Consider the following 72,089-nt stretch of genomic DNA (forward strand, 5'->3'; position numbering starts at 1 on the left):
AGCATCATCCTAACCTCCCTGTATATCTGGATAGAAGTTTAATGAAACTTGTCTTGAACTGCTTCTAGCAGAGTTTTGAGGCAGGTTCTGACAATGTGATTTGGAAGGTGGAGGAGAAGGTGGAGGAGAATCTCCACAGATTCTCATAGTGGAGAGTGGCCTCCAGGGAACAGCGTGAGCTAAGCTTCCATCTCTGTATCTAGAGATACATGTTTACAGGGCTTTAGAGAAGATGTGTCCCTGTCCAGAACTTTATCCAATAATCCTGATTCCTTACCTTGTGGGTAAAAATATCTGATTAAAAGTTATCAAGAATATGTGATAAATGCATGGTAATATAGTGCATCTTTGAGGCTAAAACTTGTTAATAGTATAGTATTAGTAATTGTTGCTTAATTCACATGTAAGAGTCACCTTATACGTATGAGTCAACAAAGCAGTGAGAGAATGAGATAAGAATCTCAGAGCATTCAGTAGGGATTTGACCACTTCATTTATGATGTTTCTTCTGTCTAGAATTCATATTTTTCACTTTTTAATAATTTTCAAAGTTGTGAATATTTGACTATTAAGATATTTGACTATAAAATAGTGTGGCTTTTTTTCTGAAAAGTTTTTATTAAGAAGATAGTGTTCCTTACAACTGGTATTATTTCAGGGCTAAGAAGTACTGTATTTCAATTAAAGGTCATTTGTTCATTATTTCTGTTTAAGAAATATTTAGTGAGTGCTGAAAAAAAAGGATAGTCAGTGTTCTAAATATTGGGGTACAGTGCTGAAAAACACAGAATCACTCAGTAATGACTTGACTTCTTATTACTTTCTCTGTATTCAAACCCAAGCATTTTCTGGCAGTCAGTAGATTATCGACAGGCTCCCAATGGATACATGAAAACACAAAGTACTGCATTAAATGTTTTAGAGACTGTTATCCTCTCTGCTACAGAAATGCCCTGGGATGCTCTGTTAAAGAACTTCCTCATCAGGTAGTGACCTGGGAACAAAGTAGACCTGAGAGGTCAGCACTGCTGTTGTTCAGATTTCCAAGTGCCACCTGAAGACTGGCATGTGCCTCATAAAGTCAGGGTCCAAGACATCTTGCTGACTGGGAGGCCTCTGGCCACCATGTAACCCATTTCAGTCCCCGTCCAGCAGGGGGCGCAGCTTCCTAACTGCAGTTTCTGCAGTTTCCTGTGAGAAACGTGGGCTTACACTGCTCATTGCTCTGTCTCTCCAGTGCTTCTTCCTGCTAAGAATGCAGCACATTCTTTAGGTGACACTCTAGAGATGAATGCTTCTCCAGGCTTCGTGACTGTGGTACTCCTGCTGCTTGGTAAGTAAAATGCCTCTTAAAATTTGTATTGTGTCATTTATTGTGACAGTAAAATCTGTAACTAAAATTTTTTCCAGATTTATGCCCAAGGTGACACAGGTCTGTTTTCTTTTTCCCCAGGACAAACCCATGGAGACTCAGTGACCCAGACGGAAGGCCCAGTGACCCTCTCTGAAGAGGAGTCCCTGATTATTAATTGTACTTATTCAACAACAGGGTCCCCTACTCTTTTCTGGTATGTCCAGTATCCTGGAGAAGGTCTGCAGCTCCTCCTGAAAGGTGTGAGGGACAAGGAAAAGACAAGTCACAAAGGTTTTGAAGCCATCCTACAAAAGAATTCCAAAACCTTCCACTTGGAGAAGTCCTCAGTGCAAGCGTCAGATTCGGCCGTGTACTACTGTGCCATGATTGACACAGTGACAGGGACTGCAGGGGGAGCTGAGCACAAACTCTGAGCAGAACAAGGGCCCGGATGCCGAGTGTCTCTGACTGATCCACTCTGGTTCCAGCACAGTGTATGGTTGTCTGTCCCTCAGTGTCTGCTCGATACAAAAGTCATACAAATGGCTAGAGCCTAGGAACCAGAGGGACATTCCCCAGCCCAGCTGCTCATTAGTGCAACTGGAAATGTCAGTCGTTCCTCAGCCAGGACCCAAGTAATTTCAAGGTGAAACCACAGAACATTGACGTGGTCGCTTGCTCATCCTGCAGAGAGAGTCCAGCCCCACAGGTTGTTCAGGTCACCCTGGTGGGTATTGCTGTGTCTCATCACAGGTTTAGAGAGCCAGGCTGTGCCCGAGAAGGTGGTGTCTGCCCCATGTCTTCCTGACAGAGAATGCGCAGGAGAGGTGATGGGAGAGCTATAGCCCAAGCCAGGGTTGGATAGAGAAAGAAGGGAGGGAAGAGAGGAGGGAACATATGTGAGTGAACAGTGAAAAGAGAGACAAGGGACCCTGTCCTGTTTTTTTTTTGTTTCTACTAAATCAGATGGTAGACACAGGCTGATATTCAAAATGAAGGGAAATGGAAGAAACATAACTGAGGAAATGACTCATGTCCATGCCATTTAAGTAGATCTCTTGGCTTTGGAACAGTAAGAATTCAAGTGAGATGGTTTTCAGTGCCCAGGAAATATGGTGAGAGAAAATGCTCTTGGACTGTTATTTTTATAACAATATAGATAGATAAGTGACACTGGCAGGGAAATCCTATAAATTTCTCTTACTTCTATCTCAGAAGGAGAAAATCTTAGGTTTGGGAGAAGGTATGGGAAGAAGAGAAGTAGTAAAAAGAACAATAGAAAAACAATCTCTGTATTGTCCTGCAAATATATTGCCAGACTTTTCAAATATTGTTACAATCTTCTTTATTTTCTTATCAGCTGATTTTTTGAGTGAGGTGTGATCAGAACACTAATGCATTTCCTTGTATATTAGTTACATTTTAGTGATTTAAATTAATTTTTTATTTAATTGATTTAAAATGTAAATTTTACAGTAAATTCTTGGTTGTGAGCATAATTTGTTCTGGAAACATGCTTGTAATCCAAATCACTTGTATATCAAAGCGAATTTCCCCTAGGAAATCATGGAAACTCAGATGATTTGTTCCACTACCCCATAATATTTATTTAAAAATAACTGCAGTGCTGTAATATAATACAAAATAATAAAGAAAATACTAAATATAAAGAAAAATAGACAAATTAACTTGCACTCACCTTCAAAAACCTTTATGGCTGGTGTGGGAAATGAGAGAGGAGAGTTAATGTGATTTTCACTATCCCTAACAGAATCACTGCTGTCTATTGGCTCAATGTAATCTTTTTCTTTTCTTGCAACTTTAACAAGGAACCTATCCAATGACACTTGCTTTTGTCTCCTTTAGAAGATTTTACAGAAATGTGACATTGCATCATTGTTAAACAGATTCATTGCTTGCACTGCTACAGCCATATTTGGGTGGTGTTTTCCACAAAATTTTGCACTGTTTCCCACATTTTACACATCTCCCTAATCTTATTTGAAGTGAGGGATTTGTCTGCCCTTTTCTCCTCCTCCTCTCCAGATGAGGTACAGATGTAGACTTCTTATAAAGTTTTGCAATTTCGTCCACTCACATACCTCGTTCGTATTTCTCGATGATTTCCTTCTTCACTTCCACTGTCATCATCTCCTTCTTCTTACCGCCTTTCTTTTCAACCTTTTTCTGCATGGGGGCCATTATATACGTTCACACAGATGTTGACTACAGTACAGTATTAATAAACTTTTAAGATACTGTATTTAATGCAACTGGCATTAAGGCAGCAGAGGAAAGGGTCTATATCTGCAGGCAGCCTGACCTAGAATGAAGCAAAGCATCCCTAAGCTTCCTCTTATATGGAAGAGCAAAGGACTGTTGTCCATAGGTGCTTTGAAGTGACAAAATATACACTAGTGCCAGTTGTGAGCACCTTCCAACATTCTGAAAAATCACTGTTTTCTGTCAAACACCACATCCTGAGACCAAGCATGGGAGACAATCACCCACAATTCCAGTGAGAGAGGGAGAGAGAGAGAGAACCATTGGATAAGTTGTGATCATGTGAAGTTTAGTGTCATGCACTACTCATATTGCAAGACACTGCTTGTTTGTCAAGTTAAAATTCATTAGAAATGTTTGCTTGCCTTGCGAAACACAGAACAAGGTACTCACTATCCAAGGTTTTACTATATTTTCAAACCTCTATAAATATCAATGCATGTTAAAAGGTACCTTAAATAATTCAAAAGGGCATATACTAAGCATTTTTCTCAGACATTTGGATAAACATGGTAGGTTAAGGGTGCCTGATTGGTGCAGCTGGTAGAGCATGCGACTCTTAATCTTGGGGTTGTAAGTTCAAGTCCATGTTAGATGTAGGTATTACCTAAAAACAAAATCTTTAGAAAAAACAATGGTAGATTAAAAATACACATTTATCTCTTGATTTCCCTAAAACTATTCAACAGACAGTAAAAGCATTCCAAAGAGCAGATACTAACAAACACAAATAAACACAGAAAAGAAGCTGTCAGCAGACAGTGATGCTGTCAAATTTTAGAGAATGAGCAGTATATGGAGAAACACAAACTTGCAGGAAAGACTCCATAAGGAAGAAAACCATGTCCAGTGTAGAAATACCTCAGTGTTTGCTGTGCCCTCCAGAAATGCTGAGGTAAAAGAAACCTTACATATTTTTGAATATTTTGTATAAGTGAGGAGGAGGATGTTGCCTACGTTGGTACATGCGTGTGTGCCTGCATGCATTTGTGTGTGTGTGTGTGTGTGTGTGTGTGTGTGTATACTGAAGGTAGATATTGGGGTGGAGGGAAGGTAAATAAGTGGACCGAGGGAGAAAATTCATAAGGAACAGAACAGCCATGTACTCACGGCCCTTTATAACAAGCAACGATATAAACCAGCAGAAAATTGGAAGTTGATTTTTGAGGAATTGAAAAGAGCACATGAAAAATTTCCCTCCAAATCTTATGAATTATAAGCTTTTCGATTTTTGTTTATCAGTTTTGCTTTCTTCTACTTAAAAAAATTCTTCCCTTCCTCCCACTAACCACTGATTTTTTTTCTGTCCCCATAGTTTTGTCTTTTTCAGAATATCATATAGTAGGTATCAGACAGAATGCAGCCTTTTCAGATTGCTTCTTGCTCTTAGAAATATGCATTTAACTGTCCTCTCCATCTTTTCATGGCTTGAAAGCTCATTTCTTTTTAGCACTGAGTAAGATTCCATCATCTGAATGCACCATAGTGTATTTCCCCTTTCTTCTACTGAAGGACCTTGGTTAGTTTCATGTTTTGGCAATTACGAATGAAGCTGCCATAGACATGTGTGTGCAAGATTTGTGCCGAAAGAAGTTTTGCAGTCATTTGGATAAACACCAATATTGGATTGCGAGATCATACGGTACGAGTATGTGCAGCTGTGAAAGAACTGCCACACTTGTGTTCCAACATGGCTGTATCCCCATCAGCCATGAGTGAAGTTTCCTGTTGCTTGTCATCCTTGCCAGTGTTAAAATAAAAAATAAACAGACCAGCCTTGAAAATTCCCTGGGCAGACAAAAGCAGTTTAGTTATACAAATAAAGCTTAATTTAGTTGATTTTGCAGGACTAACTTGACCTGCATCGTTTTTAGCTGTGCCTCTGAAAATCACAAGCAAACATGAATTGTTTCCCAAGTTTGATATAAGAAACTCACGGACCAATTTGCTATCGTTTATAGCAATTCTGGTATTATCACCATTTGCCATGAAGAACAGTCTCTGTGTCCTCAGTATATAGCTGCTTTATAACAAAACACCACTGAGCCTCATTCCATGTTTTGGTTTCAGTGTTCCCAGTTCATGAACTGTCCCTTTGGTGTGTGCACAATACACCTTTACCAATTACCACTTTGGTGAATTCAGTGGATTTACCTGGGTAATGTCTATGTTTTTGACACCTTTATTTGGTGTTTTTAGTGCTTTGGATTTTGACTGTTCTAACAGATGAGGCCTGGAGTGTATTATTTTTTAAATTTTAATTTGTGTTACGTAAAGAACGCCTGACATGAGATATAGCTTCTTACAATTTTAAGTGTACAAAACATGATTGTTGGTTATGGGTATAGTGCTGTTCTTTCATTTTGCTCATTGATTAGTAATTTCCTGTTACCCCTTCCCCAGAGCCCATGGCAATGTCTTCTTTGTTCACTCTTTGATTCTATGAATTTGAGTATTTCAGATACCACATTTAAGTGGAATCATACATTATTTTTCTTACTGTGATTGGCTTATCTCAGCTTACTGTCCTCAAGGTTCATTCATGATGGGGCACCTGGATGGCTCAGTTGGTTAAATGTCCAACTCTTGATTTCAGCTCAGATCATGACCTCATGCTCGTTAAGTTGTGAGATGGAGCCCTGATTTGGACTTTGAGCTGGGTGTGGAGCCTGCTTAAAATTCTCCCTCTCCCTCTGCTCTCTCTGCTCTTCTCCTGCTAGTGGGACCCCATAAACTCTCTCTGTCTCTCAAAAACAGTTCATCCGTGTTGTTTCATATTGCAGAATTCTCCCTTTTATAAGGATGAAGTACTCCATTTTATGTATCCATTCATCTTTCGTTGGACATTCAAGTTGTTTCCAGGTCTTGGTTATTGTGAACAGTGCTGCAGTAAACATAGGAGTGACTAATTTCCCTTTGAGATCCCTGATTTCAATTCTTTTTGATAAATACTCAGAAGTGGGACTACCGGATCATATGGTAATTCTTTTAACTTTTTGAAGAACCTCTATCCTGTGTTCCATGCTCACACCATTTTGCATTCTCACCAACAGTATGAAAGTGCTCCAATCTCTTCTCATCCTCGACAACACCTGTATTTTGTGTTTTGGATAATAGCCATGAATTTTTTAAATGTATAAAGCATGGATGATATCAAGGAGTTTATTGTAAACGTAGAGGCAGATACATTGAAACAGACATCATTAAAAAGGAATTCGAAAATTACACGTTTAAGGTTTGTGCTTTTTTCTGCAACCTTTAAGTTGTGATTAGTACCAATATTTTAAATACTGAAATGCTTAATAGGATGGTCCTATTCACATAATTGCATGACTGTGTCAGGTGATATTTCACTGGGGTTTGGTTTGCATTTTCCTGATGATTAGTGACATTGAGTATTTTTTCACACACTTGTTGGCCATTTGAATGTCTTCTTTAAATAAATGTCTATTATAGCCTTTAGTCTGTTTTGTTATGGCTTATTATTTTTTTTAACAATGTTTATTGTAAGATTTCTTTATACTGTTTAGATATTAACTTCTTTTTATAAATGTGTTTTGCAAATATTTTCTCCCACTCCTTAGGATGACTTTTGATGCTTTTGATTGTTGCCCTTGCTGTGCAGTTTTTAGTTTAATGTAGTCCCCCTTGTTGATTTAAAAAATTTTTTTAAAAAATATGTTTATTTTTGAGAGAGAGAGAGACAGAGCATAAGTGGGTGCAGGGAGAGAGAGAGGGAGAAACAGTCTCAGAAGCCAGCTCCTAGCTGTGAGCCATCAGCACAGAGCCTGACACTGGGGCTCGAACTCACAAGCCATGATATCATGACCTGAGCAGATCAGATGCCCAACTGACTGACCTACCCAGGTGCCCCGCCTTGTTGATTTTTGCTTTCCTTTCCTGTGCATTAGTGTCATGTCATTGCCAAAATCACTTTTCTTGTATATTTTCTTTTCAGAAAAATAACTCTTAGTTTGTGGCTTTTTCTACTGTTTTGCTCTTTTCTGCTGTAATTGTTGTTATTTCCTTCGGCAGACTATGGGCTTACTTTATTCTTTTTCAGTTCCTTGAGCTGTAAATTAGTTTACTTATTGGGAATCTTTTATAGGTAATTAGACTCCCATACAGAATTCCTTTGGGTATGAAGGAACAACTTTATTTAGGAAATAATGCACTACAGCTTGCATATGAAAGATCAATTGTTAAAATGTTTAAGACATTTTATATGTGTAGGTATGACTCCAAAATTGCTTTTTCTGGTGCATTTCATTTAATAGATACTAAAATTGATCCCTCTAGTAAATAAACATGAAGTGCATAAACAAGACAGCTAAAGCCTCCCTTGATTCAAATTTGTATTTGATTTCTTGTGCAGAGAAGGATTTATACACAATTTTGATGAGGGTCTCTCAGCTTCTCTTAATGTGTTTTAGAGGAATTAGAAATGCACATTTTTTAATAGTTCATAAAGGATTCCCAATTGTGGAAGAATGGAGATTGGTGGGACCACTGATGAAAATGTCAAAGTTGTTATTCACATTTGGCTTCTTGATCCTGGGCTCTATCAAGATATGGAATTTGTTTAATTTTACTTTCATCCTTTTCTGTAAATCTCAACTTCTTTTTAGTATTTTCTCTCTCCTGGGTTTTTTTCTTGTTCTGTTCTCACTTCTATTTTAATATTAATGTTTTAAAAAAATTTTTAATGTTTTTTTATTTTTGAGAGAGGGAGAGAGGGAGACAGAGTGCAAGGGGGCCTAAGGGGCAGAGAGAGAGGGAAACAGATTCAGAAGCAGGCTCCACGATCTAAGCTGTCAGCACAGAGCTGATGTAGGGCTCAAACTCTCGAACTGTGAAATCATGACCTGAACTGAAGTTGGAGGCTTAACCGACTGAGCCACCCAGGTGTCCCTTAATGCTTTTAAGGTCTGTCTTCTCTTTCTTAGATGTTACCTTTGTAGGAGTTGACTTAGTTTGTTAGCTAGGTGTTCTCTTAGACATCTTGGACTGCCTCTTTAGCAGAATGACATTCCTTGGGATATCTCTGATGGGTGCAGTGGGTTGAGTGAGTGAGGAGGGAGATTTAGTTTTTACACAGGGGACCAGCAGGAAAATGTAATCCTATGTGCTCACCTTTCTCGGTTGTTTCTTTTAGGTTTGTCTCCTAAGCAATGTGGAGCAAGAGTTTTAATTTTGACTCAGCCCAATAATTTATTTTTATCTATATTCTGATTATTGATCTATTTGGACTCATTTCTAATTTTGATTTTGCTCCATATGCTTTTCTGTTTTTCTTTTCTTTGCTAGACTGTTCTGTTGCACTTGTAGAGGTGTTTTCCCTGTTCTAATGACAAATATCCTTAAACTGTGTGAGTGTGTGTGTGTATGTGTGTACATTTTTTTATGTCTAATTTTATTCTGTAACATGTTTTCCTTGTATCTACCACTCCTTCTCCTTGGGTGTGCTTTTTCTCTTGCTGATTTACCATATTTAGAAAATCACAGCGGGTGGCTGGAGCAAACTATACAGTATCTACATATGAGGACAGTAGTTTCAGGCTGATAAATGATAGTTGCGATACACCCTAAGAAAATGTAGGGTAACACTTTCTATATATAAATATAGAAAATATCTATATAAATAACAAAAGAAAACCAGGCAACACAATAATCAAAACGTGCATTCTTCTTTCTTCCTCAGACTCTTTGTCCTTGACTTTCTTCTGCCTGGAATAATTTTCACCCACCAGCCTCGTAGCTTGTTCCTTCATTCTTCCTAGTCTCTGCTCCTCCTGGGAAAACTTGTGCTTATGTGAGGAATGCTTAAAAAGGTTTATTTAACGTAGTATTTCATAGATTTAAAAAATTCATTTAAACTATTAATCAATAGCAAAATGGATGCATAAATGGAAGTTATGCACAATATGGAATATAATGGAACAGAAGGATGTATATGTGTTTGTACAATAAGATCTACAATATTCACTACCGAGTTTATAAAGCAAGCTACAGAAAGGCACACCTAAATTGTGTCTTTGTATTATAATGAGGTATAACTAAATTAACTATATATGTTCTGGTGATTGAAATCTGGTAAAACTCCTGGAAACATCAACTCCAAATTGTACAAGATGATGAAAGATTTAGGGTAACAAGGATGAAGTTGGTAGTGGTAGTCAAAAGGGATTTTAGTCTACATGTAATGTTTTATCACTTTTAATAATTCATATATTCACCAATTCCTCTTATTGTTAAAAGTAATAAAAAGTCTTAAAAACTATCATAAGGCTTTATTCGTAGTCTCTCTATTCTTGTCACCAAAAAGGGGGAAGAAGAGAATGAACCCCTTCTCTAGAAGATATTGTCCAACCAGCCAAAGTTTAAGCATTTCGTCTTCCTCTGGGATCACATACATTTTAGTCTTCACTCCTCTTAGGGTTTTACTCCTTGACTCTATTATAGTTACATATATTTTGTCTTCCCTGTAGACTGTAAACTGATATGTAATCTACTTTTATATATTCTTTTAAAATTAAATAACTAATTAATTCATATTTTTTTAATGCCAGTTAGTTAACATACAGTGTTGTATTAACTTCTGATGCACAGTATAGTGATTCAACCCTTAAATACAGTACTTGGTGCTCACCAGGACAAGTGCACTGTTAATCTCCTCACCTCGTTAACCCATCTCCCAGCCCTCTCCTTTTAGGTAGCCATCAGTTTGTTCTCCTTAATTAAGAGTCTGTTTCTTGATTTGTCTCTCTTTCTGTCTTATGTTTTTCCCCTTTGCCTATTTCGCTTGTTTCTTAAGTTCCATGTGAATGAAATCATATGGTATTTGTCTTTCTCTGACTGACTTATTTCCCTTAGCATTATCTTCTCTGGTTCCTTCTATGTTGTTGTAAATAGTAAGATTTCATTCTTTTTTTTTATGGTGGAATGATATTCCATTACACTTTTACATCTTTTTTTTTTAAATTTCAATTCAAGTTAGTTAACAAATAGTAGAGTATTGGTTTCAGGAGTAGAATTTAGTGATTCATCACTTACATATAACACCCAGTGCTCATCCCAACAAATGCCCTTCCTAATGCCCATCACCCACTTAGCCCATCCCCTCCACCCAACCCCCTCCAGCAACCCTCAGCTTGTTCTCTGTATTTAAGAGTCTTTTATGGCTTGCCTTCCTCTCCATTTTTATGTTATTTTTCTTCCCTTCCCCTCTGTTCATCTGTTTTTTTCTTAAATTCCACAAATGAGTGAAATCATTGTCTTTCTCTGACTGGCTTACTTCGCTTAACATAATACACTCTAGTTTCACCCATGTTGTTGCAAATGGCAAGATTTCATTCTTTTGGATCACTGAGTAATATCCCATTGTGTATATATACACCACATCTTCTTTATCCATTCATCAGTCAATGGACATTGGGGCTCTTTCCATAATTTGGCTTTTTTTGATAGTGCTGCCATAAACTTTGGGGTGCATGTGCCCCTTTGAATCAGCATTTTTGTAACCTTTGGATAAATACGTAGTAAAGCAACTGCTCAGTCATATAGTATTTCTATTTTTAATTTTTTGGGGAACCTCCATACTGTTCTCCAGAGTGGCTGCACCAGTTTGCATTCCCATCAATAATGCAAAAGGGTTCCCCTTTCTCTGAGTCCTCGCCAACATCTGTTGTTTCCTGAGTTCTGTATACTTTTATATATTCTTAAGAAATAGTAAATTACCCCATTGAAACTAAAATCTAAATACTTATGGATTTATTTTGAACTAAGGTAAAGAAATCAAATAATTAGCATGAATTGAGATTTACCAAATTATTTTCTGATATCAATTTCCATCAGATTTCATAAAAGTAGGATTTGGTTCCCTATTCATATCCATTCAGTCTAAGCAGATCTCTTCTTTTCTGACCATCTGTATTTCCTTCATCAGGAAGCATGGAATGAAGGGCTGGGATCTGTGACTGCTGAGTTCCTTTGTATGAAGTGGTCTTTGTTGACCATTTCAGTCCACCAGGGGGAACTCTAGGTTTTACAAGAAACACTTTCTGATGGCCCAAGGGTTGAACAATAAAAGAGAGAACAGAACCCTGTGAACCAAAGTATACACAGCAAAGGTGGAGGTGGGGGGAGGGGAACAGTGTTTGTATAAAGTTCATTTCAGGTTTTTAGTTCTACCATTCTATATAAACTTCAGATCTAGAGTCCATATCTCCGTAAGTCCATTATGAAGATAATTCTTTGAGCACAGGTAGCAGGATAGGAATATTTTGGGGCACTGAAACCATGGAAACTCAACAGAAAACATCCCATTACCTGTTTTCAATTTTTTAATAGTTATGAATAAAATTCCCTACATCCACTGACACAGAAAATGATTTCAATATGCCAAAATGTCCTACCTTTTCATACATGTCACCTGAGAGTGAAGTGAACAAGAATGAAGAGAAGAAGAGACCAAGAAAAGGAACAAAAGCAGAAGGAAGGGGAGAGGATGGTATTTGCTTTGGCCAGCCACGTGGGTCCTGGCCACAATCAGCTGTGTGGGTGAAATGCATGTCCACAAATTGCACCGGAGAGGTAGGGATGTGGAAATTACATCAGACTGGACATTATGCAGACATCCTACTTTTTACTAACTGAATTCTGGTGGGAATTATTTTCTCTTTGTCTGTCTTGGTTTCTAGAACTCTCCTGACATCAAGAAATTGTATTTACTTTTGTAATACACAATGCATACTATCAGATAGTTTTCCTCCTTTATCAGTATTTTTATACAACTGAATTGTCACATTGTCAACATATGCAGTTTGGGGAATGGAGTCATTTTTCGGGGTTGTGTAACTCACTGAGACACTGACTTTTCCAGAAATATCATTCACCTTCCTCAGTCACTGACCCACAAATTTCTTACATAAAATGTTAAAAAAAAAAAAAAGCCCTTATAACTGCACATATTGGAAATGTCCCCCTACCTCCCTGCACTGTTGGCAAACACAGTTTTGGGCAGATTACTGTGCAGTCTCTCTGGGCCACTGTGGGTGGAGTCTTGAGTCCCTGGAGTGACAGGGCTCAGGGGTGATTGGTGCTCAGTGACTCTGGAGGAACGTGGTGACTGTTAACAACACAACTTCTCTGGACTCAAGACTCTACACTCATCAGAGTAGAGGTGAAGGCACCTCAGCAACCACACAAGGAGTCATGAAGAGACCCGGGGGAGCTCTGCTGGGGCTCCTGTGGGTGCAGGTTTGCTGTGAGTGGGGGCGTCCCAGACAGAGGCTGGGGAGGTTCCCAGCCCCCAGTGGTGGGGGAGCTGACCCAGAGCTCCTGGGGGTCCACACCCTCAGCGGGTGTTTCTGGGGATATTTTGTGGGTTTGAAAATTGCATCAATGACTCAGCAGTGGCTTCATTTGTTTTGTCTTTCCAAGCAGGGGTGAGAGGGGTGGAGGTGGAGCAGAGACCTCCAGCTCTGAGCGTCCAGGAGGGAGCCAGCTCTACCCTGAGCTGCAACTTTTCGAGCACAGCCAGAAATGTGCAGTGGTTCCGACAGAATCCTGGGGGCGGCGGCCTCACGCGGCTGTTTTACATCGCGTCAGGGATGCAGCAGGACGGGAGGTTAGCCTGCACACTGAACACGAAGGACAGGCACAGCAGCCTGCACATCAGGGCCTCCAGGCAGGAAGACGCAGCCACCTACCTGTGTGCGGTGGAGGCACAGTGCTGCCTGCCGCCCTGCAGCCTGTCCCCAAACTGCAGCTGGGCTGGCAGCCCAGGCTCCTCCACCAGGAAGCCTTCCTTGCTCAGCAGCATTTGCACAGCGCGCTTGGCACCACCTGGGGCTCTGCAGGCTCAAAGTTGGTGGCGGTAAGCCTTGCCAATAAATTATTACACAATGAAAGTGTGTGTGCGTGTGTTGCATAAAGCACATTGGAGGGATGTTACTTCTTAAAATGTTTAGAGACTCTGGTTTTGGAAATTGCTGCAACCTTGGAAAGCAAGATCTGTAGGCTTCGAAATAGAAATTTAAGATAAAGATAAGAGCTTCATTGGAAAAGAATACCATTTTCATGTGAAGTTTGAATGTATTCAATAACTGGTTATTAACACAGAAGATAATCTGCAAATAATTTTTCTTGTAACTTAATACATAAGAAGATGCATAGACCAGCATTCTGAATTATAGACAAATCCTGAAGCCAGTGTTAGTTTCATAAGCATGGTTCAAAAGTTACAGAAATGTTAGAAAAAACAATAAAATGCCACTGTATAAATTTACATTTAAAATTAAGTTCATATTTGCATGAAACTGAATGGCATGAAGAGTTAAATCATATGTAGAAAAACTGTTTCCCTAGAAGCAGCAGCTCTAGATTTATTTATATTTCAATTAATTTATCAGATATCTATGCTAATTTTGTCATAGCATATGAAATAATTTTTATGATCGGTAATATCAGTTGCACCAGCAGAAATATTCTTCTCAAAATGCAAAAATTATCAAAAATTTTGTTTGCAGTATTACATTTACCAACAAAATGACATTGCTTTCAATTATGTTGATTGAAATGAGCATAAATTTTGATAACCTAATTAATTAATTTGGAGAAAAGCAACCTAGAAAAATATTATTATTGCCAAGATATTATACTACCAACGTATTTTTTTTTAGGGTTTGGTATGTTTTTTAGTTTGCATATGTTTATTGTATTAATATTTTTGATATATTAATATATATTTGATTCTTTTTATACTGTTTATTAATTTTGATAGAGAGAGAGAGAGAGTGGGAGGGCTAGAAGGAGAGAGAGACAAAGAATCCCAAGCAGACTCTAGGCTCAGTTTTGAGCCTGATGTGGGGCTTGAAATCACAACTGTGAGACATTGACCATGATCATGATGAGCCAAAATCAAGAGTCAGAGGCTTAACTGACTGAGGCACACAGACACCCAATATATTTGCCTTCTCAATAAATAGGAATATTTTTGCTTTTTGTGTCCCTTACAACACATGCATGCATTTTATATTACAAAAGACAAAGCAACTTTATAGAAATATGAGGCTAACATCTACTGTGTTTTTTAGCATCAATTAAGAGTGTATTTCATTGGGGAATAAAACGTATTGGGTTACCATCCCACCACACAGATCCACTTCCAAGACTTGAAGATAATGCTACAATTTTTTTATTTAACAGAAAATATTATTTTCATGACAAATGTGATTGGCAATGTTATTTAAATTAAAAAATATACTGCCAAAGTATTATCATTGATTGTATTATAGAAACTATTTTATAAAAGAAAGTTTCTAACAATTTTTTTGCAATTTGTAAACTTGTTTTTACTTATGTATTATTATAAGTTCTCTTGTGTTTTATAAGTAAGATTTTTAAAATATTAATTGGTATATTGTGAAAGATAGAGAAGGAAAAAGAGAGAGAGCATGAATGGGGGAGAGCCAGAGGGAGAAAAGAGTGGGGAGAGAGAGAGAGAGAGAGAGAGAGAGAATCCCAAGCAGACTCCATGCCCAGTGTGGAGCCCAAAGAGGGGCTTGATTTTGGGTTCCATCCCTCAACCATAAGGTCAAGACCTAAACCCAAATCAAGATGCTTAACTGACTCAGCCGGCCACCCAGGCACCCTTGAACCACCAAGGCACCCTGATAAGTAAGAGGATTTTTTTTAAAGGGAGCTTTCTTTATATTTTCTTACATAATGTAACACCTTTTACTGTTTTTTTGAACATGGAGCTCCAAATTTTCTGTTTCATTGCGTACCACCAATTATATAGCGAGCTCTGCCTGGGGAGTTTGATACCCAAGTTAAACTGGAATGAGAGAGCTAGAAGCCAGAAAGCAATCAGGCTGTATGAGAAAGTATTTGTTGCTTTCCATACATGTGAGTAAGCTCATCCACCATGGAGCCCACCCCAGCTCACTGTCTGGGGTGAATCTTATACTCAGTGAGTGAAGTTCCATTTTATTCCATTTTCCTATAGATTGGGATCCTCCTTGATCCATCTTTGGTCTCATAGAGGAAAAGAAAACCCAGAGAGGATCTGACCCTGAAGACTGTCTCTGCTTCTCAAGAGGCTCTAGGGTTGGTTGGGAGCAAACTCAGACCCAGTCGATCGCATGTGGTTGTGGAACTGGTCTTGGGTTCCATGATTCAGGCACTTTCTCCCCACACTCACACCAGCCCACACTGCTCACAGCCAGTCCTCAAAAGACTTGCTTTGTTACATAGTATGAAAGAAATGTAGAGCCGGAAGAGCCCTTAGAAAGGCGTTAGTCCACCACATTTTACAAAACAGAGGCTGTATCCAAGAGGACAGTGTGGAACAATTAGGTTGTCAATGAGCCAGGAGAGAAAGAAACTGGGTTTCCTCACTTCTTGGCACGCTTGCCCCTGCCTCCTTGCTGCAGGGCCATCCTGCTGGGAAAGAGACGTGTTAATGCAAGCCCAGGCACTGAGGTCTCTGCAGTTGGGGTCTGGGAAAGCCATGGTCCAATCAGTTTGATTGCCTGAATGGAGAGTTGCAATTTATGTTAAATGTCTAACACGTTTGGAAGGAAGGACTCAGGCTGAGCCACTGTGATTCTACCAGCAAACTCACCCACCACTCCCTGGTTTCTGGAGGAGGAAGCTAAAGGTGATGGTGTCATGTGAACATCTACAAGCATTTCGAACACGTTCCTGAGAAAAGCAGATATACGTGTATCCCAGGGGGACATCTCTTGAAAGCAAAATGTGAATATAGAGAATCACTAATCCATTGTTATGAAATGTAATCACTGCATTGGGAGACAAGGGAGAACATTGTGCTTATGCAGCTGGCTGTCCATGAAGCTATTACAAAAAGCCTTTCCAGGTCAACACTTTTTGATGATGAGTCAGGCAATAATCAATGAAATAATCATGGGGCTATGAATTTTGCCCACAGGATGATTATACTTGTGCTACAGCTCATATATAGGATGTTGTGCTAAATAGAGTATAATCATACTATGATGTTCAGTTCTAGGTAATATAACTCAAAAGAGAAAATATTAACTTAACATATACATCTCCAGGAAGAGAGACATCCACCCAAAAGAAGGATTTGGGAATTCTACCCTATGGAGGGTAGATAAGAAATAGAGGAAGAATCTTAGAATGGAGAAATTTTACATATGTAAAAATGCACTTTTAATATTTACAGATCAATTTATATGTTGATTTTGATTCTTCATCAGAGTTGTCCCTAAATTTTTAAAGGTGTGAAATGTGGATGAGGATTTTACTTATTCTGCCTAATTCCAGAGGACCAGTGAGTACAAATCTTAGGAAAAGGGCTTCCACTTAAGGGAGGTGAGGTTGTCTTGATTTCCCAGGGATCAGTTCTCATGATCAGTAGTCTATTTGTAGTTACTCTCCTGGGCAGCCATGGCAATATGTAGGCTTTTCTAGATTGTCTTTCCTACATTTAATTGGAGAATATCAAGCTATTAAAGTAGATGAGAAAGGGGCTTTTGGCAGAAAGGGATAATACTGGAAATCTATAAGACTAAGGAAATTTATCAATATCTTGGGGGAAAGAACACAGTAGTGGTGTTTGGGAGAAAAATGACAGAGAATGGAATCTGAACCAGCAGTGGCCAAGGTAACAGAAATGCTGGGAGAGTTGGTTTACACTTTTGAGGAATCTCCACTAATCAACATATAAACCCCACTGAAGATTTGAGTCAATTACTGAACATAGGACCTGGCAACGCTTTGGTATCAGACAATGAAAGCATCTGTAGAATAAATTTACATATGGCTACATGTTCTGAGTCTGAAGCCCAATGTATTGTGCGAATTTCCAGTCTTTCTCCCAATACTTTGCATTATATAATCCATGAGCAATAGAAATAGATTTCTGAAAGCATGTCAGATTTCCCATGACAAATTAACCAAGTGTATGGGTCAAAACATGTTTTCCCCCTGCTACTTTGCCATTCAGATTTTTTATGACAGTCATCTTAGCTAAGGGAGGATTCCACATTTTGACATCAGGTACTGTCACTTCTCTGGAAATTGCCAGGTCACAGGCAAGACCAGCTCAGGCCAGCAGAGTCTGGGATAAAAGGCATTTGAAATATTTATTCTCTGGCTTACATGTTCCTTTTAGGAAGAATTTTTCTCCATGATAGACAAATGAGGATGGTAGGTTTGGCAGAAAGGGAAGGTTTTCTGTTTTCTTTATTTAAGAGAGTGAATCATGATTCCTTCCTCATTTCAGACATATACACCAGGCCCATCATTGAATAAACAGCAATAGGATCTACCTCTGTAGAACTTAACAGTGACTCAGTAATGTGCAGAGATACCAATCTTAAGTTTTACATTCTTCCTGTGCGTTTAGTCTCTGATCTAAAATGTAATTTGTTTGACCTATTGCTGCCATTATGTATTTGAGCCCCTCGGGGGCACAGGGTGGAGAAGAACCTTCTGCAGGGAGTTGAGCACAGACGTGACCACTAGAGGGTAGTGCGCCTGAGCTGATGGGGACCAGGCGGAGGCATCTGCATGACTAGGCTCTGGCCCAAGCACAGTCGTCTTCTTATTGGCTGCTGGACACGTGGGAACCCGCTCTGACTGGTGGGGGAAAGAAGGGCTGGCCGGTACTGGAGGTAGCTGTGCGGGCTGGAGGAGGCAGTTCTGAAACTGATGGTCACAGGGAGGAGCCATGAGGGCGTCCCTGGGGACTTTCGTCCTGCTCTTGTGGCTGTCGCTGCACTGTGAGTTGAGCGTTTATGGGGAACGGAGGAATTGGTGGATATTCTTCAGAAGACTGGGTTTTACTCAGTTTCCTCCAGTTAGTGGAGGAAAAGGGAATTCTGCAGCATAATAACCTGGGAACTGTTCTCCTTTCTCTGACCTTCTCTTTGTGCACAGGGCTCAGCCGAGGACAGAAGGTGGAGCAGCATCCTTCCACCCTGAGTGTCCAGGAGGGAAGCAGCTCTGTTATCTCCTGTAGTTACTCAGACAGCACCTCAGAGTACTTCCCTTGGTATAAGCAAGAACTTGGAAAAGGTCCCCAGCTCATTATAGACATTCGTTCAAATGTGGCCAGAAAAGAAGAGCAAAGACTCACTGTTTTATTGAATAAGACGGCCAAGCATCTGTCCCTGCACATCGCAGCCACCCAGCCTGCAGACTCAGCCGTCTACTTCTGTGCAGCAAGTACACATTGCGTCCCAGACACCTGCCGCCTGTGCTCAAACCTGCCACGGGGCAGCCCCTGTCCTTTGACACAGACCTTCAAGTAGAGCATTTGTGTTATTGTTTGTCTGCAGGTGGAAGCTAATGTGTTAGACATAAAACCTAACATAAGGCTCTTGGGATCAAGAGCCTTCTTGAAGAGAGTTAGTAAGGTTTTATTTTGAAATTCAGATTTTAATGCTGATTTACATTTACTATTTAGATTCTTGTCATACAAACAACTCTGTTAAATTATCACATTTCTATTTTGGATTAACTTTCAACTCTTGTCTTTCCAATACTGCAGATGTTATTTTTGGTCTGTTATAAAACACTATGTGCTAAATATAGAAGATATGTAAAAATCAAAGGGTGAAATTGTTAATTGTGTACCCAGCTAATTTATTATCAATGTTTGGTTTATTCTCTGTTTACATTCTAATGTAACTTGGATTCTGATTCTTTCCACTCATTGTTATATCCTGAATTGAGCATTCTCCTCTAACACCTGATTTTTAATAGCTCCATGAGAGATTTTCAACAGTCACAGTTATATTTTTAATTTTCTTCCTGGTCTGTCTTTCTGGCAGTATATAACAACCCTTTCTATGTGTTCTGATTACTTTCTTCTTGAGAAAATGTGACTCACACTGACTACAGAAGTTTTTATATATTCACATGCTCTAGAGATATCCACTAGTTCAGCCACTTGAATTAATGTTGTTTTTGCTAAGCGACTGGATTTTATAATGGAGTTTGGAGTGGTAATTGCATGGCCAGTCTGGCATTGTTTCTTCAGAGTTTAAGATTATTAAAAATCTATTAATTCAGAAACTGGTCTGAGAATGTCCAAAAGATTAATCCTGGACACGGACACCTCTTGAATCACGGAAGCACAATCATGAGATTCCTTTGGTTGAGAAATGTGTACAAGCTGAGTAATAGGAGGAGAAATTAATACTGTTTCACATTTATCAGCCAGCTGGTTGAAAAATGTTAGGTGTTTCCAGAGAGTTATAGTCTATCACTTAGAGAGCAGGGCAGTTGTACTGTATGTGGTTCCATCGTATTTCAAGGACTGCAGTACAAATTCTGAAGATGTAGCTGAGGCTACAATGACTTTGAGACAAAGATGTTAAGCCTTGGCTACTGTATCAGGAAACCAACAATAATAGGCAATAGATATTTGCTGTTTGCCAAGATGTTGAGGAATATCCCTAGGGCACAACCTTCCTTTTTTTTTTTTTTAAAAAATTTTAAGGAGGGAGAGAAAGTGCGTGTGGGAGGATCCGAGGGAGGGACAGAGACAGAGACAGAGACAAAGAGACAGAATCTCAAGGAGACTCCATCGGGAGTCCAAAGTGGGGCTCAGATCTACCACACTGGGATCTTGACATAAGCTGAAATCACGTTCTCATGCTCAACAGACAGAAACAGCCAGGTGCCCCAAAACTTCCTTTAAATGTACACACCAAGAGAATGCATAATTACAATAAAATATCGTATAATCAACAGTCCTCTGGAGGTGTATGGAGCCACCTATGTTTATTCTCCTCAGAACTGAGTATAGTAAGTACAAAGCTTACTGTGGTTCAACTGAGGTAATTAAAAAATATATAAATTCAAAAGTTGGATAACCTAATGACCAAACTCTGATGTCTATTCTGGGCTTTCTGAATGGAGCTGAGCTGTCAAAACTAAACAGTGAAGAGAAGAGACCTCAGTGATGGAAACTATTATTTGAGGGTTTCATTCTAAACTCTCCAGCAAAGAGACTAGATTTTTGTGCTTTTGGCCCCAACATAGAGACATGAACAGATACTGATAGAGAAGGGAAATTATGACATAACAGTAGGTAGACTGAAAGAGCTACAGTGGTTAGTCTAAACACTTTGCCTTCTTATCATAACATGATTTATTTCTATGTTAGGTGACACTACAAGGGTGTGAGCTTACATGATTCTTTTTTTTTCTTTTTTAATTTATTTATTTTTGAGAGACAGAGCATGAGCAGGGGAGGGGCAGAGAGAGGGAGACACAGAATTTGAAGTAGGCTCCAGGCTCTGACCTGTCATCACAGAGCCCGATGTGGGGCTCGAACTCATGAACCATGAGATCATGCCCTGAGCCGAAGTCGGACACTTAACTGACTGAGCCACCCAGGTGCCCCGTGAGCTTACATGATTCTTAATCTTATGTTGTTTTCATAACCCATTACATGTAGTATTTTTAAGTGCCATCTCCCCACTTTCATCACAGATGCAATGAATGAACGTATCATAGTTAAGCCATGAATCCTCATTTCAGTGTTAAATTTTGCAAATTCATTTCCAGATGGAATTGTTTCCAAGTTAAGAGTTGCTTAACGTGAAAGGATGTTTGGGTAGTGAGACTCTCCACTGGGACAGAGCAAACTGTGACATGACCTATACAACATGCTACACCAGGAATGCCCTGTTTCCTGTTCTGGAGCCACAGCAGCACATACCCAGCCACCCTTTCCTCACCCCGGCAGGCTCCCCTCACAGTGCTGAGTCCTGAAATTGAGGTAGACAGTTTCCATGTAGTGGAAGATCTTAAATATATTGCTGTCCAGCCTTCTGAGGCTGGTCATGGCTTCAAGGTCATGTGTGTTGGTAGGGATGGTCCCTGTGGAAATGTCCCTCTTCAGTGACCTAAAAACAGGGGAGATAGATAGTGTCTTGTGCATACCTTGGTGGGAGGGATAGTACCCCAATAAGCATTTTTAAGTTAAAAATATATTTTAATTGTGATAAAATGCACCTAACATTCCATTTACCATGTTAGTAGTTTTTAAGGGTACAGTTGAAGAGCAAAAATTAAGTCCTCCATTAAGAGAAACCTCGGGCTGCACGTAGCCCCAGTCCCAGGAAAAGCCTCAGACTATTCAAGGCTAAATCCATCCTCAGACCACCTCAGTTCAGCTAATCAAAAAGAAAAAAATAGAAACATTCCGATGGTCTGAGTCAAGGCTGGAAACTGCAGATACAAACTAGCCAATTTCTCACTGCTTGTCTGAACCCCATGTGGGCCCTTTGAACTCACCTCACAATTGGTCATTTTCAAAGGATTCTCAAAAGTCATGATTGGGTCCCACCAAAAGTAATGAACACCTCACAGACACTGAATGGTCGAAGCTGTAATTGTAATTGGTGCTTATGTGATGATGCTACATGTACTGTAACACCCCCATCCCTTACTCCTTAAAAACCCTGTTCGCTATTGTTCTTGGCTTCACCTTGCTGCCATGACACCAGCAGGCTGGGTGAGCCCCTGCTCAAGCTTGTAATAAAGACCCTTTTGTACTTGCATCGGTGCCGGCTCCTTGGAGTGAGGGGCCTAGACAAACTAAACCAAAAACTCAACCAGCTTTTCTGCTTCTGTACAAGTGCTTGCACTACGGGAAACTAAAACCTAACTAGCTCCTTCCGCTTCTGTACCATTGCTTAAGGCTGAGTTTCAGCTTTCCCGAAACTATCAGGCAGTTACACATTGCCCAAGGCAGGAGAAACCACCCTTGCAACACCCAATCAGGAAAGTCCAGCGACCACCCTCCACATTACTGAGGGAGAGGCCTGGAGATAGAAACTATAGATAGGACCCTGTTACCTAATGTTAAAGTTAACCTGTTAGTCGCCGAACAAGACCCTAGGCTCGCTCTGTGATTGGTTGAATTCAAAGGTATCCTAAATGTTGTAATTGGATCCCGCCAAAAACCTGATGGCGGGAACCAATCAAATGTGGTATATGTTCACATTTAAATATCAACCAATGACAAACCTGTAACCATAGAGATCCCCTGTCCCTCCCCACGACTTGTTTACTCCTGTCTATAAAAAGGCTGCAAAGACTTTGTTCGGGGCCTCTCAGCGACACCGGCGACGAGTGCGCGGAGGTCCGGGTTCGAACCTGCAAATAAACGACCCTTGCCGATTGGCTTTGACTCTGGTCTCTGGTGGTCTGTTTTTGGGGTCTCTCGAACTCTGGGCGTTTCACAGTTCAGTGATATTAAATGTGTTCACATTTTTATACAGCTGTCACCATCATACATCTCCAGGACACTTCATCTTGCAACTGAAACTTTTTTTTTTTTTACAAATAGTTTATTGTCAAATTAGTTTCCACATAACACTCAGTGCTCATCCCCACAAGTGTCCTCCTCCATGCCCATCCCCCCTCCCCCCCACATCCATCAGTCCTCAGTTTTTGTCAGCATTCAAGAGTCTCTCATGGTTTGCCTCTCTCCCTTTCCCCCACCATTTCCGCCCTTCTTCTCCCCCTTGTTCCTCCGTCAAGTTCCTCCTAATCCTCCTATACGTGCAAACATATGATATTTGTCCTTCTCTGCCTGACTTATTTCGCTCAGCATAACACCCTCAAGGTCCATCCACGTTGCTACACATGGCCAGATTTCATTCTTTCTCATTGCCATGTAGTATTCCATCGTATAGATAAACCACATCTTCTTGATCCATTCGTCTGTTGATGGACACTTAGGCTCTTTCCATGTTTTAGCTATTGTGGAGAGTGCTGCTATGAACATTGGGGTACATGTGCTCCTATGCATCAGCATTTCTGTATCCCTTGGGTAAATTCCTAGCAGTGCTATTGCTGGGTCCTAGGGGAGTTCTATTGTTAGTTTCCTGAGGAACCTCCACACTGTTTTCCAGAGGGGCTGTACCAGTTTACATTCCCACCAACAGTGTAAGAGGGTGCCCGTTTCTCCACATCCTCGCCAGCATCTAGAGTTCTCTGATTTGCTCATTTTAGCCACTCTGACTGGCGTGAGGTGGTAGCAACTGAAACTCTTTACTCATTAAATAATAAGTCCCCATTTCTCCTTTCCCCTCAGCCCCTGGAAACATCCTACTTTTGTCGTTATGATTTGGACTACTCCACATGCCTCATATATGTGGAATCATACAGTATTTGACTTTTTGTGACTGGCTGATTTCATTTAGCATAATGGCCTCAGGGTTCATCTATGTCATACCACTTTGTCAGAATTTCTTTCTTTTGAAGGATGAATAATATTCCATTGTATCTAATACATTTTGTTTACCCATTCATCAGCTGATGGACACTTGAATTGCTTCCTCCTGCTGGCTATTGTGAATAATGCTGCTATAAATGTGGCCATCCAAATATCTCAGTAATTCCAGTGTATTCCCAAATGCTTTCAATTTTGGTTGGTCTGTGCCACAAATGGAATTGGTGGATCATACAGCAGTTTGATCTGTATTTTTTTGAGGAACTGCCATAATGTTTTACCCAGAAGCTGCATCTTACATTCTCACTAACACTATATAAGGATTCCAATTTTCCACATCTTTGTCATCACTTGTTATTTTCCCTTTTTTAACTGCAGCCATCCTAATGGGTGTGAGGTGGTATCTCATTGTGGTTTTGATTGGCATTCTCCTAGTGAATAGTGAGGTTTAGCATCATTTGATGTGCTAATTAGCCATTTGGTGTGTCTTAGGAGGAATAGCTATCTAAGTCCTTTCCCTTTGTTTAAATTAGATTGTTTGGTTTTTTTCTTGTTGAGATGTAAGTGCTCCTTTCATATTTTGGATGTTAACCCCTATCAGATATGTGATTTGCAAATGTTTTCTTTAATTTCATAGGTTGCCTTTTCATTCAGTTGATAGTACTCTTTGACACACAAAAGTGTTAAATTTTGCTATAGTCCAATCACATCTTCTGCTTTGGTGTAAAATCATGAGATTATTGCAAAATCCTATGCCATAAAGATCTTCCTACGGGCTTTCTTCTAAGAGATTTTTGGTTGTAGTTTCACATTTAGGTCTTTTATTCATTTGGCGTTGATTTTTGTGTATGGTGTAAGGTAAGGGTACCACTTCATCTTTGTGATATGGATCCTCACTTTTCCCATCACCACTTGTTGAAAACACGGTCCTTTCACAATGAAATCGTCTTGGAACCCTTTCTGAAAGTCATCTAACTATGTATGCAAGTATTTATTTCTGTGCTCTCTCTTCTATTTAATGGCCTATATGCCTGTCATATAGAGGCAGAGAGAGAGGGAGACACAGAATCTGAAGCAGGCTTCTCGCTCTGAGCTGTCAACACAGAGCCCGACGAGGGGCTTGAACCCAAGAAACGTGAGATCATGACCTGAGCTGAAGTCAGATGTTTAAATGACTGAGTCACCCAGGTGCCCCTAAAATGGAAATGTTTTCTTAATTTCCTTTTGGATGATTTATTGTTACTGGATGGAACTGCAATGGAGTTTTGTGTGTTGCTTTTGTATCCTGCAATTGTGCTGAATTCATTTATTCGTTCTAAGGGGAATGTCCTTCAGAGTGGAATTTCAGATGCTGAGGCAGTTGAGCTGGGAACAAGGAATTTGTTCCATGCACTTATGTAGGGCCCAAATCTTCAAGCATGCATAGGAGTATCAACTTCATAATAGAATCACTTTATACCTTTAATACATCAGTGCCTTACAAAATGTAGTTTAAAAGTTGAGACGTGAAAGTCTTTGGAGAATAAGTATTCAAATGTACGATGATGGTGTGCTGAATAAGATACAGAATTTGTAATTGCATAATGAGTTTCTAAAGCACTGTTTAGCTAGTAATTGAGAATACTCAGCTAGAAGAAAACAAGGTCTGTTCTATTTGTTTATATTTTTATTTGAGGATAGTTGACACATGTTATATTAGTTCCAGGTGTCAACATAGAGATTTGACAAGTCTAAACATTTTGCTGTGTTCACCGCAAGTGTAGCCACCATCTGTCACCACACACAACACTACTACAGTATCATTGACTCTGTTCCTTATGCTGTGCCTTTTATTACTGTGCCTTATTCATTCCATAAATGGAAGCCTGTATCTTCCACTCACATTCCCACATTTTGCCCATTCCCCACCCTCTCCCCTCTAGCAACCATCACTTTGTTGTTTGCATTTGTGGGTCTCCAGCATCTTTATTTGAACAGCCCCCAAATGGGACTAACCAAAATGTACATCAGTAGGTGAATAAATAAACAAATTCTTTTATATCTCTGTAATAGACTACTACTTAGCAACAAAATGAACTTTTGATACGGCCATGGAAGAATTTCAAAATAACCATGCTGAAAAGAAGACAGGCAAAAGAGTACATGTGATTCCATTTATACCAAATTATAAATTATGTGAACTATTCATGACAGAAGTGTTGCCTGAAATGGGGGTGGGAGAGGGTTGAGAGAAGGACTACAAAAAGACATGAGGAAGCTTTTGGGGGTGATGCATATGTTCATTACCTTGACTGTGGTGATGGCCTCACAGGTATATATATATTTATATATTAAATCTTATAACATTATTCACTTTAAATTGGTGCAGTCTATTTTTATGTCAATACAAACCAATAAAACCATTAAAAATCCAAATTTGAGAGATCCCCATTCTCGATGTTGTACATGTCTTCTGGTGTCACTCAAAATGCAAATACTTTTCCTCTAGGTTCTCATTGGCTTAAACTGTTGTTGTTTTTTTTTAAATAGTGTAGATACTGACTTTCTGCATCCATGTGCTATACTGTTTATTTTCAAACCAGCGTCATCCCAGCCTGTCCGGCATTCTCCCTGCATGTCTGATGAGAAGTTGATAGCTGCTTGTCCTGAATTCCTTCCAGCATAGTTTTGAAGCAGATTCTGACAATGTGATTTGGAAGGCAAAGGAGAAGGGAAGAGACATGTGAACCCAAACAATAGCCATGCTTGAATTTCTTACTTCCCTCTGCATCTGGGGAACCGCTACCATGTTGTCTCTGGATTCATGAAGCTCCTTGAAGTGAATCCATGGAGAGTGGCTTCCAGGGAACAGCAAGAGCTAAGCTTCCATCTCTGTGTCTAGAGATACATGTTTTCAGGGCTTTAGAGAAGATGTGTGCATGTCCAGAACTTTATCCGATAATCCTGATTCCTTACCTTGTGGGGAAAAATGATTTGACTCAAAGTTGGCAAGAAAATGTAACAAATGAATGGTAATAGAAAGCATCTTTGAAGCTAAAACTTGTTAATAGTGTAGGTTTAGTATTTGTTCCCTAATTCCATATAACAGTCACCTTATATTGGCATCAACAAAACAGTAAGAGAATAAGAATCTCAGATCATTCTATAGGGATTCATCAACATCATTTATGATGTTTAAAATCCATATGTTCACTTTTTAATGATTTTGAAAATCATGAATATTTGACTATTAAAATATTTGTTTATAAAATAGAGTGATTTTTCTTCTGAAAGCTTTTATTAAGAAGATAGTAATCCTTACAGTTGACATTATCTTCGGACAAAGAAATGCTGTATGTCAGATAAAGGCCACATGTTCTTTATTTCTGTTTAAGAAATACTTAGTAAGTATTGGGGCACCTGGGTGGCTCAATTAGTTAAGATCTGACTGGTTCAAGTCAAGATCTCACAGTTGGGGGGTTCAAACCCCATGTTGGGCTCTGTGCTGACAGCTCAGAGCCTAGCCTGCTTCGGATTCTGTGTACCCCTCTCTCTCTCTGCTCCTCCCCTGCTCATGCTCTGTTTCTCTCTCTCTCTCTCTCTCAAAAATAAATAAACATTAAAAAGGAAATATTTAGTGAATATTAATAAAGGACAGCCACTGTTCTAACATTGGGGTATAGTGCTGAAAAACACAGAACCAGTCAGTAATGATTTGACTTCTTATTACGTTCTCTGTATTCAAACCCAACCCTTTTCAGTGGATTATAGACTGGCTCCCAATGGATACGTGAAAACATAAAGTACTGCATTAAATGCTTTAGAGACTGTTATCCTCTCTGCTACAGAAATGCCCTGGGATGCTCTGTTAAAGAACTTCCTCATCAGGTCGTGACCTAGGAACAAAGTAGACCTGAGCGGTCAGCACTGCTGTTGTTCAGATTTGCAGGTGCCACCTGAAGACTGACATGCGCCTCATAAAGTCAGGGCCCAAGACATCTTGCTGACTCTGGGAGGCCTCTGACCACCATGCAACCCATTTCAGTCCCCGTCCAGCAGGGGGCGCAGCTTCCTACACAAACACCTTCCCTGTGAGAAAAGTGGGCTTACACTGCTCATTGCTCTGTCTCTCTAGTGCTTCTTCCTGCTAAGAATGCAGCACATTCTTTAGAGAATTCTCTAGAGATGAATGCTTCTCCAGGCTTCGTGACTGTGGTACTCTTGCTGCTTGGTAAGTAAAATGCCTCTTAAAATTTGTATTGTGTCATTTATTGTGACAGTAAAACCTGTAACTATAATTTTATCCAGGAGGTTTATGTCCAAGGTGACACAGGTCTGTTTTCTTTTTTCCCAGGACAAACCCATGGAGATTCAGTGACCCAGACAGAAGGCCCAGTGACCCTCTCTGAAGAGGAGTCCTTGATTATTAATTGTACTTATTCAACAACAGGGTCCCTGTTTTCTGGTACTCTTTTCTGGTATGTCCAGTATCCTGGAGAAGGTCCACAGCTTCTCCTGAAAGGTGTGAGGGACAAGGAAAAGACAAGTCACGAAGGTTTTGAAGCCACCCTACAAAAGAATTCCAAAACTTTCCACTTGGAGAAGTCCTCAGTGCAAGCGTCAGATTCGGCCGTGTACTACTGTGTCATGAATGACACAGTGACAGGGACTGCAGGGGGAGCTGAGCACAAACTCTGAGCAGAACAAGAGCCCGGATGCCGAGTGTCTCTGATCCACTCTGGTGCCAGCACAGTGTATGGTTGTCTGTCCCTCAGGGTCTGATACAAAAGTCATACAAATAGCTGGAGCCTAGGAACCAGAGGGACATTCCCCGGCCCAGCTGCTGTTTAGTGCAACTGGAAATGCCAATCGTTCCTCAGCCAGGACCCAAGTAATTTCAAGGTGAAACCACAGAACATTGATGTGGTGACTTGCTCAACCTGCAGTGAGAGTCCAGCCCCACAGGTTGTTCAGGCCACCCTGGGGGGCATTGCTGTGTCTCATCACAGGTTTAGAGAGCCAGGCTGTGCCCGAGAAGGTGACATCTGCCCCATGTCTTCCTGATGGAGAATGCACAGGAGAGGTGATGGGAGAGCTATAGCCCAAGCCAGGTTTGGATACAGAAAGAAGGGGAAGGAAAAGAGGAGGGGAACTCGTGTAAGTGAGTAATGAAAAGAGAGACAAAGGACTTCTGTCCTGGTTTTTTTTTTTTTTCTAGTAAATTGGACAGTAGACATAGGCTGATATTCGAAATGAAGGGAAGGAGCAGAAACATAACTGGGGAAGTGACTCATGTCCATGCCAGTTAGGTAGATCAGTTGGCACCGAAACAGTAAGAACCCGAGTGAGATGATTTTCAGTGGCCAGGAAATACGGTTAGTTAAAACGCTCTTGGACTGGATTTTTATAACAATATATATAGATAGGTGACATTGGCAGGGAAATCCTATAGATTTCTCTGACTCCTCTCACAGAGGGAGACAAAGAATGGGCTTGGGAGAAGGTATGGGAAGAAGAGAAGTAGTGAAAAGAACAATAGAAAAAGCAGTCTCTGTATGGTCCTGCAAATATACTGCCAATCTTTGCAAATATTGTCACAATCTTCTTTAATTGTTCTGTTCCTAACAGCCAATTTCAGGAATGAGCTATGATCAGTATATTAATACGTTTTGTTGTATGTTAGTTACATAATCATGATTTAAGTTAATTTTTTATTTAATTGGTTTAAAATGTAAATTTTACAGTAACTCCTTGGTTGCAAGCATAATTCGTTCTGGAAACATGCCTGTAATCCAAAGCACTTGTATATCAAATTGAATTTCCCCATAAGAAATCATGGAAACTCAGATGATTCATTCCACACCCAAAACTATTCATTTAAAAATGACTCCAGTGTTGTAATAGAATACAAAATAATAAAGAAAATAGTAATATAAAGAAAAATAGACAAATTAACTTGCGCTCACTCTCAGAAACCTTCGTGGCTGGTGTGATAGAGATGAGAGAGGAAGGTTAGTGTGTAGGACGACTTACACTATCACTAACGGAATCACTGCAATCTATGGGCTAATCGGATCTTTTTCTTTTCTTGCACCTGTAACAAGGAACCTATCCACTGACACTTGCTTTTGACTCCTTTTGAGGATTTCATTGAAATGTGACATTGCATTGTTGTTAAACAGATTCATAGTTTGCCCTGCTGCAGCCTTGTTCGGGTGGTGTTTTCTACAAAATTTTGCACTGTTTCCCACATTTTACACATCTCCTTAATCTCATTTGAAATGAGGGATTCCTCTGCCTTTTTCTCCTCCTCTCTGCAGACAAGATACAGACATAGACTTCTTATAAAATCTTGCAATTTCGGTCACCTGTGTACCTCATTTGTATTTCTTGGTGATTTCCTTCTTAACTTTCTCTATAATCATCTTTTTCTTACTGCCTTTCTTTTCAACCATTTTCTGCATGGGGGCCATTGTATAGTGTCGTAGACTCTGGGTCTGGTGTTGTCTCTTGTCCAGCAAGAGAGCAGACACAGGATTGAAATGCAAGAAGGGCTAATGTCAGGAAGGAGACAAGAGCCCAGAGTAAGGGTTCTTACTCCATTTTTATTAGGATCAGAAGGCTTACAAGCAGGACAGGACGACAGAATGTGCACAAAGAGACAATGAAACCATGAACATTAACTCATGAGTGTGAGGGAAAGGGGGTTTTGAAGATAGGCGGTGTGGGGTGTTTGAGTCAATACAAAACAAAATCCTGGTGCCTGGCGGATGCTTCTTTACAGCAGACAAGAGGCCACTTCTTTTACTTAAACTGGCCTAAGGAACAACAAACACAGAGCATGCTACCTCAGGATCAACAATGCACCTTTATTTTGCTAATTAGCTCCACTTAGCGCAATTTTGCCCTGTTGCTGACCATAGTCCCCTTTACTTATTTACCTATTTTGGTCTTTCCCTCCTGTGAAAGCAGCTTTCGGTTATTCTACTAAGATGGGGGGAGGGGCGTTTCTACCCTGAATACCTAACCTTGCTTACGTATTTTTGTACGCTTTCATCCTGAGATTTCCTATTCCTATACCTTTTTCCTATACTGGGGGCGTTTACCCTGGTTACCTAATCTTGTTTACCTAATCTTGGATGAATTCATCCTGTGGCCTTCTATTTGTTTATGTCTTGTTAACCCATTGGTGCAAGTTCAGGGAATTCCTAATCTTATTCCCCACAGTATACATTCACATAGATGGTGACTACAGTACAGTAGTAATAAACTCTTGTCATATACTGTATTTAATATACTGGGCAACAAGGCAGCGAGGAAAGGGTCTATATCTGCAAGCAACCTGCTTTGAATGAAGCACAGCATTCCTGAATTTACTCTTGTGGAGAAAAACAAAGGACTGTTCATAGCTGCTTTGAAGTGACAAAAAATACACTACTACCAGTCATGGGCCCTCTTCAACGTTCTGAAAAACCACTGATTTCTGCCAAAAACCATGGCCTGAGACTGAGCATCTGAGCATGAGAGTCGATCACCACAATCCCATAGTGAGAGAGAAAGAGAGAGAGAAGAACCATTGGCTCAGTTTTGATCATGTGATGTTTGGCATTAGGTACTACTTGCATTGCAAGACAGCGCTCATTTATCAAGTTAAAATTTATTCATACTGCTCATCTTCAGAACACTCACAGAACAAGGCACTCACGATCCAAGGTTTTATTATATTTTCAACTCCTATGAATAGCAATGTATGTTAAAATATACTTTAAATAATTCAAAAGGATATACACTATTTTTCTCAGACATTTGGATAAACATGGTGGACTAACGGTGTGTGGTTGGCTCAGTTGGTAGATCATGTGACTCGATCTTGGGGTTATAAGTTCAAGCCCCATGTTGCATGTAGGTATTACCTAAAAATAAAAGAAATATTTATTTATTTATATTTATATATTTGTTTATTTTAAAATTAATTGTTAATGTTTATTCATTTTTGAGAGAGGGAGAGACAGAGCATGAGAGGGGGAGAGGGTTAAGTTGTATATAGATAAGCTAGGAGCCATTCTGTTTGGCTCTCAAGAGGATGAATGTTTCTGAATTGTTTGTTTGTGGAAACTACCAAGGGGGCTCTGTATGTATCAGTCTTTGCATCTGGGTTTATGTTTNTTCATTTCTCATGGCAGGAACTGTGCAAACGCTGCCATTTCCTTGCTGTGACTGCCATTCAGAGAGGCCGGTGCGGCTCCCAGCATGTGCACAATACACCTCTACCAATTACCACTTTGATGAAATTTAGTGGACTTACCTGGGCGATGTCTATGTTTTTCACACCAGCCTTGGTGTCCTTAGTGTGTTTTGGCTGTTGGCCATTCTAATAGACGAGGCTTGCAGTGTCTTACTTTTTATTTATTTTATTTTTTAGTTTTATTTATTTATTTTTTACAAATAGTTTATTGTCAAGTTCGTTTCCATATAACACCCAGTGCTCATCCCNTGTCTTCTTTTTAAAAGTTTAATTTGTATAGTGCACCGAACACTTGACATGAGATATAGCCTCTTACAATTTTAAGCGTACAAAACATGATCGTTGGTTTTGGGTACAATGTTTTACAGCAAATCTTTATTCTTTCATTTTGCTCATTGACTAGTTACTCTCTGCTACTCACTTCTCCAGAGCCCATGGCAACATCTTCTTTGTTCTCTTTGATTCTATGAATCTGAGTATGTTAGATACCACACTTAAGTGGAATCATACATTATTTGCCTTACTGCAACTGGATTGTCTCAGTTAGCTTAATGTCTTCAAGATTCATCTATGATGGGGCACCTGGGTGACTCAATTGGTTAAGGGTCTGACTCTTGATTTCAGCTCAGGTCATGATCTCATGGTCATGAGGCTGTGAGATCGAGCCCTGAGTTTGGCTCCATGCTAGGCATGGAGTCTGCTTATAATTCTCTCTCCTCCCTCTGTCCCTCCCCTGCTAGTGCAATCGCACAGTCTCTACCTCCCCCCACAAAAAGTCATCCGTGTGGTTACATATTGTAGAATTCTCCCCCTTTTTAAGGCTGAAGAGTACTCCATTTTATGTATTTGCCACATTTTCTGTATCCATTCATCTGTTGTTGGACATTCAAGTTGTTTCCACATCTTGGTTACTGTGAACAGAGCTGCAGTGAACAAGGAGGGCCTAATTTCCCTTTAAGATCCCTGATTTCAATTCTTTTTGATAAATACTCACAAGTGGGACTACCGGATCATATGGTAGTTCTATTTTTAACTTTTTGAAGAACTCTATCCTGTTTTCTGTGCTCACACCATTTTGCATTCCCACCAACATGTGCAAGTGCTCCAATCTCTTCTCATCCTTGACAACACCTGTATTTTGTGTTTTGGATAATAGCCATCAATTTTTTTTTAACCTATAAAGCATGGATGATATCAGGGAATTTATTGTAAATTTAGTGGCAGACACATTGAAATAGTGATCATTAAAAAGGAACGTGAAAATTACACATGTTTAAGGTATGCGCTTTTTTCCCCTGCCACCTTTAAGTTGTGGCTAGTACCGATATTTTAAATACCGAAATGCTTAATAGGATGGTCCTGTTCACATAATTTCATGACTGTGTCAGGTGATATTTCACTGGGGTTTGGTTTGCATTTCCTGATGATTAGTGACATTGAATATGTTTTCACATACTTGTTGGACATTTGAATGTCTTCTTTAAAGAAATATGTGTTCTAGTCTTTAGTCCAGTTTGTATTGGCTTGTTAGTTTAAAAAAAAACTATTATTGTAGGAATTCCTTATACTGGTTAGGTATTAACTTTTTTTCATAAATGTGTTTTGCAAATATTTTCTCCTACTCCTTGACTTTTGGTCAATGACTTTTGGTGCTTTTGGTTGTTGCCTTTGCTGTGCAGAGTTTTTTCAGTTTGTTGTAGTCCCCCTTGTTGATTTTGCTGTCGTTCTTTGTGCCTTTGGTGTCACATCACTGATCGTTGCCAAAATCAGTATCATGAAACTTTTCTTCTGTTTTCTTTTCAGAAAAAGAACTCTTAGTTTGTGACTTTTTCTATTGATTTGCTATTTTCTGCTGTAATCTTTGTTATTTCCTTCTGCAAACATTGGGCTTATGTTACTCTTTTTTATTTCCTTGTAAATTTGGTTATTTATTGGGGATCTTTTGTAAAGAAATTAGACCCCCATACAAACTTCCTGTGGGTATATCGAAGACAAAGGAACAATATTATTTAGGAAATAATGCACTAAAGTATACATATGAAAGATAGATTTTAAAATGTTTAAGATATTTTATATTTGTTGATATGAGTCCAAGATTGTTTTTTCTGATACATTTCATTAAATAGGATACTAAAATTGACACTTCTAGAAAATAAATGTGAAGTTCATGAACAAGACAGTTAAAGCCTTCTTTGATTCAAATTTGCTCTTACTTTCTTCTTAAATTAATTTTATTTATACTCAACTTACTTAACACAGTACACTCTTGGCTTCAGGTGTAGAACCCAGTGATTCACCTCTTACATATAACCCAGTACTCATCCTGAAAAAAAGCTGTGGCCGAGGTCAAAGAGGTTGCTGCCTCCATTATCCTCTAGGATTTTGATGGTTTCCTGTCTCACATTTAGGTCTTTTATCCATTTGGAATTTATTTTTGTGTGTGGTGTAAGAAAGTGGCCCAGTTTCATTATTCTGCATGTTGCCTTCCAGTTTTCCCAAAACCATTTCTTGAGGAGACTGTCTTTTTTTTTTTTTTTCAGTTGGATATTCTTTACTGCTTTGTGGAAGATGAGTTGACCATATAGTTGTGGGTCCATTTCTGGATATTCTGTTGTGTTTCATTGACTTATGTGTCTGTTTTTGTACTTGTACCATGCTATCTTGATGATGAGAGCTTTGTAATATAGCCTTAAATCTGGAATTGCGGTGCCTCCAGATTTGTTTTTGTTTTCCAGGATTGCTTTGGCTATTCAGAGTCTTTTGTGGTTCCATACAAATTTCAGGATTGTTTGATGTAGCTCTGCAAAAAATGCTGATGGTATTTTGATAGGGATTGAATTAATCTTAAACATTTTAAATGTTGCATTGTAACTTGAATTCCGAGTCTAATATATTTCTTAAGAACTGATTTATCAGTGAAATTATTCATTAGTCTACTTTTATAGGACACCTTATTTCTAAAGGAGTCTGGGAAGAATACACCATCATAGGTTTGGGAAGGAAGAAATAAATTGTGTGGAAGTTTTCATACCTCCGAAAACAAAAGGAACATATGAATTAGTTCTTGGAGGGGCCTCCAGGGGTCGATGCTGCACAAACTAGGGATCTTGTTGCTCAACATCATCTGCTCAGCCCCTCCCCCCTGCAGCTGGCTCAGCTCTTTGCAGGCAGAGACAGCGACAAGAATCATTTGTCAGAAAGCTCCAGGCTCATCTCCGGAGCTTTTACATTTTTATCTCAGCAAGGAGCCTGTCCAACTTTACTTTCTCCATCCCTCTTATATCCGAGGGCTTGGTTTCCTCAGCCAATTTCCTGTCTGCTCAGGGGAGATTTTCCTGAAAAGAGCCCACAGCCTTTCTACTGGTCAGCCATGTTCCTGTTGCTCATCTCAACACTGGGGATATTTGCCCTGCGTGAGTAAAATTTTGTATTAGTCTATAGTTCTACAGATTCTGACCTGAAATACTGACTTTTCATTGTGAAGTGTGCACTGTTTTCACTGATAGAACACTGATTTTGCAGGAGACACCAGAGCTCAGTCAGTGACCCAGCCTGACGTCCATGTCACTGTCTCTGAAGGAGCCCGTCTGAAGCTGAGGTGCAACTATTCCTCTAGTATAAGTCCTTATCTCTTCTGGTACGTGCAGTACCCCAGCCAAGGACTCCAGCTTCTCCTCAAGTACACAGCAGGGAACACCTTGGTTAAAGGCATCAAAGGATTTGAGGCTGAATTTAAGCAGCGTGAAACCACCTTCCACCTGAGGAAATACCCAGCTCTTGGCAGCGATGCGGCCAAGTACTTCTGTGCTGTGAGTGACACAGTGCCTGGGACCGCAGGGGGAGCTGAACACAAACCACCCCATGATAGGGGAGTTTTTGGAGACTGATGGCCTTTTCCTGTGGTATTTATTAAAGATCTCTTGTTAGATGATGACAAATAAGGCAAATAGAGCTGAGGAGACCCAGATATTTCTACATAATTCTACAACTCCATTTCTGATAAACCTTATTTAGCACATTTTTACTTTTTGTAGAAACTACATGACAATAAATAGTATTACAGAATGATGGAGAAGATAGTGTTCTGATCATATAATAATCAGATGCTCCAAGACTTGCCTTGAGGTTGACTGCTTTAAGGGGTTAACTATATAAGTTTTCATTTACTGTTTCATCTCTCAACCAACCCGGAAAACAAAACATGAACTCCTCATGTTCTTTCCCTGAAAAGTTTGCCCGATTATTTCTTTCGTCATTCACAGATCATTTTCTTGGAATCCCCTCCAACCCCAGATCTCACTGTGCTGGTCAGAATGTGTCAGAATATTTTCTTTGAGTGTCAATTCCTTTATTTAAGAGAGATTCTGAAAAAATTTAATGTATTTACTTAATTAATTAATTTTAGAGGGGAGGCATGAGCAGGAGAGGAACAGAGAGATGGAGAGAGAGAATGCTAAGCAGGCTCCATGCTATCAGTACAGCAGTTGACATGGGGCTTGATTTCGCAAAGCATGAGATCATGACCTGAGTTGAAATCAAGAGTTGGACATTCAACCAACTGAGCCACCCAGGCGCTCCTTCTTTTAGTAATTTAAATTCTACAAATCTACACCAGAAATTTGTGGATATAATCTCTTTTGCTGCTTCCAGCTATGGACATGTTTTTCTTCTTCTTGCTTTTCTCCTGTTCTTGTTTGATTTCATAGTTGGAATATTAGAGTTTGATTCTTATACATTAACACATTATAATTAATTATGTAGTAATTTTAACAATGCCAAACTCTGCTAGAAAGTTTGCTAAGAATTGCAATGAATACGAGGTGTCAGTGGACCCAGTATAAACTTACAACCCAGTATAAATCTGTTTTGTTTAGGATGGAAAGAACTGTGTAAGAAGTTTTTATGGTCCTTGTTGCTGGAGACCGAAACTGCACAGGTCATCCCTGATGGCAAGGCCCAGGGAAAAACCTGTGGGAAAAGACTGCAAGGCAGTCAGAAGAACCCCCTGAAGAATTCTTCTTCTCTACTTAGTCTGTACCTTTTACTCTCACTTCTGCTGTTAGTCTGTTCTAGGGTTAATATGAAACCAGAGTCGCCTGAAGTTCCCCCCTTCCTCCAAAATGGAATGTACCTAAATATCATGCCCGTCCCCTCAATCAGATATTGTCTAATGAATATTGTAGCAATTAGCAAAATTGGAGACAGTCCGGTATGCATGGGGTCTATAAGAGACCTAGAATTCATTTTCCTTGTATGGGTCTAATTGCCAATAAGAATACATATTATGCCATAAGCAGAGACAAAAACAAGACTTACTAGTTTTGAAGGACTTTCTTGGAAAAGTGTTAGAGACACATCTGCCTGCTGACCTCAAGCTGTAAGGCAACTTATGGATTGCTCTGGCCAAAGAATGAGATCGGTAAATGCAGAGACCGAATTCTAGTTGATCCACGTAAAACATTTCCATACGTCATCTATGATGAATGTTGACATTGTTCTTTCTTAGTAAGGGGTTGTGAGAGCCTATTACCTATAACTGCGGGTACAAGTATATCCTGTTTTTGCATGCCCACTGAATTTAAACAATTAAAGGGCACTGTGATCTCATGTATTCTGGCAATATGCTTCACTTATCCTTAGATACTCCGCCATTCATAGTAAAGAATATGTAGAACTTTGTTACGACTACCCGGTTAAATTTTATTGGTTTAAGTGGAAATCATGTACTGCGAAATCACTGTTGCCAAGAAAACTTAGAAATGTTAAGTCCCATGACTGTATTCAAAAAATGTAAATTGTTTAAGCATGGTTGTTTGGATTTGCTATACGAAAACCCTAAGCTGAAAAATAAATTTGAGCAGTCCACCTGAAGAGGCTGGCTCTGTGTCTTCTTCGCCAACTCCAACCATCACTCTCTGGGTCAACCCTGGCTTGCAGAGGCTGGACCCCTGCACTTGTGTTCTTGAAGCCTTGGAGATAACGAATACTCTGCACAAAGGGGAGAAAGAAAAAGAGGGAGCTTTCTAGCTGCCTCTTGGCTTACTCTATAATGTATAAAAAGATATGTGTCCAGGAACTCTCAAAATACAGAGAGACTAAGTAGATTGTCACCAAGGGTACATGAGGAAATCAATGGTCATTTTTAAGACATGGTGATATGGTTATATGCAATAAATACGTTTGAGTGATTGCTGGAAAGGTACAAGGAAAGTAAATGAGGGTGTTGGAGACTTAAACTCTGGAATAAGAAATGTATACCATTTGATGTCATTCTCCATCTGTCCTTCCCTTTTTATTTATGACCATAATCTCTTCTACCTCTGTTTTCAGGAGACTCAGGCGACTCACTGTCGTCAGCCCAAAGGGACTGTGGTGGGTGCTTCATGCAGATTAGTGGGAGAAGAGAATTACCAGTTTCTTTTGATTCTGAAGTCAAGCTAAGTTTGAAGAAAAGTAGGATTTATACCAAGGACCCTGAGCAGTTGGGAGATCATACCTCCACCACCCCAAACCTAACTGCCTGAAAAATCAACTCTGTTCTCCTCCTTGCTTTCTGCTTTTATTATGTTTGTTATTTATTTGTATGATTACATATGATTTTTCTTATGTTTATTAATTTTTGAGAGACAAAGCATGAGCAGGGGAGGGGCAGAGAGAGAGACACAGAATCTGAAGCAGGCTCCAGGCTCCGAGCCTGACCCAGGGGTCATGAGATCATGACCTGAGCCGAAGTCAGATGCTTAACTGGCTGAGCCATGCAGTCGCCCCAGATTACATATGATTTTTATGAGTTTTCCACAATAAAGAATAAGAATAAACTGGGAATCCTGAATTATTTTATCAATGAAACTAATAATTCTGACATTTCACATAAATAACCAGTCTTACCACATATCTCACTACTTGGAAAGGCTGGCTTAGTTGAAATACAGAATGTCTTACTGAAGACTGAGTTACAAAGTCAATTGGGAGACACAGCTGACTGAATGGGACTTTGTTAGTAGAAATCAACATGTGCTTCAAATCAGAGAAATTTATGTTTTTATGCATTCCTGTCTTTCACATAGCTAGAATCCATGGGTTCTGGAATCAAAAGGTAGATGTGGGAGTGGTTCCTCTCACTATTATAACCAATAACCCACTATCAGACTTTGATATTCCCATCTTGCCAAGTTTATGCTGTGTAGATTTGGAGACCTCGTCTTTAGGGAAGAATTCTTCTGCCAAGAAACAAACAAAAAAATCACTGTACTCAATGCGTGATAAGTGCAACTCCTGGGTATTTTGAGCTCTTCAGCCATTGAACATAAAGAAAAATATCTATTGGCTGGGGTGGTTGATCCTGATTAAGAGGAAGACATTGGGTTGCTTCTGTACACTAGAAGCAAGGAATACTACTTTTGGGGCCTCTAAGTACTTTCATGCATAATAGGGAAGCTCAACAGAAAACTATAGCCATCCAAACCAAATTGGTTGAGGGCAGGGGAAATACAGAGTAGAGATCAATGAAGGAAGCAATAGATGTCAGTTATAGCCTTGTGACCAATTACAGAAATAAAGTCGTAGTACTTTTAAAAAGTGAAGTACATACAATGAACATGTAATGTTATATTAGTTTTATATGTACAGTATATGGATTCAACAATTCTATACAGAATTCAAAGCTCACCATGTTAAGTGTAATCATAGTATTTTGTGTATTTTGCATTTGCTTGTTATATATGTGTGCTTACTTGTATGTGCTAAATCTTTCCTTCTATTCTCTTTCCCATTTTCATTTTATATACAAGTTATTGTAACTTTACACTTTAATTTATCCTTTAGACTTCACTTTATTTACATATCCTGCAGCCTGGGAGCGTCTCCAGGGATCAGTTCACGCAGTCACCCGCACTGGCTCCCTGCAGGGCACTGTTCAGCAGCGCCCAGAGGACAGCGTCTTCCCTTAGCACCCCCATTTTTAGGTGGTCTTGGAAAAGAGTGCTTCTCCCTAGACATGTCCCTGTGAATATCTTTTCCCAGAACCCCAAAAGATGGTTTTCTGGTAAGTTCTCAAGGGTGGATTTCCAGCAAGGTCCACTGTTACAGAACCATCGTGACTTCCCTGTCATCTGGTGAGCCACAAGTGTGTCTTCTTCGAGGTCTGAGTCTCCTTCCTGGAGCAGATGGGAACCTCTCTCTTCATACTGTATCCCAGTTGTGGGAGCAGTGACTACACTTTACATCCGCTATTCCTGTAGAGGTCTCTTGTCCTCTCACTAGCCATTCCCTTTTTACTCCAGTACTCTGATATGGTTAATAATTCTTTACATTAAGCTTTCCCTAATCAATTTGCTGTCCAGTTTCTCTCTTCCTATTGGATCACATTTGTTCATTCACCAGGACACCTGGAGAGCACCCCTGTCTTCCCTTCCCCAACTCTGCCTGAGACATCAAAGCAGATTAAACTTCTTTATTGTTTAAATGATTATTATACAATAATGAGAAACTATCCCATGATAAAGGATTGTATAAAGAGGAATTTGGAAATATTATATGAATCATGTGAGTTAACAGTGAAGTTAATTTCAATTTTTCCCATTTTGTCCATATTTGACCAAAAATTCATTATAGCACAGGAGTGAATTCTAGTCAACTTTTGACAATATTTTATTTTAACTAAACACAAATGATCATTCATTGACTAATGAGAATGTGTCTGGAGATGGTAATTCTTAGTCATACTCTTGCGTTAACTCCCTTATTCCATCCTTATTTCTGATTTTTTCTGTCTTTTAAGTGGGATGGAGAGGCAAGGATAATATTAAAAGAATCTGAAGAAAGAATACTCCATTCACCTGAGCAGGATTTTATGTGTCTCTTTCCAGTCACCGTTCTCCTGATGACAGTGACTATTCTCATTGCTATCACCATAGATTTAACTGTTCTAGAACTTTAAATCAGGGAAATCATTTGGTAGGGACACTTTTGTACCTTGTTTCTTTCATTAAACAACATTCACCCATGTTCTTGTGTGTTTCAGTCACTTATTACTTCCTACTACTAAGTATCCTATTATATGAGTATATCACAATTTGTTTAGCCATTCAGCTGTATTTACCACTTGCTGGACATTAGATCTATTAAAAGTAAAATGTTTAATTTCATCCATAAAGGTCCAAGGTACAGACCATCCTCAAATTTTATGTTGTGTTGGTGTAAGAGTAGGATGTGTCTCTAAATATTTTAGCCAAAACACATATCTTACATACCTTTATCTGAAGACCCATGTCTGGGCATCTGGCATGTTCAGCTGGTGGGGTATGCAACTCTTGATCTTGGGGTTGTAAGTTCAAGCCCCATGTTGGATGTAGAGATTACTTTAAAAAAATGACCCAGGTATAACATTAATTTTTCTATTTAATGTACCACTAATTTGCCAATAAAAAACCAACATATAGTATGCTCTGTTATTTAGTAAAGTTTCACATATTACTCAAGATGTGGATATCTGAATTTTAGTTTCCTGTACCATGGCTTTCTATTATAATGCAAGTTGATCCCACCTCTGAAATTTAAGTTTTCTTGATGAGGCCCATTGCCTCTCCTTAGAGTTGAAGCTTAATTTAAGTGGCACACATATATGATATCTTATTGTCTGTGTTGAAAAAGTTTTAAGGTACACTGCACATCCTAACACTTTGATATACAGTTGACCCTTGAACAGCGTGGGGAAGAAGGGAGTGTGTGGCCGCCGACCCCCTGCACAGTATCCCTGACCTTCCCTCTGACTTGAGTCATTTTCACCTACTACCCTCATGGTTTATTCCTTTACTTTTTTCATAATTTCAGCTCCTAGAGAAAAATGTGCACATATGAATATGGATGAATGCTCAGAAGGGTTTGTTGTGTGTGTTTCATAGATTAAAAAAATCAACATCTTAATATTTCTTCAATAGAGGAAGGGATGTATAAATGGTGGTATATTCATAATATGGAAAACGATGTAACAGAAAGATGAATGTGTGTTAACATAATAAGACCTCCAAGATTTATTATTGAGTTTAATTTCTTTTTTCCTTTTTAAAGAGAGAGTGTGTGTGTCTTAAGCAGACTCTTAGGCCAGCACAGAGTCCTAAACAGGGCTCAATCCTAAGAGCCAAAAACAAGACTCCGATGCTCAACTGACTGAGCCACCCAGACACCCCTATTATTGAGTTTATAAAGCAAGTTATAGAAAGGCATGCACAATATGTATCATTTTGTATTAAAAATGTGTAACAAAACTATACTATATATTTTCTGAGGATTCTTATATTTGGTACAAGTGTGTAAATCTACAGTAAAACACCTGGAGTTCTCAGCTCCAAATTGATGAATAATGAAAAGGTAAAAATTGAGAGTCATAGTCATAGGGGATTTTAGTCTTTCTGAAAAGTTTCATTCCTATAGTAATTCATATGATCATGAATCTTCCTTAAAATTTACAAGTAATAAGCTATCATAAAGGTTTATGTTTTCCTCCATGCTTCTCATCAAAAAGGTGGAAAAGAGAGAACAATCGTCTTCTTCATAAACTTTGTCCAATCACCCCACACGTAAGTATTTTTCCCTCCACTGTGATAATAAATCTTTTAGTTCATATTCCTCTTACGATCCTACTCTTTGACTCTTCTTTATTTATGTATAATGTCATCCCTGGTAGACTGTAACCTACTGTCTTATCTCTTTTACATATTCTTAACACCTGGTAAATTGCCTCATTTATGGTAAAACTTCAGCAAATGTTTATGCATTTATTTTGCACTATGTAGAACAACTCAAATAGCACAAGATGAAAATTGCCATATTTTATGATATTGTCTTTTATGAAATTCCATTTTATTTTATTTATTTATTAAAATTTTTTAAACATTTATTTAATTTTTGAGAAAGAGAGAAACAGAATGTAGGCAAGGGAGAGGCAGAGAAAGAGAGGGAGACACAGAATCTGTAGCAGGCTCCAGGCTCCGAGTTGTCAGCACAGAGCCCCACGTCGGGTTTGAACCCAAGAATCATGAGATCATGACTTGAGCTGAAGTCAGATACATAACCAACTGAGCCACTCACACATCCCATGAAATCTGCTTTTAAAAGCAGGATTTGGGGGAGCCTGGGTGGCTCAATGGGTTAAGCAGTTGACTTTGGCTCAGATCATAATCTCCTGGTTGGTGAGTTGGAGCCCTGCATGGGGCTCTGTGATGGACAGTTCAGAGCCTGGAGTCAGCTTCAAATTCTGTGGTCTTCCTCTCTCTCCGCCCCTTTCTGCTCAAATTCCTGTCTCTCTTTCTCTCTCTCTCTCAAAAATAAATAAACATTAAAAAAAAAATAAAAGTAGGATTGGTTCACTTTTAATCCCCATTCAGCCTAAGCAATTACTTTGTTTCCAGATCATCTGCTTCATGAAGAAGCATGGAAGAATGGGCCTGGGGTCTGTGCCTGCTGAGTCGCTTGGTCTGAAGTGGTCTTTGTTGACTGTTTTGGTCCACTAGGGGGCACTCTAGACTTTAAAAGAAAGATTTTGTTTCCTATAGTAAGAGAGTTGAACAATTATAAAGAACAGAAAACATGTAAGCCAATGAAATTATAGATAGCAAAGGTGGGGGAAACAGGCAAATGTACTTGTGTAAGGTTCATCTCAGGTTTCCAGTTCTGCCATTCCATATAAACTTCAAAAAGCTGTAGGCTATTTATCTATAAACTACTGTGAGGGTGATTCTCTGAGCACGGTCTGGAAATAAGAATACTTCTGGGGACTCATGAAAAAGCTCAACATAAAGCATCCCCTGACGTGTTTTGAATTTTTAAATTGTTTTGGATAAAATCCCCCAAAACCACAGGCCTAGAAATTGTTTTAATACCCCAGATATCCTACCTTTTCATATAACTGGGCTGAGAATGGAGGAACAAGAATGAAGAGATGAAGAAGAAAGAAAAAAAGAGAACAAAAATAGAAGGAAAGGGAGATGACAGAGTTTACTTTGACCAGTGCTGTGTGGCCTGGCCAGAATCATCTGTGTGGGCAAGCAGGGTGTCCACGGGTTACACAGGAGAGGCAGAGAGGTGGAAATTAAATCAGGATAGACAATATGCAGACATCCTATTTATCACCAACCAAATTCTGGTTGGAATTGTTTTCTTTTTCATTTTTGTTAATGTTTATTTATTTATTTATTTTGAGAGAGAGAGAGAGACCACAAACACTGGAGGGATAGAGACAGGGAGACAGAAAATAGAAAGCAGGCTTCACACTCCGTAAGGAACCCACCTTGGATTTGAACACATGAATCATGAGATCATGACCTGACGGGAAATCAGGAGTCATCCCTGGATTCATTTTCTGAGCAGTTGGTGAATATATGTCTTGATTTCCAGAACTCTCCTCATTTTAAAAAATTATTTTTACTTCTGCAATACAGAATGCATGTTATCAGATAGTTTTTCTTTGTCAGAATTTTCATATCACTAAATTCTCACATTGTCTGTCTAACTATGCTATTTGGGAAATGGGATCACTCTTCCCTCTGATTTTGAAGGTTCTGTGTAACACACTGAGACACTGACTCTTCTAAAATTTCATTCATCTTTCCTCAGTCACTAACCCACAAATTTCTTACATAAAATGTTTTAAGAAAAAGCCCTTATAACCGCACATATTGGAAATGTCCCCCTACCTCCCTGCCCTGTNGGTATGTACAAATCATGAAGCCAATGTTAGTTTCATAAACATGGTTCAAAAGTTACAGAAAATGTCAGAGAAAACACTGAAATGCTTCTGTATAAATTTACATTTAAAATTGAATTCAGATGTACATGGGACTGAATGATATGAAGAGTTAAGTAATATATATAAAAATTGTTCCACTAGAAACATCCACTCTAGATTTATTTTATTTTTCAATTAATTTATCAGATGTTTATGCTAATTTTGTCATAGCATATGAAATAATCTTTAAGATCTATAATATCAGTTGCAACCACAGAAATATTCTTCTCAAAATGAAAAATTATCAAAAATTTTGTTTGCAGTATTACATTTACCAACAGCAATGACATGATTTCATTTATATTGGTTGAAATGCTCTGTGCTGACTGCCAGCTCAGAGCCTGGAGCCTATTTCAGTCTGTGTCTCACACTCTCTCTGACCCTCCCCTGCTCACGCTGTCTCTCTCTCTCCTAGAAATAAAATAAAAATATTTTTAAAAAAGTATTAATTTTGATAACCCAATAATTAACTTGGAGAGAGCAACCTAGACAAAATATTATTATATTACACTACCAAATTATTTTTTTTTAGGGTTTGGTATGTTTAATAACTTGGATATGTTTATGATATTAATTTTTTATATATTAATATACATTTGATTTTTTTAAATGTTTATTTATTTTGAGAGAGAAAAAGGGGTGGGGAGGGGCAGAGACAGAATGAGAATCTGAAGCAGGCTTTATGCCTTGTACAGTGCCCAGCGAGGGTCTTGAGGCCAGCTCCGTCCCTCAACCATGAGATCATGACCCGAGTCCAAATTGAGAGTCAGACACTTAATCTACTCAGCCACAGAGGGACCCCAATAAGTAAGAAGTTTTTTTAAAGGAGACTTTNTACATGCATTTCGAAGGACGTTCCTGAGTAAAGCAGATATATGTGTATCCCAGGTGGACATCTCTTAAAGGCAAGATGTGAATATAGAGCATCACTAATCCATTGTTATGAAATGTAATCACTGCATTGGGAGACAAGGGGGAACATTGTCCTCCTGCAGCTGGCTGTCCATGAAGGTATCTGAAAAAGCCTTTCCAGGTTAACACTTTTTGATGATGAGTCAGGCAATAATCAATGAAATAATCATGGGGCTATGAATTTTGCCCATGGCATGATTATACTTGTGCTACAGCTCATGTATAGGACATTGCTCTAAACAGGGCAGACTCATACTGTAATGATCAGTTCTGGATAACATAACTCAAAAGGGAAAATATTGACTTAAAGTATCCATCTCCAAAAAGAGAGAAATTCACCCAAAGGAGGTTTTGGGAATTCCATCCTATGGAGGATGGATGAGTAAATAAAGAAAGAATCTTAGAATGGAGAAATTTTACATATGTAAAAATACACATTTTATATTTACAGACAAATTTATATGTTGATTTTGATTCTTCATCAGGCTTGTCCCTAAATTTTTAAAAGTGTGAAATATAGATGAGGATTTTTTTAAAAATTCTGCCTAATTCCAGAGAACCAGTGAGTACAAATCTTAGGAAAAGGGCTTCCACTTAAGGGAGGTGAGGTTGTCTTGATTGCCCAGGGATCAGTTCTCATGATCAGTAGTCTATTTGTAGTACTCTCCTGGGCAGCCATGGCAATATGTAGGCTTCCCTAAATTCTTTCCTACATTGTAATTGCAGAATATGAAACTATTAAGATAGATGAGAAAGGATTTTTGGCAGAAAGGGATATGTCTGTAAATCTACAACACTAAAGAACTTTACCAATGTCTTAGGGGAAAGAACACTGTAGGGGAGTTTAGGAGAGAAATGACAGAGTATGGAATCTGAACCAGCAATGGCCAAAGAAGCAGAAATCTATGCTAGGAGAGATGGCTTAACATTTGAGGAAACTCCACTAAGGATTTGAGTCACTTGCTGCATTTAGGACCTGGCATCCCTTTTGATATCAGACAGCTGTAGAATAAATGGCTACATGTTTCAAATATGAAACCAATATATTGTGAGAATTCCTATTCTTTTCCCCAATACTTTGCAGTACATAATCCATGTAGCATTAGGAATAGATATCTGAGAGCATGTCAGATTTCCCATCACAAATAACCAAGTAAAAGTGTTTCTTAATTCATGGGCTTTTCCCTCTCTTCCTTTATCTTTGAGCTTTTTATGACAGCTATTTTAATTGACAAAGATTCCACATTTTGACGTCAGGTACTGTCACTTCTCTGGAATTGCCAGGTCGCAGGCAGGACCAGCTCAGATGAGCAGAGTCTGGGATAAGAGGCCTTTTAAATATTTATTCTTTGGCTTACATGTTCCTTTTAAGAAGAATTTTTCTCCATAACAGAAAAATGGGGATGGTACTTTTGGCAGAAAGAGAAGGATTTCTGTTTTCTTTGTCTAAGAGAGTGAATCATGATTCCTTCCTCATCTCAGGCATGTACAGCAAGCCCATCATTGAATAGACAGCAATAGGATCTACCTCTGTAGAACTTAATAGTGACTCAGTAGCGTGCAGAGATACCAATCTTAAGTTTTACATTCTTCGTGTGCATTTAGTCTCTGATCTAAAATGTAATTTGTTTGACCTATTGCTGCCATTATGTATTTGAGCCCCTCAGAGACGCAGAGTGAAGCACCTTCTGCAGGGAGTTGAGCACAGACGTGACCACCAGAGGGTAGTGCGCCTGAGCTGATGGGGACCAGGCGGAGGCATCTGCATGACTAGGCTCTGGCCCAAGCACAGTCGTCTTCTTATTGGCTGCTGCACACGTGGGAACCCGCTCTGACTGGTGGGGGAAAGAAGGGCTGGCCGGTACTGGAAGTAGCTGTGCGGGCTGGAGGAGACAGTTCTGAAACTGATGGTCACAGGGAGGAGCCATGAGGGCGTCCCTGGGGACTTTCGTCCTGCTCTTGTGGCTGTCGCTGCACTGTGAGTTGAGCGTTTATGGGGAATTAGTGGATATTCTTCAGAAGTCAAGACTGGCCTTACTCAGGTTTCCTCCAGTTAGTGGAGGAAAAGGGAATTCTGCAGCATAATAACCTGGGAACTGTTCTCCTTTCTCTGACCTTCTCTTTGTGCACAGGGCTCAGCCGAGGACAGAAGGTGGAGCAGCATCCTTCCACCCTGAGTGTCCAGGAGGGAAGCAGCTCTGTTATCTCCTGTAGTTACTCAGACAGCGCCTCAGAGTACTTCCCTTGGTATAAGCAAGAACTTGGAAAAGGTCCCCAGCTCATTATAGACATTCGTTCAAATGTGGCCAGAAAAGAAGAGGAAAGACTCACTGTTTTATTGAATAAGACGGCCAAGCATCTGTCCCTGCACATCGCAGCCACCCAGCCTGCAGACTCAGCGGTCTACTTCTGTGCAGCAAGTACACATTGCGTCCCAGACACCTGCCGCCTGTGCTCAAACCTGCCACGGGGCAGCCCCTGTCCTTTGACACAGACCTTCAAGTAGAGCATTTGTGCTATTGTTTGTCTGCAGGTGGAAGCTAATGTGTTAGACATAAAACCTAACATAAGGCTCTTGGGCTCAAGATGACCCAGACAGGGTCAGAACATTTTGTTTAATTCTGCTTATTAGATTCTTGAAGGGAGTTAGTAAGGTTTTATTTTGAAATTCGTGTTTTAAAGCCAGCTTTACATTTGCTGTTCAGACTTCTGTCCTACAAACAGCCAGTTGGTAAACTATCACATTTCTATGTTGGATTAGCTTTCAACTCTTGTCTTTTCAATACTACAGATGTTATTTTTGGACTGTTATAAAACTTTAGATGCTAAATATAGAAAACATGTAAAAAGCAAAGTGTGAAATTAATAATTGCATAAATTATTATCAATGTTTGGTTTACTTTCTCCTTAAACTGTAATGTAATGGATTCTGATTGTTCCACTCAATGTTATATCCTGAATTGAGGCTTCTCCTCTAAAATTTGTTTTTTAATAGCTCCATGAGAGATTTTCAAGAATCACAGTTGTATTTAATTTTCTTCGTTGTCTGTCTTTCTGGCAATATTTAACAATTGTTTCTATGTGTTTGGATTAATTTCTTCTTGGGAAAATGTGACCTGGAATTTTCTTGAGAGCTCAGTGGTGGTATGCATTTTATGTGTATTTGAGGGAAATTAAAAACAGAGGTGGTTTACTTAATAATTGAGTTGAGAGTTAGACTCTTCTCAACTTTATGTTAGTATATGTTCACATCTACACTCATATAATTTAGAATGGAAAGTTGTATCTTTCAATCATCGTTATAGTACACAAACTTTTTTTACATAGTTGATCATCAGTAGATGTTTGTTTATTTATTTAAATTTAAGTTTATTGTCAAGTTGGTTTCCATATAACACCCAGTGCTCATCACAAGTGCCCTCCTCCATGCCCATCACCCATTTCCCCCTCTCCCCCAGCCCTATAAACCCTCAGTTTGTTTTCAGATTTTAAGTGTCTCTTATGATTTGCCTCCATCCCTCTCCTGAACTATACTTTCCCCATTCCCCTCCCCTATGGCCCTCTGTTAAGTTTCTCCTGTTCCACATATGAGTGAAAACATATGGTATCTGTCTTTTTCTGCCTGACTTATTTCACTTAGCATAATACTGTCAAGTTTCATCCATATTGCTACAAAGGACCTGATTTCATTCTTCCTCATCGCAAGTAATATTCCATTGTATATATTAAACCACATCTTCTTGACCATTTGTCAGATCAGTAGATGTTTATTAACGAAAGAAGGAAAAGGTGAATTCTGCTATATATTTAAATTTTTATTTAAGCTGTGAGGAAAATAAATTTATAAGTTGACTTGTAAAGAGTAAATTCCTAAAGTCCGTATTTGTTTATTGAAGAACATAGTATTTCCTTCAACAAAGCTTCACTGTTTTAAGGTAAAGAAACTTATTCTGAGACATTTAATTTTTATTGTTCCTTAGGATTGAAATCTTTCTTCCTGGGATATGTGGGGGAAATTATCATATATACTCATCATGTACCCACTTACGTCTTCTTAGAGGATTGTAGGAGGCATTTAGGTTAACATTTATAGTAGAGATAGCTTGCTTACAGATTTTCCTATCTTAACTTCATGTTTTGACTGAGTTAAGCATTACTTGTGCAGGTGTTTTTTTAAAGGTAATTATTTTGGTGTTGACGATAGAATCAATATAAGGAAGGAATTTGCACGCAGCATTAATTTCCAAACGTTCCCACCTCTGCTCAAGGGCAGGCTATCTTCAAGGTATCTCATATTCTTCCTAAAGATGGATACAATTGGTGATGTGGTATGGTGGGAATGCCACCTCTTGGCTGAGTTATGCCGGTCATTTATAAGCTAACTGGTTGGTCCTTGTAGGGAAATTCATTAGGTTAAATTAGGTTTAAAATATCTGAGTAAGAGAGGTCAGTATTGTAGGCCAGTACCTCAGTCAGCTTAAGTTTTTTGATTATTTGGTTATACTGTCGGCTCCTGTGCAGTAGGAGGAAGGTGACTCTTGATTGGTCCATTTCCTCCAAGCCTGATAAGGAGCCAGAGGGAAGCACAGCTTATATTTTACCTTTTTACTTCTTTTTTTTATGTCTTTATTTTATTTTTGAGAGACAGAGACAGAGAGCGAGCAGAGGAGGGAGAGAGGCAGAGAGAGAAAGAGAGAGAGACAGAATCTGAAGCAGGCTCTAGGCTCTCAGCTGTCAGCACAGAGCCTGACATGGGCCTTGAACCCATGGACTGTGAGATCATGACCTGAGCTGAAGTCAGACACCCAACTGACTGAGCCACCCAGGCCCCCCACCATTTTACTTCTTCTTAAACTGAGTTAGAAGACAGAGTAGGTGCAGTTACTATTAGCGCAACTGCTTTCTCATACTTAGGTGAGAACGTATTCACTAGAAGAAAAGAAAACTTACCAGCCAGAGTGTCTGGAGTCAGTACCTAGCTTAGATCCAGACTCGTTCAGGTTTTAAACCTTCACATTGGTTGGCGGATTTGTCGCCGCTGTTTCTGCACAATTCATCACAGGCCCAGTGGCTTAAAACAACAGAAATTCTTTCTGCCCTTGTTCTGAAGGCCAGAAGTTGAATTAATTTCACTGGGCTGATAACACGCTGCAAACAAGGCTGTACCCCATCCAGACACTCTAGGGAGACATAAATCCTCGCTTCTTACACCTTTGGTTGCTGCCTGCGTTTTTGGCTGGGGACCATGGCACTCTAACCCCTGCTTCCCTAGTTTCATTGATTTCTCTTTTTGCCGTCTTCAAACCTCCCATTGATTCCTCTTAGAAGTATACACATGACTATATGTAGGCCCACATAATCCAGGATTATCTCCTCATCTGAAAATCCTTAACTTAATCATGTCTTCAAGGTTTTTTTTTTTTGTCCTCCATTTTCACCTGATATTTATTTATTTATTTATTTATTGTTCATTATTTTGCCTCTCACAATTGGCATGGCTGGTGCTTTCTTTTCTAAACTGAGAAAATAGTATACATTTAGAGAGAGTGCTGTCGTGAAAATAGAAGGCACATCACTCATTTTATTTTCTCAATGTTTTAAATATTCATTACTGAAATTCTATAAAAAATGGACTATTTGGGGGTCCAGTTCTATCTGTGAATATTGAATTTAATACATAGTATAGATTCATCTAATTATTATACAATCATGATGCAGAACGACTTCATTGCTCTACCCAAATCCTTTGTTCTGTAACTTAAAATTTTTTTTTAAATGTTTATTTAATTTTGAAAGAGAGAGGGCAAGGGAGGGGCAGAGAGAGAGAAGTGGATTCTGTGTCTACAGAATCCAAAGCAGGCTCTAGGCTCTGAGCCATCAGCACAGAGCCTGACACAGGGCTCAAACCCATGGACCACGAAATCAACACCTGAGCCAAAGTCAGAAGCTTAACTGCCTGAGCCATCCAGGCTCCCTGGTTCTATAACTTTCTCATCACACTCTCTCCCATCCATAACTTTTTGTACACCTGTTTGTTGTTTTATATTTTTATCTTATAAGAATGTCATATGAATGGAAGCAGACAATACATAATATTTTGATAACTCTATGTCTTAGTGAGAGGAAGCTCACGCCACCAACACCTGTATGATATCCGCCTCTCCTGCAATCTCAGTGTTTCTTATTCCTGATTTTTAAAAATAAGTCATTGTTTCAAGTGTTTAGACTCTTTTAAAGATTTAATTAATATTTTTGGAAAAGAAACACTATAGCCATCAAAATGGAGTGGTTTAGTGGACTGTGGGACCAATTCATCTATTCAGGTTGTGACATGTTCTTTATAGAGGTCTAAAAGTCTAGTTGTATCTACTTTATTCTAAATCTGTCTAACATTTAAGACAAATTTTATTGATTAAATTTCCCTTTACTTGTACTAATTGGGGTATGTTTATTATTTGGCTTTTCAAGGAGATGACACGAAATAACACATGCAACAATTTTTACCTTTGTGGCACTAACAATGGCTTTGCAGAGCTGAAGGATGGGTATTGTCTCAGGTAAAGGCTATTCTCAAACAAGTTATTTTATCAGTAAGAGAACAAAGTCAGGTAATTCAAAAATTGTAACATTTATCATTAAAGTGGGAATATATTTCTAAAAGGACAAAGAAGCAAAAGGATGGAAAGAAGAGCATGAGAATCAGTGGTGGCAAACATCAAAGAGAATTTCCTTCTAAATGGTCTTTGATGGAGTTGTCTGCTTTGTGCAATCATGTTCGTTTCAAGTTTCTTGGGTCGGCATCCACTTCTGTGAATGGTCTGCTTCTGCGGATTCTCTCAAGAACCTCAATTTAAGATTTCTAATATGAGCAACATTTCCCATTCTTGTCAATGAAGGATCCATGAGGTCATAAGAGTGGGTAAATGTGTAGCCAAGGACCCATTTCTAGTAGTTTATCTGCTGAACTGGTAATAAAAAGTGCCTAATAAGGTCATTTTACATATTTCAGTGGCAGTATTTCTCTGGAATTTTGTTCAGAGCTGATTAAATGAAAGGTCAGAGAATAATCTGGGCCTGGGATGAAAGGAAGAGTGTGAAAGATTTATTTATCCAGCTCCGTTTGTGAGGATTGGAATATGTATGGGTTGGGACATCTGAGTTACGTGGGCTGCAGAGGGCAGTTTATGGTGAGACAGTACAGCACTTTGTGAGGGAAGGACGCAGGGCCACAGGGGCTAAAGCTGCCATGCACCAGGCCACACTAGTTCCACTACGGTACCCCATTTCAGTTTTCTTTTTAAGCTTATGTATTTATTTTGAGAGAGATGGACAGAGAGTGAGCGAGCAGGCCGAGAGAAGGAGAGACAGAATCCAAAGTGGACTCAGAGCTGTCAGCACAGAGCCTAACGAGGGACTTGAACTCACAAACTGTGAGATCATGACTTGAGCCAAGATCAAGAGTCAGATGATTAATGACTGAGCCACCCAGGTGCCCTTCATTTTGGTTTTAATATTCCATTTGTTGTTCTACTATAAGAGAAGATTGGGGCTGGGGGTGATAGTAGAGGTGAAGTTTCTGTGTGAGGGGAGACCTTACCTACCATCCCAGAGAAATTTGCTCTGCTATAGAGAGATTAATAGAAATGGCACAGTGGGAAACACAAAACCCACTTGGTATTTAACTCATTTTGTCATTGCTGTGATTGTCTGATAGGACAGTGCTCAATTCATCTCATAAATACTACGCTATTACCAGTACACACTCATAGCTCATGGTGGGAATGCAATTGTGTAAGTTCCTTATGGAGATACTCAAGTGCTTCCTTGGGACAGAATTCCAGACCATAATCCAGCTTTCCAGATTTCATGGGATTTTGTTGGTGTCAAGACAGGCACGAACAGCCCCGTGTCGGCCATCCTAGGAAGTTTCCCAAGCAGTATTTGGTTAATGTTGCAACCAATACGTCCCTTCTGTCATGTGTGGTCTCTGCAGATGTTTACAAGTGTTCCTTGGAGATCATTTGGCGCCACCAGGCAGCTGTCCTGGCTTTGGTATATCTTGTTCTTGTGGATCCAACAAATCAAGATTTTTAGTGATTCTTTACAAAATTGAGTCCAAGCTTGCAACATCTAAAATGGAATTACTGAAATTTTCCATGGATTTGTCTTTATGTTCTGGCAGAAGCACTTGCATAAGAACCTGGGTCAGAAAGGTATGTTCAGTATGATGACCCCCTCCTTTCCCCTAACTTCTGCAGTGTCTTTTCGATTGTGAGACTTTGTCTTCATGACAAAAAGTTTTGAATAGCATGAAGACATATAATTCATGTAGTTGCTGTCCTTTTCCAATAGGAGGCATGAGAGGGTTAAGGAAAGTTAGAAAGTTAAGGAACTTCATTGTCTTTACAGTATTTGGAAGCTGTGAGCGCCATTAAAGCATATTGAATGACACTGACTACATAAGTTTTTGCAAATTGATATGCCCTAGAGATATCCACTAGTTCAGCCACTTGAATTAATGTTTTTGCTACGTGATTGGATTTTATAAGGGAGTCTGGAGTAGTAATTGCATGACCAGTCTGGTATTTTCTCTTTTTATGTTTAAGATAAGATTATTAAAAATCTATTAATTCAGAAACTGATCTGAGAGTGTCCAAATGATTAATCCTGGAAATGGACACTTCTCAAATGCCAGAAGCATAATCATGAGATTCCCTTCATTGAGAAATGTGTTAGAGTTTAAGAATAGGAGGAGAAGTTAATATTTCACATTTATTCAGCCAACTGATAGAAAACCGTTAGGTGTTTTCAGAAAGTTAACATCTACCACTTAGAGAGAAGGACAGTTGGCACTCTATGTAGTTCCATCATATTTCATGGAGACTGCAGTACAAATTCTGGAGATGCTTCAACCAATGTAGCTGAGGCTACAATGATTTTGAGACAAAGACGTTAAGACTTTGCTACTGTATCAGGAGACCAACAATAATAGGCAATGACTTTTTGCTGTTTGCCATGATGTTGAGGAATATCCCTAGGGCACAAGCTTCTGTTTTTTTTTTCCTTAATTTGAGAGAGAGAGAGATAGAGGCTGAAGGAGACAGAGAGACAGAGAATCTCAAGCATGCTCCATGAGGAACCTGAAGCAGGGCTCAAACTTATGACACTGGGATCTTGACGTGAGCCAAATCAAGATCAAAAAATCAATGGACTGAGCCAGCCAGGCACCCCACAGCTTTACTTTTAGCGTATGTATCCAGAGAACATGAAATTACAATCAAATATTGTATGATCAGCAGTCCTGTGGAGGTGTATGGGGTCACCAAGAGTTTATTCTCCTCAGAACTGAGCATAGAAAGTATCAAACTTACTGTGGCTCAACTGGGGTAATCAAAAATATACATTCAAGTGTTGGATAACCTAATGACCAAACTCTAGTCTACTCTGGGCTTTCTGAACAGAGCTGAGCTGTCAAAATTAAACAGTGTAAGAAGGAGACCTCAGTGACAGGATCTATTGTCTGAGGGCTTCAATCTAAACTCTTCAGCAAAGAGTGATTAGATTTTTCTGCTTTTGGCCCCAACAGGGGTACATGAACAGATACTGATAGAGAAGAGAAATACTGACATAACACGTATATTGAAAAAGTTACAGTAATTAGTCTAAACACTTTGCCTTCTTATCATAACATGATTTATTTCTACATTAGGGGACACTACAATAGTGTGAGCTTACATGATTCTTAATCTTATGTTGTTTTAATAACCCATTACATGTAGTATTTTTAAGTAAGTGCCATCCCCCCACTTTCATCACAGATGCAATGAATGAACATACCAGTTAAGCCATCAGTCCTCATTTCAGTGTTAAATTTTGCAAATTTATTTTCAAATGGAATGGTTTCCAAGTTAAGAGTTGCTTAATGCAAAAGGATGTTTGGGCAGTGAGACTCTCTACTGGAACAGAGAGAAGTGTGACATGACCCATACAATGTGCCACACCAGGAAACCCCTGTTTCCTGTTCTGGAGCTGCAGCAGCACATACCCAGCCACCCTTCCTTCACCCTGGCAGGCTCCCCTCACAGTGCTGAGTCCTGAAGTTGAGGTAGACAGTTTCCATGTAGTGGAAGATCTCAAACATGTTTCTGTCCAGCCTTCTGAGGCTGGTCATGGCTTCAAGGTCATGTGTCTAAGTAGGGATGGCCCCTGTGGAAATGCCCTCCCCAATGACTCAATAACAGGGGAGAGAGATAGTGTCTTGTCTGCATCTTGGTGGGGAGGAGGGATAGTATTGTATATAATAGGATTTCTTTGTAACACATCACTTATTCTGAAACCTCTGATTCCATGTTTTCTCCTTCAGGATCCAGTATTGCCTAGAAGGTAACTCCAACCCCACCAGCCATGTTAGTGCAGGAGAAGGGGGCTGTCATCCTGGAATGCACATATGAACCCAGTGATCTAAGTTATAGTGTATTGTGGTACAAGCAGCACAGCGGCAGGGAGATGATTTTCATTGTTCTTCAGGATTCTTAGAAGCAACAAAATGCTACAGAAGCGGTGATTACTCTGAATTTCCAGAAGACAAGGAAACCCATCCATCTTGTCATCTTCACAGCTGCAGAACTCCCCAGTGTATTTCTCTGCACTGATGGAGTCTAGGGTGAGAGGCGTGTTGGAGGAGGGTACCCAAACCCCAGGGCTCTTGTTGATACATCCCCGTGCTGTAGGGCCCAAGGCAGGGAATTGCTGACCCACACAGGAAGTGGCTAGGGCTGTGGCAACTCAGCTGTAGGCTAGAGGGAAACCTGACTCTAAGAAAATACCTCCCAAGGCTAGAATAATCATGCATAATGAAAATTTTTATTGAAATTGTTTATTGAGGGGCACCTGAGTGGCTCAGTCAGTAGCATCTGACTTGGGCTCAGGTCATGACCTCACGGTTCGTGAGTTGAGCTCTACATCTAGCTCTCTGCTATAGGTACAGAACCTGCTTCAGGTCCTCCAACTCCCTCTCTCACTGCCCCTCCCCCACTCACACACACATACACACACACACTCTCTCTTCCTCTCAGAAATAAATAAACATGAAAAAAAGAAATTGTTTCTTAATGACTAGAAGAGCCACCATAAGCAATTTGCCATTTTGCGATTAGATTCAGTTAGAAGAACTGGCTAAAGAAATTTGGAAACCTGTGACTCAAAAATCAGCTCAGATGTGTCTGAGCTGTTTTTTTAAAAAAGTTATAGGTAATGACTTTCTGTTTATTTTCAAGCCAGCATCATCCATACTATCTGGTAACCTCCTTGTATATCTAAATAGAAATTTAATTCTGCTTGTCCCAAACTCCTTCTAGCAGAGTTTGAGGCAGGTTCTGACAATGTGATTTGGAAGGTGGAGGAGAAGGAGAGGGATGTGTGAACCCAAAAAGTATCCAGGCCTGAATTTCTTCCTTCCCTCTGCATGTGTGAAACTGCTACCATGTTGGCTCTGGACTCATGAAGCTCCTGGATGAGAATCCATGGAGAGTGGCCTCCAGGGAACAGCGTGAGCTAAGCTTCCATCTCTGGGTCTAAAGATACATGTTTTCAGGACTTTAGAAAAGATGTGTCCCTGTCCAGAACTTTATCCAAAAATGCTGATTCCTTACTTTGTGGGGAAAAATTATTTGATTAAAGCTTGGCAGAAAAATCTGACGGATGGTAATAGAAAGCATCTTTGAGGCTAAAACTTGTTAATAGTATAGGATTCATAATTGTTGCCTAATTCACATGAGTCACCTTATATATGTAAGAGTCAACAAAACAGTAAGAGAATGAAATAAGAATCTCAGATCATTCAATAGGGATTCAACAACCTCATTTATGATGTTTCTTCTGTCTAGAATTCATATTTTTCACTTTTTAATGATTTTGAAAGTGGTGAATATTTGACTATTAAAATATTTGACTATAAAATAGTATGACTTTTCTACTGAAAAGCTATTATTAAGAAGACAGTATTCCTTACAATTCGTATTATTTTGGGGCCAAGAAATACTGTATTTTAATTAAAAGCTATTTGTTTATGATTTTTGTTTAAGTTTAGTGAGTGTTTAAAAAAGGGCAGTCTGTTCTAAATATTGGGGTACAGTGCTGAAAAACACAAAACACTCAGTAATGACTTGACTTCTTATTACTTTCTCTGTATTCAACCTTAACCCTTTTTTGGGAGTCAGTGGATTATCAACAGGCTCACAATGGATACCTGAAAACACAAAGTACTACATCAAATGCTTTAGAGACTGTTATCCTCTCTGCTACAGAAATGCCCTGGGATGCTCTGTTAAAGAACTTCCGCATCAGGTCGTGACCTAGGAACAAAGTAGACCTGAGAGGTCAGCACTGCTGTTGTTCAGATTTGCAGGTGCCACCTGAAGACTGACATGTGCCTCATAAAGTCAGGGCCCAAGACATCTTGCTGACTCTGGGAGCAAGCCAGAGCCAGAGGCTACCATGCAACCCATTTCAGTCCCCGTCCAGCAGGGGGCGCAGCTTCCTACACAAACACCTTTCCTGTGAGAAACGTGGGCTTACACTGCTCATTGCTCTGTCTCTCCAGTGCTTCTTCCTGCTAAGAATGCAGCACATTCTTTAGGTGACACTCTAGAGATGAATGCTTCTCCAGGCTTCGTGACTGTGGTACTCTTGCTGCTTGGTAAGTAAAATGCCTCTTAAAATTTGTATTGTGTCATTTATTGTGACAGTAAAATCTGTAACTAAAATTTTTTCCAGATTTATGCCCAAGGTGACACAGGTCTGTTTTCTTTTTCCCCAGGACAAACCCATGGAGACTCAGTGACCCAGACGGAAGGCCCAGTGACCCTCTCTGAGGAGGAGTCCCTGATTATTAATTGTACTTATTCAACAACAGGGTCCCCTACTCTTTTCTGGTATGTCCAGTATCCTGGAGAAGGTCCGCAGCTCCTCCTGAAAGCCTTTAGGGACCAGGAAAAGACCAGTCACAAAGGTTTTGAAGCCACCCTACAAAGCAAATCCACATCGTTCCACTTGAAGAAGGCCTCAGTGCAAGCGTCAGATTCGGCCGTGTACTACTGTGCCATGAGTGACACAGTGACAGGGACTGCAGGGGGAGCTGAGCACAAACTCTGAGCAGAACAAGGGCCCGGATGCTGAGTGTCTCTGACTGATCCACTCTGGTTCCAGCACAGTGTATGGTTGTCTGTCTCTCAGTGTGTGCTTAATACAAAAGTCAAACAAACGGCTAAAGCATAGGAACCAGAAGGAACATTCCCCAGCCCAGGTGCTCATTAGTGCAACTGGAAATGCCAGTCGTTCCTCAGCCAGGACCCAAGTAATTTCAAGGTGAAACCACAGAACATTGATGTGGTGACTTGCTCAACCTGCAGTGAGAGTCCAGCCCCACAGGTTGTTCAGGCCACCCTGGGGGGCATTGCTGTGTCTCATCACAGGTTTAGAGAGCCAGGCTGTGCCTGAGAAGGTTGCATCTGCCCCATGTCTTCCTGATGTAGAATGAACAGAAGAGGTGATGGGAGAGCTATAGCCCAAACCAGGTTTGGAGAGAGAAGGAAGGGGAGGGAAGAGAGGAAGGGAACGTATGTGAGAGAGCAGTGAAAAGAGACACAAGGGACCCTTGTCCTGGGTTTTCTTTTTTCCCCTAATAAATCAGATGGTAGACACAGGCTGATATTCGAAATGAAGGGAAAGGGCAGAAACATAACTGAGGAGGTATATCAGTTGGCTTTGGAACAGTAAGAACTCGAGTGAGATGGTTTTCAGGGCCCAGGTAGTATGGTGAGAGAAAATGCTCTTGGACTGACTTTTTACAACAATATAGATAGATAGGTGACACTGGCAGGAAATCCTATAGATTTCTCCAACATTTCTCACCCAGGGAGAAAAATCATAGGTTTGGGAAAAGATATGAGATGAAGAGAAGTAGTGAAAAGAACAATAGTAAAAGCAATCTCTGTATGGTCTTCCAAATATACTGCCACACTTTGCAAATATTGTTACAATCTTTTTAATTATTCTCTTCTTATCAGCTGATTCTATGAGTGAGCTATGATCAGAATACTAATACATTTCCTTATATATTAGTTATATATTTGTGATTTAAATTAATGTTTTATTTAATTGTCTAAAATATAAATTTTATAGTCAAACCTTGGTTTGCGAGCATAATTTGTTCTGGAAACATGCTTGTATTCCAAAGTATTTGTATATCAATAGAATTTTCCCATATGAAATAATGGAAACTCAGATAATTTGTTCTACACCCAAAAATATTCATTTTAAAATGATTGCAGTACTGTAATATAATACAAAATAATAAAGGAAATACTAATTATAACGAAAAATAAAAAAAATTAACCAGTACTTACCTTTGAAAATCTCCATGGCTGGTGTGAGAGAGACTAGAGAGAGGTGGGTTATTGCATAGGACGGCTTTCACTATCACCAACGTAATCACTGCTGTCTATTGGCTCAATGGAATCTTTATTTTTTCTTGCAACTTTAACAAGGAACTTATCCAATGACACTTCCTTCTGCCTCCTTTTGAGGATTTTGTGGAAATGAGGCATTTCATTGTCGTTAAAAGGATTTGTTGCTTGCACTGCAACAGCATTATTCTGGTGGTGATTTTCTACAAAATTTTGCACTGTTTCCCACGTTTTACACCTCTCCCTAATGTCATTTGAAGTGGGGGATTCCTCTACCTTTTTCTCATCCTCCTCTGTAGAGGAGATGCAATGTAGACTTCTTATAAAATCTTGGAATTTCAGCCACTTGCATACTTGTTCATACTTCTCCATGATTTCCTTCTCAACTTCCACTGTAACCATCTCCCTCTTCCCACCTTTCCTTTAAACTTTTTTTTTTTTTTTTGCTTGGGGGCCACTGTATATACTCATATGGATGGTGACTACAGTACAGTATTAATAAACTTGTGTAATATACTGTATTCAGTGTAACTGGCAATAAGGCAACAAGAGGAAAGGGTCTAGATCTGCAGGCAACCTGACCTAGAATGAAACAAAGCATTCCTAAGTTTATTCTTGTGTGAAAAAGCAAAGGACTGTCCATAGGTGCTTTGAAGTAACAAAAAATATACAAGTGCCAGTCGTAGGCACCTTCCAACATTCTGAAAAATCACTGATTTCTGCTAAATGCCACAGCCTGAGACTGAGCATCTGAGCATGGGAGACCATCACCCACAATCATTCAGTGAAAAAGAGAAGAGCCATTGGCTCAGTTGTGATCATGTGACATTCAGTGTCAGGTACTGCTCATATTGCAAGACATCGCTCATTCATCAAGTTAAAATTTACTTGAAATGTTTGCTCATTTTCAGAATGCTCACAGAACAAGGTACTCTCAATCCAAGGTTTTACTGTATCTTCAAGTTCTATAAATATCAATGCATGTTAAAAGATACTTTAAATAATTCAAAAGGTTATATACTAAGTATTTTTCTCAGACATTTGGATAAACGTGGTAGACAAGGGTGCCTGGTTCACACAATTGGTAGAGCATGTGACTCACTCTTGATCTTGGGGTTATCATTTCAAGCCCCATGTTGTATGTAGAGATTACCTAAAAATAGAATTGTTAGAAAAAGCAGTGGTAGATTAAAAATACACATTTACCTCTTCAGTTCTCTAAAACTCTATTCAAAAGATAGTAAAAACATACCATAGAGCAGAAACCCTCAAACCCAAATAGAGACAGAAAAGAAGCTATCAGCATACAGTGATGCCAACAAATTTTAGAGAATGAGCAGCATATGCAGAAATGCAAACGTTCATGAAAGATTCAATAAAGAAGAAAATGAGGTCCAGGTAGAAATACTTCAGCATGTGCTGTGCCTTCTGGAAAGGCTGGGGTGGGGGTGGGGGAATCCTGCATATTTTTGAATATTTTGAATAACTGAGGAGGAGGAGGTTGTTGCCTATGTTGGAATGTGTATGTGTTCCTGCGTACACACACATGCGTGTGTATAGATGTATTGAAGGTATTGGCACATAGGGAAGGTAAATAAGTAGGCCGAGTGAGAAAATTCCTAGGTAACAGAACAGCAATGCACTCCATGGCCCTTTATAACAAGCAGTGATCACTTTCTAAACCAGGAGAAAGTTGCAAGTTGATTCTTGAGGAGTTGAAAAGAGCACAGGAAAAAATTCCACCCAAATACACCCAATCCAAATCCCGTGTATTATTAAGGTTTTTGATTTTTGCTTATCAGTTTGGCTTTCTTTTACTTACAAAAATTCTTCCTGTCCCTATTCTAATCGTGACAACCCCTGGTCTTTCTACTCTCCCCATAGTTTTGCCTTTTTCAGAATGTCATATAGTAGGGATCAAACAGCATGCAGCTTTTTCAAATTGGCTTCTTGTACCCAGAAATATGCATTTAGCCTTCCTTCATTTCTTTTAATGGCTTGATAGCTCATTTCTTTTCAGCACAGTGTAAGATTCCCATTGTCTGGACGCACCATAGTGTATTTCCCCATTCTTCTGTTGAAGGACCTTGGTTACTTCCATGTTTTGGCAATTATGAATGAATCTGCCATAAACGTGAGTGTGCAAGTTTTGTGCTGACAGAAGTTTTCCAGTCTTTTGGATAAACACCAATATTGGAATTGCTAGATCTATGGTAGGAGTATGTGCAGCTGTGAAGGAACTGCCACACTTGTGTTCCAACACGGCTGTATCCCCGTCAGCCGTGAGTGAGGTTTCCTGTTGTTCATCATCCTTGCCGGTGTAAAATAAAAAAGCAGACAAGCTTTAAAAATTGCCTGGGTAGACAAAACCAGTTTATTCATATAAATAAAGTTTAATTTATTTTGCAATTTATTGGCATTTTCTTTATCTATTCATCTGTTGTTGGATATTCAAGTTGTCTCCACATCTTGGCTATTGTGAACAGCGTACATAGTAGTGTAACATTTCTCTTCGAGATCCTGATTTCAGTCCCTTTTGATAAATACTCATAAATGGGGATTACTGGATCATATGGTAGTTCTATTTTAACTTTTTTGAAGAACCTCTATACTCTTTTGCATGCTTACACCATTTTGTATTTCCACCAACCATGTGCAGGTGTTCTAATCTCTTCCCATTATGGGCAATAGCTGTATTTTGTGCTTTGGATAATAGCCAGTAATGTTTTTATTTTTAAATGTATAAAACATGAGTGATGTTGAAGAATTTGTTGTAAATTTAATTGCAAATACATTGAGGTAGTCATCCTTAAAAAGGAACTAGAGGCACACCAGGGTGGCTCAGTTGGTTAAGCGTCCGACTTTTGATCTCAACTCAGGTTACGATCTCAAGATTCGTCGGTTGGAACCCTGTGTAGGGCTCTGCGCTGACAGCACAGAGCCTGATTAGGATTCTCTCTCTCTCTCTCTCTCTCTCTCTCTGCCCCTCCCCCACTTACTCTCCATACAGTATTTTTATTAGGATATTTAAGAGGTAGGAACACTTTTATTTAGGAAACTATGCACTAAAGCATACATGTGAAAGACAGATTGTTGAAGTGTTGCCTGTAGAATTGGAATTTCTGGTGGTATTCTCTGTTCCTTTCTAGTCTTTGCTGCTTTTGGTCTTTTTTGTTTTATCTTTTCTCTCTTCAGAGAGCCCTCCTTAAAATTTCTTGTGGGTCTGGTTTAGGGGTCACGAACTCTTTTAGTTTTTGTTTGTCTGGGAAACTCTTTATCTCCCCTATTTTGAAAAACATCCTTCCTGGATAAAGAATTCTCGTCTGCAGGGGTAACTGGGAGCTCAGTCAGTTAAGCGTCCGACTTCAGCCTAAGTCATGATCTCACGGTTTATGAGTTTGAGCCCTGCATCAGGCTCTGTGCTGACAGCTGAGTCTGGAGCCTGTTTCAAATTCTGTGTCTGCCTCTCTCTCTGCCCCTCGCCCACTTGCACTCTGCCTCTTTCTCTCAAAAATAAATAAACATTAAAATTAAAAAAAGAATTCTTGGATGCATATTTTCCTGATTCAGCATATTGAATATATCTTGCCACTCCTTTCTGGCCTGCCAAGTTCCTGTGGATAGGTCTGCTGCGAACTTGGTCTGTCTTCCCTTGTAGGTTAAGGACTTTTTCCCCCTTGCTGCTTTCATGATTCTTTCCTTCTTTGGGTATTTTGTGAATTCGATTATGATACGCCTTGTTGATGGTCGTTTTTCGTTTAATCTATTGGGAGTTCTCTGTGCTTCCGGGATTTTGATGTCTGTGTCTTCCCCAGGTTAGGAAAGTTTTCTGCTATGATTTGCTTACATAAACCTTTTACGTTTTTTTCTCTCTCTTCATCTTCTGGGCTGCCTAAGACTCGGACGTTATTCCTTTTAAATGAGTCACTGAGTTCTCTAATTCTTACATCGTGTTTTTTTGCCCTAGATTCCCTCTTTTTTTTTCCTGCTTCATTTATTTTCTACAATTTTGTCTTCTATATCACTGATTTGCTGCTCTGATTCATCCATCTTTGCCACCGTGTCACACATTTGAGATTGCATATCCATTATAGCATTTTTAATTTTGTCCTGACTAGATTTTACTTCTTTTATCTCTGCAGGAAGGGATTCTATGCTTTTTTCAACCCCAGTTAGTAATCTTATTATCATGATTCTAAAGTCTGGTTCAGACATTTTGCTTGTATCTGTGTTGATTAAGTCCCTGGCTGTTGTCTCTTCCTGTTTTTTCTTTTGGGGTGAATTTTTTTTGTTCATTTTTTGTCATTTTGGAGGAAGAAAAAGAATTAATAAAATTAAAAATTAAATTAAAAAAATTAAAAACAACACAAAAATGAAACAAAGGACACTAGATCCTAGGTGTGTTTTGGTCTAGTTGTTGAAAGAAGCTTGATCGAGTGGAGAAAAAAAGGAAAGAAAAGAAAAAAAGTAAGAAAACACTTAAAAACTTTTAAATGTTTACAATACAATAAAATGAAATGAAGTAAAATGAATTAAAAGTTTACAAAAATAAAAATATAGTTAAAAATTAAACAAAATTTTAAAATATAATTTATTATCAAATTGGCTAACATACAGTGTGTAAAGTGTACTGTTGGTTTTTGGGGTAGATTCCTGTGGTTCACTGCTTACATACAACACCCAGTGCTCATCCCAACAAGTGCCCATCCTCAATGCCCATCACCCGTTTCCCCCTCTCCCCCACCCCCCTCAGTTTGTTCTCTGTATTTAAGTCTGTTATGGTTTGTCTCCCTCCCTCTCTGCTTGTAACTATTTTTCCCCTTCCCATCCCCCATGGTCTTTTGTTAAGTGTCTCAAGATCCACATATGAGTGAAAACATATGTTATCTGTCTTTCTCTGTCTGATATATTTCACTCAGCATAATACCTTCCAGTTCTATCCACATTGCTGCAAATGTCATTATTTTATTCTTTCTCATTGCCAAGTAGTATTCCATTGTGTGTGTGTGTGTGTGTGCATGTGCGTGTATTTACAGGAAAATAAAAAATATAGTAAAAAAGCTAAAAAAATTTTAAATAAAGGAAAATAAAAATAATTTTTTCTCTTTCTGTATCTAAGAAAAGAAAAAAATAAATAAAAAAACAAAAAACTGAATAGATGGACCAGTGTACAGAATGAAATCAGAATAACATTCAGTTTCCCTAGAAGTCTAACTATGAAGCACTTTATAGTCCATACACTAAGCCTATGGAGAGATTTGTGGTGGTTCTCTAGGGCTTGAGCTTGGTTGGTGCAGTTGGATTAGGCTTGGTGTATTGGCCCAGTTCTCCACTAGGTGGTGGTGCTTAGCTTACTGGGGTGGGTAGGTGTGGCTCGCATGTGCATATACGTGAGATGAAAATGGCATCACCCAGTTTCCCAGTCTGTGGCACTGGAACTCTGCTCTCATCAACCCTCAATCAAGCACCCCTCCTTTGTCTCTGGCTTCCATCCTGCTTCTACACTGTTCAGGTGCAAGCTATCAGTCTGCCAGGAGGCACCTCTCTCCTGAATTATATCTCAGATACGGGGCTGATATAAACCCCTCACTTCTGAGAGCTCTGTGGCTTGGACTTGCTCTGACCCTCTAGGGGAGGGTCTCCAGGAGCAATGGCCAGGTGCTGGCTTTGCCCTGGGAATGTTCGTGTGTTTGCACTGTTGTGAGGTTCAGAGATTGTGGCCAGGTGCCTGCTTGCCCCAGAAAAAAAGTTCATGCAATCATGCAGGAGCAGAGGTTCAGACATTGTGGGAAAATACAACAATCAGTCAGTGCCAGGTTTCACCATACCTTGGCATCTTCATTCCAATACCAGCAAACATGGTTGCTTTCCAGTGTTGACTAGGACTTCTGCCTGTGGGGAGGCCCTACAGCCTCTACCAAATGCCCTCAAAGCCGGGGAACTGCTTCTCCCTGTGTGGCCCATGGACCCCTTGGACCTCTGCCTGCTCCTGCTGATTCAACCTTCCTACCAGAGCACCATCAAGGATTGAGTTATGGACTTTCTGACTCTGCTTTTCCCTGTTTATAGAGCCCTATTGGTATTGAAACCCTCTTCTTTCTCTTTTCTCCCTTTCTTGTTCAGTCACTTTGGGTGTTTCCTCTTTCTTTCCAGCTACTTTCAAGAGGAGTGCTTTCCCTGTACTTTTCCCACATTCTCTGTCCTTTCTCTGCGAAAACACCTTCTATCCTCCATGACTTCTCTCTCTCCCAGTTTACCTCTCTGCACTGTGTACTTGCTTAGTCCTGTGGCTTAAGTTATGCACATTGTCGTGTTAATCCTCAGATCAATTTTCTAGGTGTGTGTGCGAAATGGTTTGGTGCTGATCTAGCTGCATTTCAGGGACAAGAGAAGCTGAGAAGTTCCATGCTGCTCCACTATCTTGGCCCCTCTCTTCTATGGATTTATTTTTTAAAAATTTTAAGTTTATTTATTTATTTTGAGAGAGAGAGAGAGAGAGAGCATGAGAATAGGGGAGTGGCAGAGAGAGGGAAAGAGAGAATCCTAAGCAGGGTCTGTGCTGTCATCCTATTGAGGTGGGGCTCAAACTTACAAATCATGAGATCATGACCTGCGTTGAAACCAAGAGTCCAACAGTTAGTCAACTGAGTCTCCCAGATGCCCCTGTAGATTTATTTCAACCTGAGTTAAAGAAATCAAGTCAATAGCACAGTTTGAGATTTATCAAATTACTTTCTGATATCAATTTCCATGAAATTCCATTTTAAATGTGGGATTTGGTTCACTTTTAATCCCCATTCAATCTGAGCAGTTATCTTCTATTTTGACCATCTGCATTTCCTTCATCAGGAAACATGGAATGAATGGGACTGGGGGGGGGGGTCTGCGTTTACGGAGTTGCTTGGTATAAAGTGGTCTTTGCTGACTGTTTCAGTCCTCTAGAGGGCACTCTAGGCTTTGCAAGAGATGAAGACTTTCTGAGGGTCTAAGAGTTGAACGGTTTAAGAGATAACAGAAGCCATGTGACACAGTCATTATAGACAGCAAAGGTTGGGGAGAAAGGGAGACATTGTTTGTGTAAAGATCATCTCAGGTTTTCAGTTCTGCCATCCCACATAAATTTCAAAAAGTTGGAACCCATATCTCTGTAAATACCCTGTGAGGATGATTCTCTGAGTACAAGTACTGGGATAAGAATATATTTCTTCAATAAACTATTTATTAAAAAAAGAATATATTTCTGGGCATTGTGACCATAGAAGCTCAATGGAAACATCCTATTACCTGTTTTCCATGGTTATCGATAAAATCGCACAAACCCACTGACCTAGAAATTATTTCAATGCCCCAGATAGCCTACCTTTTCATTTATCTCTGCTGAGAGTGGAGGGAATGAGAATGAAGAGAAGAAGAAAAGAGATAAAAATAAGGAAGAAAAAGGGAAGGAAAGGGAGGCTACAATATTTACTTAGACCAGTGGCATGTAGACCAGCCAAAATCAGCTGTGTGGGTGAGCAGGGTGTCCACGAGTTGATAAGAGAGGTAGAGAAGTGTATATTAAATCAGAGTGGACATTATGCATACATCTTATTATTCACCAACCAAATTCTGGTTGGAATCATTTTCTGTGCAGATAGTGACTGTCCATCTTGGTTTGTAGAACTCTCTTGATTTCAAGAAATTATATTTACTTCCATAATACACAATACATGCCATCAGATAATTTTCCTTTATCAGTATTTTTAGATAACTGAATTCACAATGTTAATTCACATTGTCTGTCAAACCATGCAATTTGGGAAAGGGGTTAGTCTTCCCTGTGATTTTTCAAGATTCTGTGTAACCCATTGAGACATAGACTCATATAGAAATTTTACCTACTTTCTTCTAACCCACAAATTTCTTGCAATAAATATTTTAAGGAAAAAAAACCTCTTATAACTGCACATACTAGAAATGTTCCCCCTACCTCCCTGCACTGTTGGCAAGCACAGTTTCGGGCAGATTACTGTGCAGTCTCCCTGGGTTGCTATGGGTGGAGTCTCGAGTCCCTGGAGTGACAGGGTTCAAGGGTGATTGGTGCTCAGTGACTCTGGAGGAACATGGTGACTGTTAACAATACAACTTCTTCAGACTCTACACTCTTCAGAGTAGGAGCGAAGGCACCTCAGCGACCACACAAGGAGTCATGAGGAAACCCTGGGGAGCTCTGCTGGGGCTTCTGTGGGTGCAGGTTTGCTGTGAGTTTGGGTGTCCCAGACGGGGGCTGGGGGGTTCCAGAGCTCCTGGGGGTCCACACCCTCAGCAGGTGTTTCTGGGGATATTTTGTGGGTTTGAAAACTGCACCAGTGACTCCGCAGTGAGTTCATTTGTTTGTTTTGTCTTTCCAAGCAGGGGTGAGAGGGATGGAGGTGGAGCAGAGACCTCCAGCCCTGAGCGTCCAGGAGGGAGCCAGCTCTACCCTGAGCTGTAACTTTTCCAGCGCAGTGAACAACGTGCAGTGGTTCCGACAGAATCCTGGGGGCGGCGGCCTCACGCGGCTGTTTTACATCGCGTCAGGGAAGAAGCAGGACGGGAGGTTAGCCTGCACACTGAACACGAAGGACCGGCACAGCAGCCTGCACATCAGGGCCTCCAGGCAGGAAGACGCAGCCACCTACCTGTGTGCGGTGGAGGCACAGTGCTGCCTGCCGCCCTGCAGCCTGTCCCCAAACTGCAGCTGGGCTGGCAGCCCAGGCTCCTCATGGGACAGGCATTTATTTGCCCCCACATTTTCATATCTGTTACATTTTGCACATTTTCATATTTATGTTACAGCACTTTTTTCCTCCCTAAAAGTAGACCCATCAGGACTGTCATTTCACATTTGCTTTTCTTACCCTTTTTCTTCCCAGAAAACCCTTTCCAGGTAAAAAGCTCTACCATGGATCCATTAGAGTAGTTGATAGAGATGCCAGGATCCAATGCTCTGTTAAAACATATCTCTGGGAAGCTAGCATATAAATTATATGTAAATTACTCAGATGGAAAAGACTCAAAAACATATATGGTCATCGTCCCATAGAAAGAATTGACCAAGTTTTTCAGTTTTCTGTAGATGGTTCCTTTTCAAAGAAAATTAAACAGAACATGTGTAACGTTTTTTAAAGGTTTTATTCAGCCTTTTCATTCCTAGAAATACAAATATAATAAAATAATTTTATTGAGGTTCACTCTACTTATCTTATTATAATTATTTTCTATTTCAGTAAGATAATGCCCTGTAATAAGTACTTTTATTTTATGCACGAATAAACTGAGGATTTTAAAGCTAAAGTGATTTGGTTGAGCTCATATTATTCCTAGACTAGTGCATCTGAGCTACCAGATGTAGAAGAGTTTTGAGGATCACAAAACGATTTCTTTTTTTTTTATTTTTTTTTTATTTTTGATAGAGACAGAGAGAGAGAGAGCGCGCGCGCATAAGTGGGGAGAGGGGAAGAGAGAGAGAAAGACACAAGATCCGAAGCAGGCTCCAGGCTCTGAGCTGTCAGCACAAAGCCCGATGTGAGGCTCGAACTCACAAACGGAGAGATCATGACCTGAGCCAAAGTTGGACGCTTAACCAATTGAGCCACTCAGCACCCCACAAAATGATTTCTATTGATTAATTTTTACAATGTGTTTACATATATCATTTAGAAAAGTATCCAATTAAGTCTTTTCTAAATAGCACCTTGTGTGGAAGAGCTCATGGAAAGTTTCCTTCTGTTCCATTAAAGTCCATTGCTTTTTCTTGCGTTTTGAATGAATCTATTACTCATGATTTTGTAACATCATTCACTATTAGGGAAATGGAGTAGAAATCTTTCCGGACTACTCTAAAAGGAATCCTTTTCTGTTGTAGGCAGAGACAAAGACTTCTGACTCCAAACTCAAAGCTCAACCTTGCATGTGGAATAATGAAAACACAAACTGAATTCCAGCCTGCACTGTCTTTTATGTTAATGAAAGGGTGTTGCTAGGAAGGACCAGGACCTTGACAATTAAGGTGGAGATAAAGGGGCAGACTCCCAGAAACTGAGTGCATAGCCAGCTTCTTGAGCCTGTAACCTATGCAGTTACACAGCGCTTTCACTCTCAGAAGGAGCCCCGCCCTTGTTTTAATGCTCTGCTATCACTGTCTTGAAATTAAAATAACTTTATCTTAGTACTTGTGTTTTGTAAGTGAAGTTCCATTAGAGAGTGGAACATATGCTGTCCACGGGCAGCAGGACACAGAGCGTGTACACATGCAGGTTCTCGGTCACAGCAGGCAGTGTGTGAGCTGGACAGTGGGTGGGACCACCTCTTGTGTCTGTACATGCTTTGGACTATCTGGGGCTTTGACACGCTGTGCAAGAGAATAGTAGGTTTTGTCAGTAACTTGCCACAAAATGGAAGTGTATACATGGCCATGTCAATAAAGCAGTTTGTCAGTTTCTTACACAACTAAACATACTCCTACCATATGACCTGGCAGTGGCCTTCCTGAGTATTTACCCAAAGAGGCTGAAAACTTATGTGCAAACACAAGCTTGTACACAGGTGTTTTGTAGCAGTTTTATCCATAATGGCCAAAATTTGCAAGTAAGAAGCATGCCTTTGAATAGGTGAATGGGTATGTAAATGGTGGTATATTCAACCAATTGAATATGTTCAGTGTTAAAAATTATAAAAATATAATTCAGAGCTATCAAGCCATGAAGAAGATAGGAAAAACTTACATGCATTTTAGTAAGTGAAAGAAGCCAATCTGAAAAGGCTGCATATGGTATGATTCCAACAATGTGAGATTCTGCAAAAGGCAAAACTATGGAGACAGTAAAATGATTGTAGTTGTCAAGGGTTGAGGGGAGCAGGAGGGAGGAACAGAGCACAGAGAATATTTAGTGTAGTGAACCTGCTCGCTATGACGGTGGTGGATATATGCCATTGTATATTTGTTTGAAACCATAACATGTATAACATTAAGAGGAAACCTTTAGTAAAATGTGGACTTTGGGTGATATGATGCGTCAACATAGGTTCATCCATTGTGGAAGGTACACCACTGTCATGGGGAAGTTGCTCATGGGAGAGGCCGTGCGTGTGTGGGGAGCAGAAGGTGCACTGGAAACTTCAGTACATGCTTCCTAATTTTTCTTTGAGCCCTAAAATGGCTGAAAAAATGAAAATCTTTAAAAAATTAAATTCAGAGACATGAAACTACATGTATGAAGAGTTCAAACATTTTAGAAAAATGGTTCTACTAGAATCGTTACCTAATGACCCTCCTTTTTGAATAAGAATCTCAAATTTTCCTTTTGAATCAGTCTTAAAAATTATATAAGCAGCTCTGGCTGGAAATGTTAATCCTCCATACTAAGGCTTCAACAGTTAGGCTATTTGAAAAAGTGCTTCTTGCTTTCCATATTAGTAAGCTCACCCACCTTCTCCAGGCTCTCTCAGTTGCAGAGATTTTCTTTTCTCTGTATGATATAGATGTATGATAGGTAATAGATTTATATAAGAAATAGATCTCCAGAAGAATTTCTTGCCTACCCATGGCTCAGCCATGGGGCCACCTTGATCTCACTGCCTTTGATGGTCTTTACAGTCAGTGAATGAAGTCCCATTTTATTGCATTTTTCTATGAATTTAGTTGCCCTTGATTCATTATTGATCTCATAGAAGAAATGAAAACCCACGTAGGATCTCATCCTGGGGACCATGTCTCTGCTTCTGAAGAAGCCACAGTGTTGGTTACAAGCAACCTCAGACCTATGAGACCACATATGGTTGTGGGAATAATCTTGGGG

General features: G+C 39.6%; 1 pseudogene and 3 gene segments (V, D, J or C); all 4 read left to right on the forward strand.

Annotated features, from left to right (window-relative positions):
* Window positions 1-1,287: 1,287 nt before the first annotated feature.
* LOC144236631 (T cell receptor alpha variable 9-2 pseudogene) lies at window positions 1,288-1,788 on the forward strand (annotated as a pseudogene).
* Window positions 1,789-18,234: 16,446 nt separating this feature from the next.
* On the forward strand, window positions 18,235-19,810 carry LOC144236655 (T cell receptor alpha variable 13-1-like). The segment is given in 2 exon segments: window positions 18,235-18,411; window positions 18,569-19,810. Coding segments are annotated over 2 exon segments (426 nt in total).
* A 27,893-nt stretch (window positions 19,811-47,703) lies between these two features.
* On the forward strand, window positions 47,704-49,583 carry LOC144236659 (T cell receptor alpha variable 13-1-like). The segment is given in 2 exon segments: window positions 47,704-47,783; window positions 47,938-49,583. Coding segments are annotated over 2 exon segments (426 nt in total).
* An 8,873-nt stretch (window positions 49,584-58,456) lies between these two features.
* Window positions 58,457-58,957, forward strand: LOC144236633 (T cell receptor alpha variable 9-2-like). The segment is given in 2 exon segments: window positions 58,457-58,502; window positions 58,623-58,957. Coding segments are annotated over 2 exon segments (381 nt in total).
* Window positions 58,958-72,089: the final 13,132 nt, after the last annotated feature.

Source organism: Crocuta crocuta, unplaced genomic scaffold, assembly GCF_008692635.1.
Source record: "Crocuta crocuta isolate KB4526 unplaced genomic scaffold, BGI_CrCroc_1.0 scaffold175, whole genome shotgun sequence".
NCBI lineage: Eukaryota > Metazoa > Chordata > Mammalia > Carnivora > Hyaenidae > Crocuta > Crocuta crocuta.